Source organism: Giraffa tippelskirchi, chromosome 8 (assembly GCF_054371585.1).
Source record: "Giraffa tippelskirchi isolate mGirTip1 chromosome 8, T2T-mGirTip1v1.2.pri, whole genome shotgun sequence".
In the NCBI taxonomy this organism is placed as follows: domain Eukaryota; kingdom Metazoa; phylum Chordata; class Mammalia; order Artiodactyla; family Giraffidae; genus Giraffa; species Giraffa tippelskirchi.
This window is the reverse complement of record NC_137282.1, coordinates 134,302,926-134,375,014: the sequence shown is the minus strand read 5'-3', so window position 1 is coordinate 134,375,014 and position 72,089 is coordinate 134,302,926. Positions and strand designations below refer to the sequence as shown.

The 72,089-nt window shown below is 47.0% G+C and overlaps 1 long non-coding RNA gene, 1 other non-coding gene and 1 pseudogene across 2 annotated transcripts; 1 reads left to right on the top strand and 2 right to left on the bottom strand.

The window, feature by feature from the left end:
- Positions 1–11,796: 11,796 nt before the first annotated feature.
- Positions 11,797–11,869, bottom strand: TRNAG-UCC (transfer RNA glycine (anticodon UCC)). The gene has a single exon. It is a non-coding gene; the product is annotated as a tRNA-Gly (tRNA).
- A 29,221-nt stretch (positions 11,870–41,090) lies between these two features.
- Positions 41,091–56,876, top strand: LOC145516946 (uncharacterized). Its single transcript, XR_014061870.1, has 4 exons — positions 41,091–41,170; positions 41,715–41,828; positions 45,780–45,873; positions 55,937–56,876. It is a non-coding gene; the product is annotated as an uncharacterized LOC145516946 (long non-coding RNA).
- On the bottom strand, positions 54,620–55,525 carry LOC145517086 (cyclin-I2 pseudogene; annotated as a pseudogene).
- Positions 56,877–72,089: the final 15,213 nt, after the last annotated feature.

Sequence of the window (72,089 nt, the reverse complement as noted above, 5' to 3'; positions counted from 1 at the left end):
ATCTATTGCTACATGACTAGTTATCCCAAAACACAGAAACTTAAAACAGAAGGAAAAAAAAATAAAATTACATCAAAACTACAGGTGTAAGCCAGGACCACTGCAAGCAATAGGAAGTTGCCTCCCTGCTCCGCCCACCCACAACTACTATTCCTCCTATATCCCCCTCAGGACTGGCACAGAACTTTGCACAGGAGAAATGCTGAGAATATTTAAATATTCTTTCCTTGATGGATTTACTCCCCTCTTAGCAGCTAAAAAAGTACACACTTCATTTTGAGAAGTGAAAGTCTCTCAGTTGTGTCCAACTCTTTGCAACCCCATGGACTATACAGTCCACGGAATTCTCCAGGCCAGAATGCTGGAATGGGTAGCTGTTCCCTTCTCCAGGGGATCTTCCCAACCCAAGAATTGAACCCAAGTCTCCCACATTGCAGGCAGATTCTTTACCAGCTGAGCCACCACAGAAGCCCTCGTTTTGAGAGGGCCCTACTTCATATCAGCAAAGAAGCAGGTGCCAGCTCAGCCTCTCTATGTTGAATTAATTTCCCTGGTGTGTGTTAGTCATTCAGTCACGTCTGACTCTTTGCAACCCCATGGACTGTAGCCCTCCAAGCTCTTCTGTCCATGGAATTCTCCAGGTAAGAATACTGGAGTCGGTTGCCATTCCCTTCTCCAGGGGATCTTCCTGACCCAAGGATGGAACCCGAGTCTCCTGCACTGCAAGCAGATTCTTTACCACCTGAGCAACCAGGGAAGCCCTGTTTCCCTGGTAGACAGAGTGAAACCAGGTTGCAGATTCACTGACTTGAAAAAAGTGGAAATGTTAATCGCTCAGTCGTGTTTGACTTTTTGCGACCCCATAGACTGTAGGTCACCACGTTCCGCCCACTTGAGAACACACCCAAGTGGTGCGCATCCTACTTTTGCCCCTACCCCTCAGGGATGGTCAAGGGGCAAAGTCACCACCACCCCCCAACATGGAGCCTTGAGAAAGGATTAAGTCCTGATGTTTAGATTGAATTTGGGGGAGACAGAAGGGAGATTTCCACCTCCCTGGTAGAACATAGTAGAATAATAGGAGAGCTTTGGCTGAGTCATCAAGGATCAGCTCCATGAACTTCTGGACCAGTGCATGGCCCTGAATCCAACCAACCAACCAAGACAGTGAAGCTGGTGAAATCGGGAATTACTACCTCCCTGTAATTCTCAGTATACTTTTGCTAGTTACCAGGTCCCCAAGCTGCTCCTCTCAGTAGGAACTTCCTCCACTGGCCACAGGGATTTTCCTCTGCTCGCCTCCAGATCAAAAGGCTCCTGTCCTGTGTTACCTGCCCTTTACCATGGATCCTCCCCCTCCAAAAATATAAAAGCCTGCTGGGAGGTTGCTTCCTCCTCGTGGTAAAACAGCTGTTCCTTTTCAACAGGAGCCTTCTTTTTTCTTTTTTTGCTTGTTGTTTTTCGTGTTTTTATTTTTCTATAGCAGTGTGCACATGTCAATCCCCAACTCCCTATCACTTCCCCCATTGTTCCCCTTCTCCCCCCACTCCCATAACCATAAGTTCGTTCTCTAATCAACAAGAGCCTTCTTGACCTGAAGGCATGTCTCCTAGGAGGAGAAATTCTATTTCAGGCCAAGGCGTAGCTGGACATCTCTGAGCTCTTTAAAATCACATCCTATGTAAGTGGACACTTCTCGCCTGACCCACAAAAACAGGGAGGACCAAGGCCAAACCCATCAGTAGCTGGAAAGTGGTGCCCTGGGGCGAAGGGCTGTGTTCTCTGGTTTTGTTTGTGACTCACTCACAGCCCAAGCTCTTGAAAATAAACCTGCTGCCATCCCTGTGGCTCACGGCTGTGTGACTGGGCCTGACACAGAGCCCGTCTGAAATGACAGACACTCGTACAGAGCAACGTAAGAGGACCGGCCCTAGACGGGAGTCCGGAGGGTTTCTTGGAGGTCACGGGATGGGAGCACAGGCCTGTGGGCAGGTATCATGTTCCCTGGCAAGTCTAGAAGAGAAGGGGGGAGAGGCAAGAGCCCAAATGGCCAAATGACTCCGAAAGCTGGAGGGTTGAAAGGCAAGGAAGAGAGCTCGCTTGTCTTTTTTCTCTGGCTCTCTTCACAGCTGTTTTTATTTTGCCAAATGTACTGGAATTAAAATACTGATTAGAATTAGAGTCTCAGTTTGAGGCTTCAAACAGGACTCTCTCTCTCTAATTAGGGGACTGAATCTCATCAGCTACTCAGCATGGCACACATGGTTCCCACTTGTGGGAACTGCCGCGTCCCTCACCCATTGCAAACATGTCCAGGGACTCGGCTTCTCTGCCCAAAGTTGATACTTCCAGAACCAGACAAAGACTGTCTCCAGCACCCCCACCCCAAGATCCCCGATTCCCTGAACCATTGAAGGTCACCCCATCTCCCTGGGAAAAGACACCCTCAGCCCATCGTTCAGCACCTCCTCATCCCTGCTTCAGTGGGGGCCTCCACGGACACTGCTCCTCCCTCAGACCATTTAGGGAGAAGGAATATTTGTTGAGTATCTGGACATCCCAGGTATTCCACTCAACACCTAACACTCACCATCACATTTCCTCTCTCTGATCCAAACGCAAAGACAGAAGTATCTCTCTGATCATGTAAATGTCATTGTCAGAGTAAAAATCTGAATTAATCTCGACAGCTCCAAAGCCCAGGCTCATCTTAAGTCCCTCCACTCAAAACATAATTGTCAGCCTTTCTAAACTTTTGGTGTCTAGCTCTCTGATAGCTTAAGAGCCAGTAAGTGCTCAATTGTTCATAGTTTCTGACAGTTTCAATGCCTGCGCCTTTCTTCCTAGCTTAGTCTGAGACAGCTGACTTTCGGTTCTGGATATCCAGATGGTGTCTCTCTCCCCACCTCCACCCCATCCCTGGTCTCTTTATCTGTTGCTGACAGACCCTCCCCTCTCCCCCCAGATCCCAACCCAGCACCATATGAGGGAGAGGCCAATGAGCTTTGGTCCGGAAGGAGATGAATGGAGAAAAAGCCTGGCCCTTAGCTATTGCTATCATGTTGAACAGATCAAACCTACCATGGATTTGGAGATGTTTCTACCTCCCAAAGGCCTTCCCTCTGTAAACATGTGTCTTATCTCTGGGTTACAGGCCCTTTGTGCCCTTGGAGTTGTTGCAAACAGTTTGTGAATCCATATTTCAGGTAATGTTTGTCTGTCACATAAATGTATATAAATAGAGAATATAATGTACAATTTCTCAAATGTCTATAGATTAATAAAGGAGAAATTCATTTAAAAGTACTTTGTACTTTTCAAGCATAGCTTCTGTCATACAGGTATCTGTGAAATGTTTTGAGCTTAAAAGAAGCCTTCCTACTTAAAAAATATTGTGTCTGTGTATATTAGTTGCTCAGTCATGTCTGACTCTTTGCAACCCCATGGGCTGTAGCCCACCAGACCCCTCTGTCCATGAAATTTTCCAGGCAAGAAACTGGAGTAAGTTGCCCTTCCCTTCTCCAGGGGATATTCCCAACCCAGGGATCGAACCCGGGTCTCCTGCATTGCAGGCAGATTCTTTACCATTTGAGCCACCAGAGAAACCCTTAAAAAAAGGTTAGGTGTTGTGGATTAAAATATTACAAAAGCTCCATCCCAACCTCAGCATCCTCAGTTTCCAGATCTTCAGCTCATTCAACAGAGGTTTGCTGGATGCCTACCACATGCCAGATTCTTTTCTAGGTGCTGCAGCGGTACCCATGAATATGGTAGACAAAAACCTCTGCCTTCCTGGAGCATATATTCTGGTAGGAGGAGAGAGAAAATAATAAACAGGCAAAGGGTATTATATGTTAAATGCATAAAAATAAAATAGGGCAGGATAAGGGGAATTGGAAGTTTCCAGTGACTGGACACAGCTTTGAACACGGCTGTCAGGTGGACCTCATTGCAATGTGGCTTTGAGCACAGGATTGATTGATTACTGGCTTTCCAGCAACATTGCCCAGCCAAAGACTTCACTTTGGGTAGGCATTTTCAGATTTTGAAAGGGTGATGGGGAGACGTTAAGGAGCCAGGAGTGGGGGTAGGGGTGGTGCTTTTTAGAACCCCACAGATTCTTCACAGACCACCACATAGGCACGAACTGTCCTCAGTTCAGGTTGTCATGGAAACATGAAGGAACTGAATGACTTTGGTCCTTCTGTTACCTAAAAAGAAATGAGAGTTCCTTCCTAAATGTCCTCTCGGGGGAGAGTACAGGCTCCAACATTGTCCCTGGTGGTTTCTTTGGGCCAAGAGGCCAGACCCTTCACCATGGGGCCAGCCACACCCAGGCAGGCTGCCCCCCGGGCACACTCTTGTTCCAGAGCCACCTCCCTGCCCCAACTCCACTCTCAGCATCCTTAGTCTGTCTCTGTTGCCTTGACCTTGCCCAGCCTGGTGCCTCTTCCTAGGTTCCTACAGCTCCAACAGCAGGGCCACATCCTTTTTTGTTCCTGACTGGTCAAGCACAGATGCAAATGCTCCAACTCCAAAAAGCAAAAGTGTCTTTACAGGCCCCAGGCATTGTGAACCAGGAGTTTTCTGCACCTATTTCCCACTCCCAGGTCACCACCTTGTAGATTACAAGCCAGGCTTTCTCTTTGGAAGATTTTCTTTCAACAAGAAACAAAGTCCCAAGATAGATCCATGAGAGGAGAACAGGGGTGCTGGCTGCTCATGTGACCACCGCCCAAAACGTGCTCCCCATGGCAGAAGTGATTCAAACTGAGCCTCAGCAATTTCCCAGTTACTTCCCCGGGACCAGTCAAACTTCAGAACTCCCAATGCTCTTGGAGAAGGAAACGGCAACCCACTCCAGTGTTCTTGCCTGGAGAATTCCATGGACGGAGGAGCCTGGTGAGCTCTAGTCCATGGGGTAGCAAAGAGTCGGACATGACTGCATGACTAACATACACACACACACCAATGCTCTGCCCACAAACACCAGGGGCCTTGCCTTGCGCGCTTTGTGTTAGATTATTTGCCAAAAGCTCTACTCGTGGTCCCCGCCTCCGGGGATCAGGTGGGCTGTCTGGGCCCAGCGGCAGGGCTCAAAGGCCTGGAATGGAACCCACACAGGGAGAGCCCTCAGATATCTCTCCCTGGAGAAGGGAGGCAAGGCTTGGAGCACATGAGTGATCCAGAGCTGGAAAAAGTCCTAGAAACAGCATCCCTTCATAGCCTGGGATCCAGTCCCCTCTCTAGCACATTTCAGTCCTAGTCTTGAATTTTTCAACATTTTTTTTCTTTATTATAACAGCAGTTGTCTGCTGATCATAAAAATTCAGGACAGTGGTCACATATAAAGGGAGGTTCTGGGATGCTGGTAAATGTTCCATTTCTTGACCTGGTGGTAGCTGAAAGCAAGCTGACTTCGTATCCATTCAGTAGATAGTGCATATATGTTTTAAACCTTTTTTAGAATGGTTAATTTTTAAATTTTATTTACGTATTTATTTCTGACTGCGCTGGGTCTTTGCTGCTGCACACGGGCTTTCTCTAGTTGTGGCGATGGGGGCTACTCTTCATTGCTGTGCACAGGCTTCTCGTTGCAGTGGCTTCCCTGGTTGCGAAGCACAAGCTACAGGCTTGTGCTTCAGTAGTTGAAGCTCATGGGCTTAGCTGCCCCAATGTGTGTGGGATCTTCCTGGACCAGGGATTGAACCTGTACCCCATGCATTGTTAAGTGGATTCTTAACCACTGGACCACCAGGGAAGTCCAATACATTTTTTATATGTACGTTATTTACTGCGTGTAAGAAAAGATGTTAACATGAAGACCCCCCCCCCCCAGTCCTGGAAGGGTTGTGGTGAACTTAGGGCCTCACAGGCACGTGCTTCTGACCAGATGTCCTTTCCTCTTCCCCCCACCTCCATCCCCTCCCCGGTCCCCTCCTCCCTCTCCTCCTCCCCCTCCTCACCCATCCTTTGCTGTTGCTCTAGTTTCCCTTCCTCCCGACCTTCCTGCAGACATCACCGGTAACCCGCAGTCCCCCACGCCCGCCCCTGCTTTCTATCTTTGTCCGACATTGCTGACTTTCAGTTCTGGGTACCCAGATGGTGTCTCCCTCCCAACCTCCATCACCCCCTCGCTTGTGTTTTTTTCTATCTGTTGCTGACAGACCCGCCTCTCTCCCCGCAAAACCCCAACCCGATACCACATGAGGGAGAAGCCTAGTGAGCTTTGGCCCAGAGAGAGATGAACGGAGACCTAGCCAGGCCCTTAGCCATTGCTGTCATGATGGACAGATCAAACCTACTTGTGGATTTCAAAATGTTTTCCTCTCCCCAAGGCCTTCCCTCTGCAAATAGGACTAGAATTGATAGAGGCAAAAGGATGACTCAAACAAATGAAAGTCACAGCACAGTCTTGGAGAGGAAGAGTCAGTATCAAAATGCAATGTCAGTCTCTCCTCAATTACTGTTTGAATTTAATGCATTCCAAAAAGAATGCTGACGTGTATCTTTTGAACCAATTATATAATTCTGAATTTCATGTGGAGAAATAAACAAGTAAGAACATCGACAAAGCTGAAAAGAAGAGAAATGAGAAAGTTCTACTCTACCAGATGTTAAAACATATTCAGGATTTCACATGACTGAGGTACTGGCGCATAAATAGATAAACCAATGGAACAGACTAGAAAGACCACAAATGGGTCCAAATAACATAGAATTTGTTATGATAAAGGTGGTATTTCAACTCATTGGTGAAGAAGCTAGACTATTCAATAAATGGCATTGGAATATTTTGCTAGTAAGTTGGATAAAAGTAAAGTTGGACTCCCTCAATCAGAAAAATTCAAAATTTATCCAAAATCTAAAATCTATAAAAATGTGAGGAAAAGACATAGGAGAATTCTTTTAAAACCTGGGAGTTAGAGAAGGCCTTTCTAACTTTATTAGAATATCCATATTATGAAAAGAAAGTGTGATTTGATTATACAGAAATCAAAGCTTCTGCGTAGCAAAAATACAAAAACAGATTCTATGCAACAAGAATATTTTTAAGGACTAGTAAGAAACTGAGCTCTGTGGTGGCTCAGTGGTAAAGAATCCTCCTGCCAACGCAGGAGATGCGGGTTCGATCCCTGGGTAGTATTGACAAAGAGCTAATCTCTAATTAAAGAGTTCCTTCCAGTTATTAAGAAAAAGACAAACAACATAGTATAAACATAAGTTAAGGATAGAAACAGAAAAAAATTTCTTTAAAGAACTACAAATCTCTCTTAAGCATTTGAAAATACATTCAAACCTCACTCATAATAAAAGAAATGTATTATAATCAACACCATTTCACTTTTGTCCTGTCAGAATGACCAAAGTCTGAACGTTTGAACACACGTTCTGTTGGTAGAATTGTGCAGAAAATGGCCCTCTCACATACAGCTGATGGGAATAAAAATTGTCACAATAAACCCCTAGGGAGGGCAGTTTAGTATCTGTCAAAATACAAAATGCATATGTCCTTTGACGCACAGTTCCACTTTTAGGGATTTACCCTCCAGGTGTACTTGAATACCTGCAAGATGACATATGTGGAAGATATTCATTGCATGATGATTTGTAATAGCAAAAGATTGGAAACAACCTAAATGTGTATCAGTAGGGAACTAGTTAAACAAACCGTGGCCTTCTTACAACATATACATCTGTTGAAAAGAGAGACAGCAATCTTTATGCTCTTTGTTGTTGAATGGGAAATACTGCCAAGATGTAACAACTGAAAAAAAGCAGGATGCGGCATAGTGTCACACTATTCACAAGAAAAGCGAGGATAAAAACAATGCATGTTTCAATTATCCCGCAAGTTTCCAAAATAAAATCTACATGGGAATAATTGAACTAACAGCAGTGGTGACTTGTCAGATCGAAGGGTGGGGTCATGGGTGGAAGATGTCTTCTTATTCTCTACTTTTAAATACTTCTTAATGTTTGAACCCTATTTTGTGTTTTGTCACTCAGTCATGTGCAACTCTTTGTGACCCCATGGATTGTAGCTTCTCTGTCCATGGGATTTCCCAGGCAAGAATACTGGAGTGGGTTGCCATTTCCTTCTCCAGGGGATCTTCCCAACCCAGGGATCGAATCAGTGTCTTCCCATATCTCCTGCATTGCACTGGCAGATTCTTTACCACTGAGCCATCACTTTGAACGCTATATATGTAATCTGTTTAAAAAATAAATTTAAAACAATACAGAAAAAGAAAAACAGAACCAGCACTTACATGGCTTTGCTATAAAGGATGTGGCTGCAAACAGGCACACCCCAAAGAGGGCCCCCAAAGCAGGTTGAGCAATGACAGCCTGGTTAGAACTGGGAGCCCCATCAGGGTAATGCATTCATTGCACATTTCACTCCGCCATGTTTCATTTTGGGCAAAGTCTCAATGGTCTTACTGCCACTCATCTTCCTATCCGGAGAACCGAGCACATGAGTTCCCAGAGACTCAATTTCATGGTCCTGCCTCCCTGGTGCTGGGGGTCTTTCCCAAGGCTCACTCTTGCTTTCCAAGGGTCCCAAGTTGGCCATGAGGCTAAGGCTATGGAAGAAGAAGCCAAACTTTTCCTTGAAACACCCCCCTTCTTTCCTTTCTTCTACCTCACCATCAACCTGGCCCCCTACCTAGATCTCTAAGAAGTGGGTAACTTCTTCATATCAGTCTTATCACCCCCTCCATGTGTTCCCTTAACTTTCAACAGTCCCGTCTGCTTATTTTCTATTACCTTGGGCAGGTCTCTGCTGCAGTTTGCTTATCTGTAAAATGTGAAGAATGGAAACTAAACTTCCTAGGGTTTTTTTGAAAAGCAAGTGATATAATGCAACTGAAAGGGCTATTTTGATGTAAAGGATTATATTCATCAAGGCAATAAATGCTAGCACCCATACAGTAAACCTCCAAGTCTCAATGAGTTAGCACAAAAGAGGCTTATTTCTCACTCCGGGACATTCCAATCCAGTTAGCCAGCCTTTGTCCATCTCGCAGTTAGCCCACCTGGGCTATGTGCTCTCCAGAATTGCTATAGCCTTTGGAGAAACCTAAAGAAATCTCATCTTTGCCCTATTTGCCAACTCTCAGGATGTCAGCTCATCAGCTGCTTTTCCTCCACCCACCTCCCACACGGGAGCCAGGCAGCCTTGCTGGGGCGAGCAGGGAGGGGGCAGCAGTCAAGATTCCCACCTTAGCATGGGGCCAGGTGAGCCCCTTACCTTAGCTTGCCCTATCCGGGATAAGGTACTACCAGAGAGGACAGCCACATGGACAGACAAGTGGCACCAGGATCCAGGTCAGCAGGGCCAACGTTGTGAAGAACAGAGTGAGATGGAGCCACTGGGTCTCTTTGACCTTTGCCCCTGACTTCCCCCGCTACCACTGAGCCCGGCTCCCAGGGTAACTGCACCAGATGCCCAGCTATTAGAGATACCTCAACACTTGGTGTGTATGTAGGACCGTGGGGTCTACGAGGGGCTGTCACAAAACTTATTCTCATTTCCACAAAACTCCCGTTGTAGGTGACCTCCTGCACCCTTTAGTGAGAACCCAGCCAAAGGAGCCAGGAGAGGTTTAGGGAACTGGGAGGCTTTCTTTGGGGTGTCCTCACCTTTCTCTGGGAAGATCACTTTCCCATTTGGAGGCCAACACGGCAGTGAGGGTGAAAAACAGGAGGAGAGCACATCAGGGAGATGAAGCAGAGAAAACCAAAGCAAATTCTCTCACCCGCCCAGCTCCAGTCCTCACATCCTCTCTTCCCAGAATAGCCCAGGGGAGGAGGAAAGAGAAGGGCATCCTCCTGGGCTCCCTGCAGCTGCCGGAGGCCCCAGGATGGTCAGCTGTGAGGGCTGCTTCCTCTCCTGTGGGCACGTCCTCCCCACACTCCCAGGAGGGTGGTACCCTCAGTCAGCCACGCGGGAGAGGGGCCCCTCCGCATCCCCAGGTGACCTTCTCCAACCTCCTGGGGCCTGAAGCACCGGGCCCTCCCCCAAAGGCCACACGGAGGGCTCCAGTCTCATCCCATGTGGGAGGGTGGGAGGGTGGCTTTGCCCCCAGGATCCTGGGAGGTGTCCTTTCCCAGGGTCACTCGTCCCATGGCTGCTGTCCTCCTGTGCCCCCATGTGACCCCCATGGCTCACCCTCCCTTCCTCAGGGTACCACGGATCCACAACTGCTCTTGTGGCAGATGGCAGGGAGGAGATCAAGCCAGGAACCCACACAAAGCCAGGGTGAGACCTCACTGCTCCAGAGGGCAGTGTGTGCCCAGCCAGCCACCGACACACACACACACACACTCACACTCACACAGTCAGAACAAGCATCATCCCCCCACCCCAGGCCTGGTCCTCCCTTTTGTCAGAGCCCTGCCTCTGTGGCCAAATCGTCTCTCCTTTCTAGGACACCTCCCGCCACCACCTGCCAAGGACAGTTTCCAAATTCCTGGTTTCTTTATCAGGAGTGATTTTCTGGCAGACATCACAAAGAGGCAGAACTGCATGGCGGTCAGCGCTCTGTATCAACCTAGAGGGGGTGGAATGGGATGAGAGGTGGAAGGGAGGTTCACGAGGGAGGGGACATATGTGTACCTATGGTTGATTCATGTTGATGTACGGCAGAAACCAACACGATATTGAAAAGCAATTATCCTCCAATTGAAAATAATTTTAAAAAAAGAATTGCGTGGTGCTGAGTAGCACGCAGAGCCTGGGTCACCTGCTGGGTTTCACACGCCAGCCATGCATCTGACTGGCCATGGAACTCTGACACTTACAGACCTTTCTCAGCCTCTTTCCTCGTCTATAAAACCAGGACACTGCTATTACTTATCCCACAGGGTAACCACCCTTTGAGGATTGGATGGTGTAACATACATAAACCACGGCAAGGATTTGAATGGTGGCTCCCAAAAGATGTGCCTACATGCTAATTCGCAGAATCTGTGAACGTGGATTTGTATAGAAAATGGGCCTTTGCAGATGAAATTAAGTTAAGGATCTCGAGACCATCCTGCATTATCAGAGTGGACTCTAAAGCCAATGACAAGCATCCTTAAGAGACACACAGAGAAGGGGCCATGCGAAGACAGAGACAGAGGCTGGAGTGATACAGCCACAAGCCAAGGAGTGCCTGGGGCCACCAGAAGCTGGAAGAAGCCAGGAAGAACTCTCCCGTTAGAGCTTTCGGCGGAGGAGGAGAGTGCCCAACCAACACGAGTTCCAACTTCTGGTATCCAGAACTGTGAGAGAATAAATTTCTGTTATTTCCAGCCACTCAGTCTATGAATGTGAGTCTTTGTAGAGAATACCATGGGTCACCAGTTTCCATGAAGATGGGTGACGTCCTGGTTAGTTGACATCATCGGCACTGGGGTGTCTGGACAAAATAAGACAAAAGATTCGAAAGGGCTTTGTAGAATCGGGAGAACTTGGTGACTGAAAGCTACAATTTCAGTTGCTAATTAACTCTTCTAATTAACAGAAATATCAAGCATGGGTTTCTACTTTTTAGAAGAATTGGTATCCAGAACATTAAATCCATTTCGAGGGTGGAAGAAAAGTCACAAAATCCAGATTTGAAAACGACACTCTGTGGGTGGGTCCATGAGTAAGTGCTTAGGCCTCAGTTCATATCAGCGAAATAGGATATACCTGTGGTTCTCTTACAGGAATTTTTGGAAATATTTATTTATTTATCTATTTTGCTGCACCAGCTCTTAGTTGTGGCATGCGAACTCTTAGTTGCAGCATGTGGATTCTAGTCCCCTGCCCAGGGATCGAACCCAGGCCCTCTGCTTTGGAAGAGCAGAGTCTTAACCACTGGACCACCAAGGAAGCCCTGGGCCTCAGTGCTCCTATCAGTGAAATGGGATTTGCAGCTGCTTCTCTTACAGGCATTTTTAATGCTCTTAGGATTATTTTTTCATGGGTGGTGGTGCTGTAACTGCACTCCGAATAATCCAGGAGAATAAGAGACGGAAACCTGAGCTATCATTCCACATCAGTTACTTACCAGCACTGGGACTCAGCAAGTCTCTGTTTCCTCAACTATAAAATGGGACTCATTAAAAAAAAAGGCAAAGGGCATCCATTGTAATGACGTCACTCTTTCTATCTCTGCTGCCATAAGAGTGTCTGAGTGTCCAAGGATGAACTTGCTTCTTACAAAAGCTTTGAGATTCAGGTATCCTCGCCCCCAAGGAGAGTGGGAACTGGCCTGTGGAGCTGGAGGAGGGCATGAGGTGGAGCAGCAAGGTCTGCATGTGGCTTTGATTTCAAGCATGTGAGAGAAGATGATCCTTGCAAAGGCAGTGGCCTCACCAAAGGCTTAGGGGGCAGGATGCTGGGACCTGAGATGGAATTCAGCATTCTTGAAGTTCTGAAGCCTGACACTTTTTATGTTTTAAATCCTCTCCCTTATTTCCTGTTACTCTATTCTTCCTGACTGTAATCTTACCTATTAACTTGAGAGCAACGTGATTTAAAGGAACATGGGGTTTCAATAGGTTCAAGGTGTTCAGTTTTAAATAGACCACTCAATTCTCTCTCTTTTTAAAAATTTTTATTTTGCAGCTCAGAAAAAAAATCTGGTTTTTTTCCTTTCAGCACTTTTTTGATCAAAGTCAGATTGAGTTTTTTAAAGTAATCTTTTAAAAGACATACTGAACAATACAGTTTAACTTTATTTTTCCAAAGCTAAGGTACAGACTAGTTTCTGTTTCCTGTGTCTAATGGTTACAGCCAACATTTAATGTTGCTTTGCAGACAATAATTGAACCCAACATTTGACAAGGACTTTCACCTTCATTACCTCTATTATTTTTCGCCACATCATTCCTATTTTACAAATAAGGAAACTAAGGCTCTGAGCCCAGGGTCTCACAGCCAGTAGAGTCACATGTCAAACTCTAACTTGCTGTTCAGAAGTAGCTCTCAGTCCCTCATAGTTCTAAGGTGTGCCCTGGGGATAGTATTTCTAAGACTCTGGGTGGCAGCCAAACAGAGTTGGCTTAAGGAGACAAGAGGTTGAGCTCCCAAGACAGAGGTGAGTTCCCTGGGCTGGAAAGATTGTGAAGGTAAAGGTGCAATCCAAAGGAAGTCAGCTGGGACTTCCCCAGTGGTCCAGAGGTTGACTCCATGTTCCCAATGCAGGGGGCCCAGGTTCGATTCCTGGTCAGGAACACTAGAACTCTCCTGTTGCAACTAGGAGTTCACATGCCACAACCAAACATCCTACGTGCTGCAACAAAGATCGAATATCCCGTGCGTCACAACTAAGACCCGACACAGCCAAATAAATGTTTTTTTTTTTTAAAAAAAAGAAGTCAGCTGAGGCCAGTGGAGCAGAGTACTATACCCTCCAAGGGCTGATGGAGAAAGGATGGGTGTGCCCTGGTCCAGCACTCCCATCTGGATCCTCTGAGGTCACATGTGTAAGTTCAGGCTAGGGACACCTGGGGAGCATGAACAAATGGGCCTTTATCAACAAGGCATTTATTGAGTGTTTACTGTATCAAGCACTGAGCCAAGTGCCATGGGAATACAAATGGCACATAAGATGGGTTTTCTGTCCTCAAGGGACTTGGAGTCAAGTTAGGGAGTCAAGACTAAAATGTGCAATGGCAGAAGAAATGATGTCTATATTCCACTTCATAGCATAAAGTAGAAGTTGCATAGGAGTCTAGAGCAGAGGAACTCCTTTAGGGACCAGAGGCCATCAAGAGACATGGAGGATAGAATGAAGAGGGCTGGGACTTTCCTAGTGGTCCCTGTATTGGAAGACTCCATGCTTCCAATACACGGGGCCGTGGTTCCATCCCTGGTCAGGGAACTAAGATCCCACATGCCTCACAGTGCAACAACAACAAAAGAATGAAGAGGACTAACATTTCTAATCAGAGTTCCAGAAGGAAAGAAAAAACAAGATGGAGAAATTGTCTAAGAGATATAGGACCCCAGTGGAATATGAGGGCCCTTTCCTATTTAGTTTCTCTGAAGGAAGTTCTTTTTTGTATTTGGGGTTCAGGTAGGCACTGTGGTATATTCAGCTGGTAAATTCTCCTCAACTTTACATCCCCCCAATGCAACCAAGGATGGGGTGGCAGGGAGAGGGCCATGCCAGAGGAGGCTGAGTTTATCATACATCTTTTTTTTGTTTGTTTTATTGTTTATGTTATTATGGTAAGCCTACCCTGAAAATTGATCTATAATTCTAACACACTTCTCATTTACTCTTGAGTCTTTATTGAATTTGTTACAATATTTCTTCTGCTTTATGTTTTGGTTTTTTGGCCACAGGGGATGTGAGATCTTAGTTCCCTGACCAGGGATTGAGACTGCACCCCCTGCATTCGAAGGCAAAGTCTTAACCACTGGACCACAAGAGAAATCCCCTATCATACATCTTTAAGGCTACTCTTAGTTATGTCTACACCTGACTTTTGCCTGTGTTTCTAGTTCTACAACCACCCACTCCCACCCATTCCAACTCTTCAATGTAATAAAACCCTCAGGTAGCCAGAAATCAAGATGATAGACATCTCCCCTCTCGAGAGAAATAGTCTGCATTTTCTTTAAAAGCTCAGCTTCCAGAACAAACCCTGGGATCAGTTCACCTTCAGCCCAAATTCAATAATTCCTTTAAGTGATTATTTATGTTCATAATTCTATCTCTGAGTAACTCAGTCATGCAATAAAGACTCAGCTGTATTCACTATCAGAGGCTACACCCTTTGTAAGGTGCGCAAGGCAACTGCAGACCTCAGGCCTCGGTAAACCCGGTTCCAGCTCTACCAGCACAGGGATGGGGAGTGTCCACCCTTCGAAGGCATCATCCTCCACACCATTCACAAAGGGCAGTTTGCACGGACTACATAATCTAGGTATCCTTTATATTTTTGTCTTCTTTTAAGGAGAGACATCGTGTTTTGTGGAATGAACAAGCGCAGAATCTATTGAACCAGACATTTTGGGCTCTGTGCTTAGAACAGTTTTAAGAGCTTCTCTACGCTCTGTAAAAGATAAATTAAGCACAGCTTTATCTCCCTTCTGGAGCTGTCACCCCACAATGAGCTGCCTTGAATGTGTGAGGCTGATGGACATTTGCCCGGCAGAGCGCAGCCAGATTTCAGCCAATCAGGATTCAGCAGAGCCCCGCCCTCTCTCTCTTTACTTCACACCCCCAGAGTCGCTCCTTATTAGTCAGGGCAAAAGCAAACCCAGGGCAAAGCTAGAGCAACTGCAGAGGTAGCCCTTTGAAAGCAGCAAGGATCCACAGAAAAAGTGAACTCCTTGTGTCTAGTGACTAACGATTATCATCAAGTTTTACCGTTTACGAAAATGTCAAGAGGGAGTTGAGAAGATGACAAAGCAGACATTGTTGGACTAGGTTATATGAAAAATAGACAAGAGATGAATTTCAGAAAGAGACAATGGCTTCTACCTGATTTCTGCCTAAGAGCTTGCTGCTTCTGAGGCTGCCTCTCTATAGAAGTCCTCTTATGAGACAGGGACAGGGCTGATAAATTCTGTTGGGATTTCCAGTCCTAAGATTGGGGGTGGGGGGGGAGTATTTTTGCTATTCAGAAGCTTCAGTCAAACAAAGCCCTTTCCTTAACACTTAAGTAGGAGTTTGGACCAACTCATGTCTACTCCCCAGAGCCCTGTGGCTGAAATGCTATGAGGTATAGGATCTGGGCCATTTCCCCCTTAGTGCTAGGGGAAGAGACAAAGGGATAAAAAAGCAAAGACCCTCTGGAACTTTTCTAAAGGGTCTCAGTGATCGTACCCATTGGGTTAATTCCTTTTCACTCCCCGGTGGGCTCAAGCTGGGAGCATGGTTAGAGAGCTTGGAATGCTGAAGAAGGGGGTCTTAAGATGCCCTCATTGGAGAAGTTCATTAGAAGACCACTCAACTCTCCCCAACAAATGTGTATACCCATGGGTATACATATCAAGTAATTGATCCACAGATCTCCTGGGTAGATGACGAACCTTCAGGAAAGGGGAGGAGAGATGAACAGGTAGAGAACTTATCTACTGGAAAAATGAGTAAAAGCTACACAACATTTCTCAAGGAAACTTGGATGAAGCCTTGCCCTCAGCCAGCAAACATTTGAGTCTGAACCCAGAAACCTGGTTTGGGTATCCCAGGGTAATCTCTTTGGATTCATCCTTATGCCTTTTTAAAAAATTTGTTTGTTTGGGGGCTGTGCTGGGTCTTTGTGGCTGCACGCAGCCTTTCTCTAGTTGCAGTGAGCGGGCGTCTCTTGTTGTGGAGCTCCAGATATGGGGGCTTCGGTAGTTATGGTATATAGGCTTAGTTGCTCCGTATTATGTGGATCTTCCTGGACCAGGGATCGAACCCATGTCCCCTGCATTGGCAGGCAGATTCTTAGCTGTGGGACCACCAGGGAAACCCGTCCTTATGCTTTCTGGCATACTCACTGGTGGTACAAGTGAGTATACTCGTACTTTCTGAGTATACATATGAGTACACTCGTACTTTCACTCCCATACTTTCTGGCACTGGTGATGTGAAACAAGCATCATCATAATTGTATAACTAAATCATTTGGTTCTTTTGCAGTCACTTCATCTAAAAAAATCACAGATTCTTAGGCAGTTAACAAATGATTTATTTGCTTTCTTCTTAAGTAATCAAACAAATCAGTCTAAAACTCACGAAATACCTTAGAGGTCACTGAATGTGGTCCCTTCTCATTTTAAAGCAAGGAGAAACTCTATCCCAAAGAAGGGAGATAGTTAGCCCTGAGTCACACTGCTGGCAGAAGGAAGCCTCGAGCCCAGTGCTCCCAACACCCAGTCTAGGTCTCTTGTCACAGCACCACATGTCCAGCCACCCAGGACCACAGGCTTGATTTACATCACAACCTGTGGGCTCTTACAGTCTCCAGCCTGGGCTCCCCACCACGCCGTGGGGGTCTGGATGTGCCTCTTACCTCACACGTTGACTTCAGCCACACCACCCCATTTGTTGCTCTGCCATACAGCCCAAGTCTCCCATTGTTAATCATCTTTTAAAAGAGTTTAACATCTGCTGCAGGGAAATTTACTGGCCTCAAGTTACCGGCTATAATTTTGGTCATTTGGGGGAAATAATGATGCTATAGTCGTCACTTTCCAAATGTTGCAGGAACTTGACCCAGATCAAGAAACCTCTCCATAAATCAGCTCAAAAGCAGCATCAATTTCTAGCCTCGCCATTTAGAATGTTGCAGCTCTGAATCAGTGTCTGGGCTGGAGAAAGCATCCAATTCAAAGCCTCTAGATTTTAATAATAGCTGCCATTGTTCAAAGAGGGATTCATAACTCTCAATGGACTCCAGCCAAAAATCTGGAGCCAGACTCTGTATTTATGTGTATTTGGATGTACTAAGTGCTCTACAAGTTTCTCGAGTAGTTCTTTCAACATGAGAGCTACTCAGATCTCCAAGCCTTGGTTCTGCTTGTGGACAGCTCTCTGGACCAAGCCTTCCCTGCTCACAAGTCTTCTTTGGCTCTTGATTTATGTACAGATGACCAGCATCATTGTACATAAGGGCATAGGTCATTAGTAATAAAAACAACATTGACTTCCTTGGTTGCCTGGTGGTTAAGACTCCGCACTTCCACGGCAGGGGGCACAGATTCAATCCCTGGTGAAGGAACTAAGATCCCAGATGCTGCATGGTGTGGCCCAAAAATAATAATAATAAAATAGCAATAATAATAATAGCAGTTAACACTTTATGGAGTACTTACTCTGTGCCAGGAATTGTTCCATTAATTCATGTAACTCTCACAACGCTATGAGGCTGGTATTGCTATTATTTCCATTTTACACAGGAGGAAAGTGAGGCACAGAGGGGATAAATGATCACTCACCAGGGAGTGATCAGAGGAGCGAGAGTTTGAACTCAAGCAGTCTGGCTCCAAAGACTTCTCCCATCTCTCTTTTCCAAATAGCTTTATAGAAGTGCAATTCATATACCATAAAATTAACCCTCTTATAGTGTATAATTCAGTGTTTTTCAGGTACATTTACAGAGTTGTGTGACTACCATCACTACCTAATTCCAGAACATTTTTGTCACCCCCAAAGAAACCCTGTATTCATTAGCAGATGGTTCCTAATTTCTTCCATCTCCCAGCCCCTCAGGTTCTATTAATCTATACTGTGTCTCAATGGATTTACCTGTTCTGTACATTTTATATAAATGAAATCATGAAATATGACCTTTTATGACTGGCTTTTTTTCTCTTAGCATGTTTTCAGAATTCATCCATGTTTTAGCATGTATCAGTACCCCCATTCTTTTTTCGTGACCAAATAATGTTCCATTGTATAGATAAACCACTTTTGTTTATCCATTCACCAGTTGATGGACTTTTGGTTTCCATTTGGAGGCTGATACAGATAATCTTGCTATCGACATTTGTGTACAGGTTTTTGTGTAGACATATGTTTTCTTTTCTCTTGGGTATACCTAGGAATGGAGTCACAGAGTCAAGTGTTGACTATGTGCTGATGTTTTTTTTTTTAAGTACTGCAAATTCCAAAGTATCTTTATCATTTTACATTTTTTAACCATTTAAAATTTTTGCTAGCTATGTATGATGATTACAATTCCTGCATAACCTCACTAACACTCATTATTTTCCACTGTTTTGATTATAGCCATCATAGTAGATGTGAAATGGCACCTTACTGTGGTTTTGGTTTGCATTTCCCTAAAGACTAATGATGTTGAGCATCTTTTCATGTGCTTATTGATCATGTATATATTTTTTTCCTTGGGGAAATGTCTATTCAAATGCTTTGCTCGTTTAAAAAATCAGTTGAGTTGTAAGAGTTCTTTATACATTCTGTGGATCAAGTCCTTTATCAGATAAGTGATTTGAAAATATTTTCTCTTCTGTAGGTTTTCTTTTTACTTTCTTGATGCTGTGCTTTGAAGCACAGAAGTTTTAGTTTTCAGAAAGTCCAATTTATCTATTATTTTCTTTTGTTGCTTGTGCGTTTGATATAGTATCTAAGAAGGCTTGGCCCAACCCAAACACATAAAGATTTGCCTTTTGGCTTTTTTCAAATAGTTTAAAAGTTTTAGATTTTGTATGTATTTAGGTCTTGATATTTAGGTGTGAGCTAGAGGTCCAAATTTATTCTTTTGCATGTAAGTATCCAGTTGTCCCAGCATCACTTACTGAAAACACTATTTCTTCTTCCATTGAATGGTTATTGCATCCCAGAGGACTCTCTTAACTCCTATACCGAAAACTTTTAGAGGATGAACACTTGTCTGTGTGTCTGTGTGTGTGTGTGTGTGTGTGTGTGTGTGTGTGTGTGTGTAACAAAAAGCAGCAGGAACTATCCAAAGCAATAACCTAAAATGGTGATCTCTCCTGAATGTAAATCATCAAATGGTTGAAAGTCTGAAGGGTAAAAATGATTAAATATGACCAAGACCAGAGTATCCCTCTGTCCTCCAAAGGCCAAAATAACATTGGAAAGGTGAGAGGGTCTTAGTAAGAGTCTGAGAAATGAAGCTCTCCCAAGGAAGGAGGAAGAAAGACAACTCCATGAGAAGATGGTACCCAGAGTAGCAGACATCGTCTGGTCACCTCTTGTGTGGGATTGAGTGTTCTCTGCCCAAGGCACAGATGAATGAACATATAGAGTCAGCTAGTGAGATTGGGATTCCAGATCTGTCATGATTTCTCTCTTTTTTTAAATTTATTTGATCACACCAGGTCTTAGGTGTGGCATGTGGGATCTTTTCAGTTGCAGCATGTGAGATCTGGTTCTCTGACTAGGGGTCAAACCCAGGTCCCCTGCATTGGAAGCATGGAGTCTTAACCACTGGACCATCAGAGAAGACCCTGTGATAAACTCTATCAGGACTCCTTCTGAAATCTTAGCATTATTTTCACCTTTGTCACAGCTCTTAATATAATAACTTCCTGCCCATTATCTGTGCCAAATTCTGTCCCATCAGTGACTTAGGGTCCCTATCTCCTAGCCAGTCCCAGGATAGAGAAGCTGTGATTCTATTACTCTGCCCTCTTTACAAACATCTCTTCAGCCTCAGAAGGAGCCCTGACATTATCCAGTTATTGATTCATTATCTCTTCTCTCAAGAGAGCACCTCACACATGAGGGGTGCTCAGATAACTCAGAGAGCCATGGCTTTCAGAAGTGATTCCTTTGGGGCAGGGGTAGTACTGTATGAGGAAGACTTCATACTACACGGTATTCACTTAGAAGCAGTCAAGCTCCAATTATTCTGCCTTGAAGAACTTTTGTAGGGTTTTCTTTCCTTTCTTCCACTTTCATCATGAGCCAATTCCTCACTCCCTGAAGGGTTTATATAAGTCAGGGTAAATAACACTAGTTGCTATAACAAACGAACCCCCAAATTAAAAGTGCTTAACTCAATAAAAGGTCATTTCAGAAACTTCCCTGGTGATGTAATGGCTAAGACTCTGCACTCCCAATACAGGAGGCACAGGTTTGATCCCTGGCTGAAGAACTAGATCCCACGTGCTGCAACTGTAAAAAAGACCACACGAGCTGCAATGATGATTCCATGTGTCAGAACTAAGGCCAGATGCAGCAAATAAATAAATATAAGTAGATAAAAGGCCATTTCTCTCTCCCACAAAGTCCAGTGCAAATGTTCCTAGCCAGTAGGCAGCCTTCTACGCAGCCATCCAGTGCCCCAGGGTCCTTCCACCTTGTGTCTCTGCCATACTCTTTGGACTCTAAGTCCTCTGCTGGGCCCTCTCCAGCCAGCAAGCAGATAAGAAAGAGAAGTTATGGAATCACTGTGGTGTTTATGGACTAGACCTGAGAGATATGCTTTAGCCATATTCCACTGGCCAGAACTCAGTCACAGGGACACACCTAACTCAAAAGAGGTTGGAGGAACAAGGCCTCCTGTGGCCAGGAGACAAAGGAAATGTTTTAGTGAACACATGGCAGTCTCTGCTGGCAGCTATGAAGATGTAGGATTCATTAGCCACAGTAACAACATCTTTATGCAGCATCCCAGCTGTCCTAGAGTGTTCCTTCTTTTGAGCTCAGGATGGTCTCCCTGGCCAAATGCTTTTATTGGGTGTTACCAGATCCATGTAGAGAGGGCTCGTAGGCAAAGCTGCAAGCTAGTGAGATGAGTTTGGGCAAGAGCCTTCCTTTCCATAACAGTTCAAGTCTATCAAGCAAGAATTCTGCAAATACCCAAACATGGTCGAAAGTCAAGAAAAGATTCTAAGAGCCTGACCTCAGATTCCATCTAAGTGGTGACAAGAGGATGTCTGCTAGTCTAGGCAGCATCTTCTCCTCATAGAGTTGCCTTCCTTCCTTCTCCCTTAGGGAAGTTTCATTTCTCAGACTTTTTCGGATCTGGACTGGGTCTTCCGGACAGGAGACTGAGGTTGGACATGTAGGCTGAAGAGGGTGTTGCTTAGGGAGATCAGGAAAAGTCATGTCACTCCAGAGGACTGAGCACAGAGACATGGCCAGATGCAAGGCCATGGAGCAGAGCCTGGAGATATCAGAACGAAGCATGAATGGATAAATCAATCTAGACATTGAGGATCCGCAGCTACTAACATCACAAAAAAAAGAGACAATCAGATGTTGTGAGGCTTCTCATTAAACAGCACACAACCATCTCTCCTCTAGAGAGAAAAATCAAAACTGAATGTGATCAAGTCTCTAGGTCCAATTACTAATTTGCCAGAAATAGACAGGGTGGAGGAACAGGCTAAATGACACCATGAGGATGCAATCAAGAAGATTCAGGCATAAAAAAGAACAAAATAATGCCATTTGCAGAAACATGGGTGGACCTAGAGATTGTCATACTCAGTGAAGTCAGTCAGAGACAGACAAATACAGTGTGGTATCACTTATGTGTGGAATCTAAAGAATCGTACAAATGAGCTAATTTACAAAACAGAAAGACAGTCATAGATGTAGACAATAAATTTATGGTTAAGAGGAGAGGGGGAGGGAAATTGGGTGATTGGGATTAGCAGATACACACTACCATATATAAAATAGGTAACTAATAAGAACCTACTGCATAGCACAGGAAACTTTACTCAATAATCTGTAATGATCTATATGGGAAAAGACTTTTAAAAAGAGTGATATATGTATATATGTGTATGTATATATATATACATACACATATATATATATAACTGATTCACTTTCCTGTATAGCAGAAACTAACACAACATTATAAATCAACTATATTTTAATAAAAGTTAATATTAAAAAAAAAAAAATCCCAGCTGTGGGAAGCCCTACAGGGCAAATGACCCTAGTTCTTCAACAAATACATAGCAAGGGAAAAGGGGGGATCAGGGAGGAATGCTTAAATTAAAAGAGAAGTTAAAATATGTATCAAAGACATAGGAAAAACTAAGTCACAGTGTGAGGGGTGCATACTTGTGTGATAAACTATTAAAAACATGTTTGTCACAAAAATCTGCCCCCTTCACATAGGAGGACAGTCTCTGTGTTCCACAGAAGCCGAGGAAGTGACCTGGAATGTTATTCCACCTTAGATGTGGGCTTGCAGGGCTACAGTGGCATAACTGACATTCACTCAAGCCGCCTGCTTCGTTCTCTGCAGACCTGGGTCCACTCATCTTCGCCTTCCTGTCCAGCACCTGGGATGGACACTTTAGCTGGAAAATCTGGGCTCTCAGTTCTGACTTTACCCCCAGGTGCCGCAGGGAGGCTTTTTGACAAGACAGGTTTTAGGACATCAGTTACTTCCTCTTCCTAAACTGGGAGCTAGAGTACCAGCTCAGCAACTCCCAGATAGCCAGGCGGTATAATAGGCCTGCCAACTCCAAGGCTAGACCCCAGGGGTATCTCAGACACATGTGAGAGCTTCAGAGCCCAGGGGTGGCAAGAAATGTCCTGGGGGAATTTCTCAGGGCAATGGCCAAAAGAGACATATAAGAGAAGCAGGGTTTCAGATGCATCCTCAGCAGCAAACCCTCTTGCCTGGAATGCAGGCTGTCTGCAACGGGGTCTGCAAGATGATATCAGAATTTCCTAGCTGAGAATCCACCACTGTCCCCAAGACTTAAGAATAACATCCCAGCCCTCTTTCTGTGACAAGCTTTGGAAAACTGAACTGAGAGTGAGCTGGAAGCAGGTCCGTGACCCACGTCCCAAGTCCAGGTCTGCAAGGGAGAGGGAACAGCCTGTACCAGCTCCTCTTCCTGCTGCTGCCGCCGGGCTTCTGTTTTCCCAGCCACTTGCAGCCATCCCTCCTTTCAGCTGTGGAGCGAGCGAGAATTATGGAATTGCTATTATTACCCCAGCCCGGTGTCCTGGGCTTGATGGCTGCTGCCCTGGCAGCTCCCACGCAGACAGGAGCCAACTGCAGTGACAATAAAACAAAGTCTTTGGCAGCCGAAGGCCTCTCCTCTGTGTGCCGGGGCTGATGAACGGGCTGGGGAGCCAACCTTGACTCCGGCTCCTTGGGAAGTCTTGGAGCTGGAGTCTTGCTCCCCAGCATCTGATTCCAAAGGCATTTTTCAGTCCAGCTGGGAAGGCTGTGACAATCTCAACAAGGCTCCCTCTATCAGCCTTGAGAAATGAGTGTCTGCCAGCCTCGGCTGTCTGTCCAGGGCCTCTTCCAGAAGAGGAGATGGATTTGTTCTATTAACTTGGCTGGCTTTATCAGCCAAGCAACCAACCACACAGCATTTAGAGAGAACCACTGTATGCTAGGGACTGCTCAGGATCCAGTCCCTAGCTCAAGATCCATTCATCCAACACATCTTCCTACAGCACCTACTGGGTGTGAGGTACCATGCCGGTACTGGGTTTATATCCACATGCAGAGGAGCTAGGAAGCCCACCCTCCTGGGAGCTTATACCCGATTGTCAGGAAAGAGAGGAGGAACAGAATAAATCAGTGATATAGTGACATAGAAGGTGGTAGGTGCTATGGGGGAATTTGGGCAGAGTCAGGGGATGGAGTGTGTAGGAGGCAGGGATGAGATTTAAATAGGTGGTCAGGGAAAGCCTCACTGGGAAGGTAACACTGGAACCAAGACTTGAAGGAGGTAAAGGGTCAAAACCTAAACCCCCAACTGATGTGCCTTCCAGGCATTTACTGGCTCTGCGGGAGAGCAGACTTGTTCACAAACATCATAATAGCCGAAGCCTGCTGAAGCCCCAGACAGAGGGGCGGTGGACATTCAGAGGAGTAAATGGTTAGAACCCACTGTAACCCAAGAAGGGGTGTGACTCTACCCTTGGAACTGCTCCCCAAAGCACTTCATTGCTTGAGACCTGGGGGAGAAGCCTAACACTAGTGGGTGTGACCAGTAATATGAGGAAAGTGTGTAAGTGGGGCCCAAGAGAGCAGAGGAGGGGGCATCCGAGGGAGCCGGCAGGCCCATCGCAAGGCTGGGGCAGGCCGGGGAAGAGAAGTCCCCGGGGAGGTTTAGCAAGCTGAGGCGGTGGGAAATGTGCCTTCTTCCCCCTCGGAACATCTGTAGATCTGCTGATTGTTGTCCTGAAACCAAACCCACTACACCACAGGGCCTCAAACCTGCCTGCCCATCAGTAGTACCTGTTTTCTCTTTTTTTCACTGACTCAATGGACATGAGTTTAAGCAAACTCCCCAAAATAGTGAAGGGCAGGGAAGCCTGGCATGCTGCAGTTCATGGGGTCCCAAAGAGTCCAACACAACTGAGCGACTGAACAGCACTAACATTTATTTATTTGGCCGTGCCAGGTCTTCACTGAGCCACGCAGGATCTTTAGTTGTGGCATGCAGGATCTAGTTCCCTGACCAGGGAGGGAAACCTGGGGTCCCTGCTTTGGGAACGTGGAGTCTTAGCCACTGGACCACCAGGGAAGTCCCCTACTATCTGGTTTTCAATAGCACAGGTTCCTGGGCTCCATTTTAGGCCCATAAATTAAAATCTGTGTTTTTTAAAAGCTCTCCAGATGGTTCCATCAATCCATCAGGTTTGGGGTCCACTGCTCTGGCCAGACACGTGTTTTTACTGCTTGAATCAGGTCAGAGGCAGCTCATGGGATCAGAAAAGTGTGTCAGGGATTTCCCCACTGAGAGCAAATGCTCTGTTCAAGTATCAGTCTCTGCCATGAGACTGTGAGCCCCTGAGGGCAAGGACCCCTTACTTCTCTATGTGAAAACGCAGGCCCTGGACCATGAGAGGCATCAATAAAGCTGTACTGGGCTGGACTGAGCTAAGCCCAGTTCTACTAGCCATCTGGCTGTGGCCCTGACACTTAACCTCCCTGGGTCGCCGTCTGCATCTACAAAGTAGGCACAATTATGCCCTTCCTGTCTCATGGGATTTCTCGGAGGCAACAGATACACTTGCAAGAATAGTTGAACAGTTTCCCAGTGGAGGGGAAGCTAGACACAGATGAACCAAATTAGATCACCTTAAAGTATTGTTAGACCTTGGAATCCATCCCGTGGGTAGGATGACCTTCTTGAATTTTTCTTTTGCTTTACCTAAAACTCATTTGTTCATACTGAACAATGAGTTAAATGAGAATCAACTATGTGTCACACACTGCATTTGGCAATAACTCACAAATCAATAAGACATAGTCTGGCTGCTGCAGAGTACAAATTTGAACTGCAAGGTACAAACACATGGACAAATGATGCTGATCTAAGCAAGTGGGAAGGAGGATTCTGTCCAAAAGCTTTACTTCTAGGCAGGAAGTAATGAGCAGAAGAAATCTCCCAGACTCCGAGGTAGAAAATGTACAATGGCTAGACAAAGACAATGAAATAGGATTCAGAGAAAACAGCTCTGAGGAGTGAGGAATGTGTGCCAAAGATGCAGGGGAGTGGCTGGGAGGGGTACCCAGTCTGGAAGATGGCACCTGATGATCCCTGTATCCTGGTGTTCAGGTCTTTATACAATCCCCTCCCCTGGAATGTGGACTGGACCTAGTAACTCACTTCTAACAAGCAGCATCTGGCAAATGTGATGAGACGTCAGTTCCAAGACAGGCTGCAAAAGAGACTGTGGCTTCCTTTGTGGGCTCTTTCTCTTGCTCTCTCTCTGGCTCACTCTGAGGGCTGCCCTATGGAGAGACCCATGTGGCAAAGGACAGATGTCTCTGGCCAATAGCCAGCAAGGAACTGAATCCTACTAAGGACCATGTGAGTGAGCTTGGTTCTCCTCCATGTGAGCCTTCAGATGAGACTGCAACCCGGCTGCCACACGAAGGCAGCCTCACATGACCCTGAGATGGAGGCCCACTTGAGCTGCACCCAGATTCCTGCTCCTCAGACACTAGGAGACAATAACCAGGTGTTGTTTTATGGTACTAGGTTTAGGGGCCATTTGTTACACAGCAGGAGATAACTCATACAGGCGGGCCTCAGACATTTCAAGCAAGAAGTTAAAATAATCACACCTGGTCTTTAACCACTGGGTTGACTGACAATGAGATCCTCTGCAGGAGCCCCAGAGAGGAGTGACGAGAGAGGCAGAGGGAACGGAGAGGGATGAAGGAGAGATCTGGTGATGCAGGACCTGCTTCCAGGAGGCCACACTGTCCATTCCTCTGGTGACTCAAACCAAAAGCCTCAAAGCTGTCATTGATCACTCCTTTCCTCACACCCCATGCTCAACCCACCAGTAAATTCCATCTTCACCTTCCCCTCCCTCTCTCCACATGGCAGCCAGATCTTGTCACTTTCTCACTCAAAAGCCACCAACGAATCCTAACAGCACTTAGGATAAAACCCGATGTCCTCCCCATGGTCCAGTGGCCCAATGTGGCCCCGTCTGTGGCTGCTCACTAAGCTCTTCATTCTCCTGGCTCACTCAGCCCCGGCCAAAAAGTCCCTTGTTAGCCTTGCTGTCTGGATTTCTCTTCCTGCCAATGGTCTGTTTGTTCCACTCTCTCTTTCAGTCTCTTCAGAAAAGGCTTCCTGGGAACTTCCCTGGTGGTTCAGTGGTTAAGAATCCACAATGCAGGGGACACAGGTTCGATCCCTAGTCAGGGAAGTAAGATTCCATGAAACAATTAAGCCCATGGGCCACAGCTGGAGAGTCCAAGTGCTGCAACAGAAATTCTGCATATTACAACTAAGACCCTATACAGCCAAATTAACTTTTTTTTTTTTTTTAAAGGCTTCCTGTTGAAAAGTCACTTAAGCTGAAATCCTAAAGAAAAACCATGAAATTTGCCATCTTGGAGGAATTTGGGAGATTGGCCTCATTGTTTTAGGTCGCCCAAGGAAGGATTAGTAGTATTAGAGTGAACAAAAGCTTTCCTGGATGATCCCAGGACCGTGGGGCTGGGGGGCCTGAATCCCAGAGAGAATGGGATGTTGCTGGTTGTGTGCGACATCTCAGCAGGAGGCCCTCTGCGCAGAATGCCTCAGACCCTTCCCCTCGGCCAATGGGCTTGAAACAGAAGCCAGGTTACAGGGGTTTCTAACACAGCCTGCGCAGTCAGGTGACAGAGGCACAGGGAGGTGACGTGACTCTTCCAGGCTTTCTTGTCCCCAGTGCGAGAGCACTCAGCATCCTTGGGTCTTTCAAACACTGAGCCCTGGACAGAAAGAAGTAAAGATATCTTAATAAGAAATGACATGTAAAAAAGTGCTTTGTCGATTGCTGTTCATTTATAACCATCTTAGCTTATTACGTGTGGGTTTGAAGCAGTCATTCATTAAGCGGACCTTTGCTGGCCACTTACCAATCATGCGGTCAGGCGCCGTGCTAGGCAGCAGCTACTCACTCTGCCTGCCCAGGGTGTGCCTGGGTGTGCCCCGTGAGGCCCAGGGTGGGGGGGTTCTCAGTCTGCAGGGCCAGGAGGAGGGGACCTGGAAAAAGGAGGGCTTTCTGGGCTGGTTGCCTGAGGGTGGTGAGAACCACAGCCCCTGAGGAGTTCTTCATCATCTGCCAGATGAAGGGTCTTTACAGCCCGTCCCCGTCTGCTCACAGCCAACATCGCCCTGAGCTCTCGGGAGGCCTCCTGCAAGTCACTGGACCTAGCCAGCTGGCAGCAAGGCCACAGCAGGTATGGCGAAGGTCTCTTGGCCGTGGCCAGGGCCGTGGTGATGTAACACAGCTCCACGGGGCGACCCGTGAGTCACTGGTGTGCCCCTCCCCCCCAGCACTCCACCTCATCATCCCCCTTACAGGCCACCCACAATGTCCTCCAAATGCCAGCTCTTCTATTTTCACTTTTTCCCTAAAGACAGAAGAAAAAAAGAGACAAGAAGTTGGAAAAGCAAAAGGTCAGGTAGTAAGCAGGGAGGTGCCATCAGAAGGAACCAGACAGGCTGGGAGCAGCAGGCTTCAGAGACAAAGGACTTCAGCCCCACTGGTGCGGACAGGAACTCCCAGAACCCCCAGACCAGACCCAGAAGAGGCTTCAAACACCATCTCACCCAACCTTGGTTTCAAGTCAACTGATGTTCAAAGAGGTTAGACAAATTGCCCATGTTGGTAATTAAGCCAGATTTGTTCTGGCCTTAGAGAATGGAAGAGAAAGTTGAAAAAATAGTTACCTTGGACAGAGAGCCTGTGTTTTAAGGCACTCAACCATATAATGACACCTAATCATTTAGCTATGATCAGTCTCCATCTGGTTTCCTCTAAGCAAGTCTAAGTGCCTGAAGGGTGGGCCGTTTCTGAGATGCTCTTATGTCACAGACACCCAGGAAGCACTGGCTCACATAGGTGAACAGAGGGGAGAAAAAGAGCAGATGAATCCCAGGCAATGAACAGAATAAATGATGAGCAGAGACACCTCCTAAGGCGCCTGCAACTCACTCCTGCTGAGACGTCAAAGCAAAATTAGGAACACATGTACACCCGTGGCTGATTCATGTCAATGTATGGCAAAAAACACTACAATATGGTAAAGTAATTAGCCTCCAATTAAAATAAATTAATTAATTTTTTAAAAAAAGCAGTTCGGTCTACAGATAGAGAGAACAAACCAGTGGTCACCTAGTGGGGAGAGAATGGGACTTCCCTAGCAATCCAGTCATTGCGACGACTCTGGGCTTCCACTGCAGGGGGCACGGGTTTGGTCCTTGGTTGGGGAACTAAGATCCCACATGCTGTGCTGCTGCTGCTGCTGCTGCTAAGTCGCTTCAGTCGTGTCCGACTCTGTGCGACACCATAGACGGCAGCCCACCAGGCTCCGCCATCCCTGGGATTCTCCAGGCAAGAACACTGGAGTGGGTTGCCATTTCCTTCTCCAGTGCATGAAAGGGAAAAGTGAAAGTGAAGTCGCTCAGTCGTGTCCGACTCCTAGCGACCCCATGGACTGCAGCCTACCAGGCTCCTCCGTCCATGGGATTTTCTAGGCAAGAGTACTGGAGTGGGGTGCCATTGCCTTCTCCCACATACTGTGAGGGGCAACCAAAAACAAACATTAACCAGTGGGGAGGGGGAAGTGAGGAGGGGCCATACAGGGGTAGAGGATTAAAGAGTAGAAACTGTTAGATATAGAATAAGCTACAAGAAACTGTTAGGTATAGAATAAGCTACAAGAACGTTTTGTACAACACAGGGACTATAGCCAACATTTTACAATAACTATAAATGGAATATAACCTTAAAATATTGTGTGAATCACTATGTTGTACACTTGTAAATTATATGATATTGTACCTCAACTATGCTTCAATAAAATAAAACAAGGTTTTTAAAAAAAAAAAAACCAGTGTGGTCTTGTGGAAAAGCACAGAATCATAAAGAATGATAGTCACATTCATTACTAATAATATCAAGGAATGTATGTGGAACGGCACACAGTTTTGTCTCAGAGCCTCTCTATTATGACCAAGGATGGCCGGCCAGGGTGAATCACTGGCAATGCCCGAAAAACTCAATTTCCACACCTGCCTTGAATGAAAAATAGCATTTTTTCAGAGCCTGCTTCGTGCTCATCAGATTCCCCAAGGGGTCGTGAGAAGTTTGGAAAAAGCATGATCTAGAATTACCATTGGTTTTTTGTTGTTGTTTTTTTTAAGTCCCTATGTCATTTATCCTGAAATTTCAAAAAACATCAAGAAGGGGCACAAGACTGTTTTAACATGCGTCAGGAGGGGGTGCAAGTTTGGAAGACTGAGACATCCCACAAATGTGTCTGCTTCTGCTGGGGGCACGCTCCCCACTCCCTTGTGTCCCCAGAAAGAATGCAGAAGGGGTGAGCTGGGGTTTCCTCTCCCCGCCGTTCTCCTTGCGAGGGTAACAAATAGCCCTCCAGCTGCGTGAGAAAATCACTTTCATTTTCCTCATTTTATGTGATCCTTGTAAGATCTCTGCGAGATGGGTGGGAGCGCAACTGAATTCTACAAATATTCATTGAAGGCGAACCTAAGAGGCATGGCGCTCAGCAGACAAGGACGCTGGGCCCTAAGAGATCAGAGTCTCTAACTGTGAGTCTCAAAGGTGTTCTTGAGGCCTCTCCCTTTCCAGATGAAGAATGAAGCCCAGAGTGGGAAGTAGGCTGTTCTCTGTCACCCAGTTAACGCTGAAGCTGAGGCCAGAACCCAGGTCCCCCAAACCTTCACAATCCAGTGTTCTGTCACCACATCTCATGGCCCCTCCGGGGACACCCCCACCCTAGAGGGGAAGAGGGAGGAGGAACAAAGGAGGAAACCAACACGGGTTTACTGGAGACAGTTTCTCACCCCGGTCTTTGCATTTCTATACAGTAAGCCCCCTACATACAAATCTTCAAGTTGAGAACTTTCAAAGAGGCTCACGTGAGTCTGGTTCCAGCAAGGAACCAGAACCTGTGCCATCAAAGTCAGGTGTGAGTGAAACTGCAGCTTGCCCTCCATCTCCTACTGCTGACGATCCTTTAGCTCCACCATCTCCCTCCTCCAGTCAGTAACTCTTCTTGCCTGTTTGCTCGATGCCAGCCCCTGTATACCAGCTGTTGTACTGTACTACTGTACTTATCAAGATCCTGTACCATAAGAGTAAAAATGTTTTCTTTATTTTTCATGTTCTCTATGTATTATTTGTGTGAAGAGTATTATAAACCTATTAAAGTACAGTCCTATACAGCCAGTTGTGTTCGTTGGGTACCCAGGCTAATTTTGTTGGACTTAAAAATTGGACTTGTGAACCCGCTCTCGGAACGAAACTCACTCATATGACGGGACTTACTGTACTGACTCAGCAATTCCCTGTCTGCGAGTCGTTCACCCCACCTTCCAAGCACTGCGAGTCTCAGAACCCCTGCATGGGCTCTTGGGCTCTTCATCTTTAAATGGCCATAACCCCATGTGCTTGCCCAGGATTGCAGTGAGAATAGGTAGCCTCAGGTCTTAAACACCCACCCTCCCCTCGTGGGCTGCAAGATGTCTCCTCGCTCTTATTTTGTATCTGAATCGCAGAGCTGGGGCATGACACCGCTGGTGGTGATATGAAGGTCCCCAACTCCCAACAGAGGGCCCTCATCTGGCGCTGCTCGGGGACCAGCCTGCGATGAGCCAGGTTTTCCCTGTGTGAGAGCACGTGAGTGCTGCTAAGTCGCTTCAGTTGTGTCTGACTCTTTGAGATCCTATGGACTGTAGCCCACCAGGCTCCTCTGTCCAAAGGATTTTCCAGGCAAGAATACTGGAGTGGGTTGTCGTGCCCTTCTCCAGTGTGAAAGCACAGGGCAATCCTAATAGAAACAGAGCCCCACACTCGCAAACACTCGCCACACACACCTCCACACTCGCCACACACACCCCCACACTCGCCACACCCCCCCCCCACACTAGCCAACTTGGAAAGCAACCACTGTCGATTCAGGCCAGGCATTTTCTTTTCAAAATCAGATTTTATTTGTGAGTTCGCTTCTCCGTCGTCAAGGTCTGTCTCAGGCTCTTGCAATTGCTTTTAGGGTTGAGAACTCTACTGGGGCCCCAGAATAATCCCGGGAGCAAGTGTCCTGCAGGCAAAGCAGTTCAGGCTCTGATACCAGCTCTCATGTCATAGGTCACTTCACCAGAGTGCCTGCTGGCCCCAGAGGGTCACACAGGGCACGCTCTTCCAGGTAGTTATGCCAGGGCTGTGAGTCTGGATGAGCAAACTAGTGAACTCCCTATGATAGACATGGGAAATTTCTAGTTACTAAAATCTGACTCTTTCACTTGCAAAACTCATTCCCCAGCCCACTGTTTCAAGAATGTTTCCCAGCTTGCTGGTTGGGAGTTCCTATCCTTTCCTTAAACCACCCTCTTTATGCTTCCTTTTAGGTCTTTAAGGTGGGAACCTGGTGCAGTTCATCACAAACAAGAAGTTCCCAGACGTCAAAAAATTGTTCTTACTTCACTGTCTTCTTAGAGTATGAATGAGGGGTATCCAGATGGGCTTACGGGCAGCTGGGCAGTAGAACCTTGGGGTCTGGCTGTTGGACTCTAAGGCCAAACTTGCTACCTCACTGTGTGGCCTTGGGCAAGTTACTTCTCCTCTCTGAGCTTCAGTTTCCTAGTTTATAGCTTAACTTGCCTTTTGGAGGTCAAGTCTGAGGGACCTGCCTAGTCCGAGTTCATAAGAGTCCAGGATCCCCAAGAGCCATGACTCAGGACATCTTGAGTGAACCGCTAAACCTCTCAGTGTCTGGGTAACACTGAAATGATGGTAATAAAATGCCTACTTCTTTGGGGGTTGCAAGGAGTCAATGAATTCATCCTTGCCAAGTGCTTAAAACAGTGCTTGGCACACGACAGGCACTAAGGATTAGCTTGTACTTCGGTGACTTTGACAGGGTTACATCTCACTCATCTTTGTGCCTCAAAACCTGGAGAAAGGAGCATTGAAAAAAACAAATTCAAGAAACAACTCGGAGCGCTAAACACAAGGGGTGGGGCTCCGTGCGGGGAGCTATTCGGTGGAGCAGCAAACAGATTCCCTGGCCCTGGCCCTTTGAAGTGTCTGTGTCCTCTTGGTTGGGGATGGAATGTAAGGACCCCAGCCCCTCCCCACCCCCATCGCACTTCTGGAGCCCAGGGAAAGCCTGGCCTCTGACTCCCAGTCTGTGATGGTGGTCCCCATACAACCCCAACTCCCCCAACTCAGCCCACCTCCATGGCCCCTCCATCTCCTTTCATCCCATACATGGTTCATCTTCAAACTCAAGGGAAACAGTAGTCAAAAAAGAACCAGCCCTCCACCCCTCAGCCCCCCAGCCAGTAATCTGAGCTGCAGAAGGAAAGGCACAATTATGGTTTGGGATTTCTCCCCCTCCTTTACCAGCTCCCTGACTCAACTTTTCATCTTTCTCCGGCCTTTGGAGAGCTCAGAGCTGAGCTAGACCCGCCCGCATCCTAGCAGGGGCTGGGGTGGGAGCCCAGCAAGACCCTCCACCTCCTCCTGACAAAGATGAGGGCGAGGGAGCAGCAGACCTGGGAACCCTAGGGCCCCTCTGCTGATCCACCGCCGACCACTCTCTCGCCCAGCGCCTGGCAGGCTCAGCCCTCTCGCAGGATGAAATTTATGAGCCGAGGCTGCGGGGAGGGCTGGGGTTACTGAGACTTCATTACTCTTACAAAATATACTATGGGACGTTTACTAGTGTCCCGTGAAGTGTGCCCATAAATCAGGGGCTCAGCGGCGCTTGTCAGAGAAATGAGGAAAGTGCGTTTGCTCACGCCTGCCTTGGCCTTGCCGTTGACCCCAGCCCCGAGCAAGGCCCCCTGGGACTGGACACAGCCCCACCGCTGGCCACCCTCCCTGGAGGGTGTCATCTCGGCCTCAGGGCTGGACACGGGTCTGTCCCAGCTTGAGCGTTCTGAATGAAAACGTTCCCCAATTTCAAATTCACGCATATCACACACTGAATCTCTCCTGGAAATAATATTTCCTCTGCCACTTTTATTTTCCCGGCCCTAGGGACCTACAAAACTTCTGTACAACATGACCCTGTTTCTAATATATACCTATACGGAGGAAATACACCCGAAGGTAAACAGTGATGCTCTCTGTTACAGGGAGAACAATTACAGGGAATTTTTATTAACTTCATTATATTTTCCCAGGTTTTCCATATTTAAAAAAAAAATTAATTTCTGCAACTTTCATAATCAGAAAAATGTTACTTTTTATTTTTTTTTATTTATTTATTTTTTAAATGTTACTTTTTAAACAAGTAAACTCAAGAACAAATCATGGAGAAATATGAATATGTTCACGTTATTTATTTTTTAAAAAGTAAAACTATAAACAAGCTAAATATGTAACCGTTATTCCACGTTACCAGAACAGAACATCACATAGCCACTTAAAATACTGGTTTTCAAGAAGCGAGGAAATGCTTAAGATTTAACGCTTAGAGGAAAGAAAAAAAGGCAAAAACGGGCCATTTTTGTATGCATGTGCTGATGAGTAGTATATAAAATTGTACATAAGAAAAATGCCCAGAGAGAAATATTATTGTTGTACTAAGGTGTGGGCTTCTGAAATATTTTCTTTTTCTCTTTTCTGTTTTCCAAATTTTGTGTAATGTGGTTGTACTTCTTTCATAATTGGTGTTTGAAAAGAGAAAAGAAAATGTAGTTGGGGTTGGAGTCCCTGCTCCTCCCCCAGGCCCCCCCGCCCCGCCATGGCCCCAGTACCACACACGTGTTCTCACCCCCACATTAAAACAGGAGGCCCAGGGTGCCGTGGTGGGTTCAGTTCCGTTGGGACAATGTTGGACAGTCAGCCCCACCAATGAACTTTTTATGGAGTTTCTGACTTTGAAGCTAAGTAATGAGACTTGGCCCCTGACCAGGCCTTGAAATGTTCAAAGTGGTCTCCCCCATCAATTAGCTAAGCCTAGGCATCCGAGGCGGGCAGGGAAGGCGGGCAGCCCAGCGACGGAGGCCGTAGCGTCTGGAGGCGGACAGGAGAGGGAGGTGGCCCTATCCGAGGCCAGGCCAGGAGCTGGAGGGCCCCCCTTCCCCAGATCAGCAGCCTGTGTGCCCAGACCGCTTCCTCCTGTCTTACTTTCGGGGGCAACTCCGCAGAGGGGGGCAAATCTCAGGGCTTTGAGCTGGTCTCTATCAGCGCAGGGCTTCACTTGGAAATGAACGGGCTGTTTGAAGGAAACAGGCTGGTCTCGAGCGCCCCCTGGCTGCCTTCGATGTCCACTGCGGCTAACCACCATCCCGAGCCTTAGCACCGGCAAGAGGTGCCCGCGCCGTCTCTCCTCAAAGCGAGTCCCTGGGAGTTTTCTAGATGCTAGATACCAAGGATATCTCCCTTACTCTCACACCAAGAATTTAAAAATAAATCGACTTTCCCCAGTGAAGAGATTCCTCGACCCCAGGAGAGGGGTGCCCTTTGCTAGGTTTGGCTTTTTGGTCGTCTTCCCCATCTATTTCTTTATAAGCAGTCACTCTCTCCTGATCCAGGATGCGTGGGGCAGGTGAACCTCTGACCCACCCAGGTCATCCCTCTTCACTCCACATTTTGAATGGATCTCACAGAATTTGGAATTTCAGTGGCATTTGGTTTTGATTTTTAACAAGGGGGGGGGACTTTGCCTTGAAGCAATGCGTTCTCTTGGCAGCTCTAGGGAGCCTGGCAATGTTGAGACCTTTCCTGGCAGCGCTGAGAAGATGAGCTGGTTGGTTGTGGTGTGTTCAGAAGTTTAAAACAGCAAAAAACACAGAGCGTGGGTTTGCAGGAGGTGGGGTCTAGGCCTGGGGGGGGCGGGGAGGGGGGGTGACAAGACCTCCAGATCTCTCTCTCTTCTCTACTGTAAATTACAAGCCTGCTTTTTTTAATTTCCTTTCCCAGAACAATGTTATTCATTCAATTCCAAAGTAAACATTGGGCTTAGATACTCAAAGTTTGGGAGAACAAACTGTCCTCGTTGTTAAGGTCTTTACCTGTCAGGGGCCTGATTAAACCCATATATCTTCATGGCAGCCATCGGCAGCCATCGGGGGACTATGAGGAAGGACTGGGCACCAGCCCACACCCCCCACACACACACCCATTCCTTCACGGGCGAGGGCAGACCCTCGGTGCCAGCCCTGGGCTCAGGCTTCCCCTCTCTCCTGGGCGGCTACAGTAGGGTGTCTGTTCAGCACTCCAGCCTGATCCTGAACCTCTGGGGCAAGGGGGCAGATCAGAGGAAGTGCTAAGGCCCAGAGGGCACTGTGAAAGGGGGAGGAGAAGGGGAAAGTGGTGTTTGAACCGCCTTCAAAGTGATAGATGTTTGTGCTATAGAGGAGTTGATTTGGGGAGAAACGCAGGCCTCGGGTAGTAAATCATGCGATCTGATGTCAGAGCTGAGAATATGGAAGCCCATTTCCTTTCTCCTAGGGGAAGGCCGCTTAATTAAGAGATCTCCGGGTACTCGACTTCCTCATAAATTTTAGAGAGCTGTAAAACTCAGAGTATGTGTGTGTGTGTGCGTGTGTGCGTGCGCGCGCATGAGCGTGCGCCTGCAAGGCAGGCAAAGAAGAGCACATTTGGAGCTCTGTTCAGAATGTCAGGCGCACAACTGCTCATCCTGTGGTGCCTCAGTTTCCCCTACATGGGGGGCATGCAGATACTAGGCTGGAGGGAAAGGGAGTGGGATGAACTGGGAGTCTGGGATTGACATAAATACACTACTGATACTATGCATGAAACGTAACTGATGAGAACCTACTGTATAGCTCGGTGCTCTGTGGTGATGTAAGTGAAGTGTTAGCTGCTCAGTCATGTCCAACTATTTGTCACCCCATGGACTGTAGCCTTCCAGGCTCCTCTGTCCATGGAATTCTCCAGGCAAGTATGCTGGAATGGGTAACCATTCCCTCCTCCAGGGGATCTTCCCCACACAGGGATCAAACCCAGGTCTCCTGCTTTGCAGGCAGATTCTTTACTGTTTGAGCCACCAGGGAAGCCGTGGTGAGCGAAACGGGAAGGAAATCCAAAAAAAGAAGAGATGTATGTCACGTCTCGGGTGAGTCTTCCTCGGAAATCCGTGGCTGGAATTTTAAGTTTCCTGTTCTCCTCTAAGGAATATTTAATTTCCCAAGTACAATCTGTTTCTCCTCCAGAAGAACTTGCCTTCCCACCTTGACTTATCTGATGGTGGGGCACTCAGTGAGCAGCTTGTCACCTATCGTTTTCTGCAGAAGTGAATGCTGACAACTGGAGAGCTGCAGTGGGGGTGGGGGTCCTGAGGAGCCAGTGATGCTGCTCCTGGCTGGGGGTGGGGTGGGGGGGATGCCAGCAAGATACAGGAGGCTGAGGAAGGAAAGAAAAGCCATCTATCCTAGAACAACTCATGCTCATTCAAGCTTATGGAAAGAAATTCTTCTTGTGTGGCATGTCCCCTCCGTTGCAACCTTCAACTCTCATTACTGTGGGATCCACAGTGTCCCAGAAAATGGACCATGGAAGGCCAGGGTATTGTCCCACATTGCAGAGGAACAGCTCGGCCCAGGAAATGTAAAGCCGCAGCCTGTTGTAGGTCATGCTGAAAGGCTGGTAAATGCAGTCCGCCGATCTACATCTGCCAGACCCTTGTCACACACTGGGTCAGCCATGTCAGCACAGCTCATAGAGTTACAGTCTGCAAGGGCTGGGGTATGCTCTGTTTGGGGACCTCTCCTTAATGGCACTGCAAGAGAGGATGTGACCGGTGTATGGAGAATGCTCTGACTTCCATGGCTCATGACGTAGGGAGGATCCATGGGGGTGAGTCCCAGTGTCTGGGATGGTCTGGGTGCCCCCCAGACTCCCAGACAATCTGCTTCCTTCCTATAAGCACTATTGTTGCTATTGTTGTGTTAGTTTCTCAGTCGTGACTGATTCTATGCGACCCCATGGACTGTAGCCCGCCAGTCTCCTCTGTCCATGGAGAGTCTCCAAGCAAGAATACTGGAGTGGGTTGCCATGTCCTCCTCCAGGGGATCTTCCTGACACAGGAGTCAAAACTGGGTCTACTGCTTTGCACAGATTCTTTACCATCTGAGCCACCAGGGAAGCCCTCCTGTAAGCCTTAGATTCCATTTAGTGGGGAGCGCTGGCAAGGATCAAATTAGGCACATCTGTGAGCAGGTCAGGCTCAGGGGCGGTCTCCCAGGACACCCTGGTTTCACTCCCTAGAAGATGGGAACATCTGAGCCCAACAACTGGCACACTGCAGCCCTACCCTGAGCTGGACTTGTAGCAGAAACAAGATAAGATGCTGGCGCTTGGTTTCTTCATGGGCTCCTTTCTTCAAAGAAAATGCCAAAGAGACAGAGAATGGGGATGGGAACACTGAAACGAGGTCTGTTGCCACAGAAAGAGAGTTGAGGTTTCCAGAATATTCCAGCTCAAAGCAACCTCCCTTAGATTCACAGTCCCATCACATCACTGTTTAAGAAAAAAAATTTTTTTTTTGCTGACTCGTTTTTTCTGCAATAAATGTGCACTATATTTTAGGCATACAAATACAGATAATGTACAAAACAATAAAATGTTTTTAAAAGAAAACTCTTGGGCTTCCCTGGTGGTACAGTAGTTAAGAATCTGCTTTGCAATGCAGGGGACGCTGGTTCAATCCCTGGTCCGGGAAGATCCCACATGCCTTGGGACAACTAAGCCCCTGTGCCACAACTACTGAAGCTTTGGGGCTAGAACCCAACAAGAGAAGCCACCACAATGAGAAGCCCATGCCCCATAACTAAAGAGTAGCCTAAGCCCGAGTGCAGCAGCAAAGACTCAGCACAAGCAAAAAGAAAAGAAAAAGAAAACTCATGTATACCGCACATAAGACCCCGGGTTCCTTTCCTTTCCTTGCACTCAGGTGCCTCATAAGGTAGGTTAAAGTTATGACAACTCCATTTAGACAAACCTTTTGGAAATATTGCTATTACACGGTTTAACTGACAGCCATATATTGACCACCTAGCCTGTGTGGGGCAACGCGCCATCTTGTGGTGGCATGGAGATGATGACTCACCCTCCTGACACAGCTTCAAACAAAGCCCTGTATGTTCCTTACACCTTCTACTTTCAGAATGTTTGGGAGACCTACAGACCCACCCCAGACTCCTGCCTGGCTAGTGAAATGTGCTGGAAATAAGCCTGGACCAGAAGTCAGGGATGGAGAGAAATGGTAACCCACTCCAGTATTCTTGCCTGGAAAATCCCATGGACGGAGGAACCCGGCAGGCTACAGTCCATGGCGGGGGGCAAAGAGTTGGACATGACTGACACTTCACTTTCACTTTCTTTTTTTCTTCCAGAAGTCAGGGAAGAGAACTACAGTCCAGGCTCATAACTCTCTGGGTGACTTTGAGCAAATCCCTTCCCCTCTCTGGGCTTCAGTTTTTCCATCTGCATCACAACAAGTTGATCTGTAGGACTCCCAAGCTTCCCTCCAGCTTGGTCCCACGATCCAACCCCCTTCCAGCCCAGGTCTATCCCCCATCCCCTGTCGTGTGCTGTCTGGGCCTAGGGTTCGCCCCCATGACACCTCTCACCCCCACACACTTGTCCATGCTGGGGACCTTGGTGGCATGGCTGGGTTTCCTTCTGGCCTGGGTCTATGGCACACAGCCTTTCCAGAAGGTGAGGGATGTGGCCTGTCCTCCTCCCTAGCCTCCTTGCTGTCGCCATCATGTCACACAAAACAACAGAGGTGAAAAGCAGTACAAAGAAGATCCAAAACACTCACATCTGAAGGAAATATGTGTCAAAGGTAGAGGCAGACGGGCACCCAACTACAACACAGATCTTCACTGAACTACATGCCAAATTTTCAACTTGACATCAGCCTGTTTTCCGTATTTGCATTAGACATAAGGGTTGCCTGCGCTGAGCTGATATTTGCCCCCCTAATATTTAGCAGCCTGGGCTTCCCTGGTAGCTCAGCTGGTAAAGAATACACCTGCAACGCAGGAGACCTCGGTTCGATTCCTGGGTCAGGAAGTTCCCCTGAAGAAGGGATAGACTAACCACTCCAGTATTCTTGGGCTTCCCTGGTGGCTCAGATGGTAAAGAATCCACCCACAATGCGGGAGACCTGGGTTCGATCCCTGAGTTGGGAAGATCCCCTGGAGGAGGGCATGGCAACCCACTCCAGTATTCTTGCCTGGAGAATCCCCATGGACAGAGGAGCCTGGTGGGCTACAGTCCATGGGATCGCAAAGCATCGAACACGACTGAGCAATTAAGCACAGCACAGAACATTTAGCAGTGTGTCCCTTTGAATGCACGTACCTGCCCAAGTTCAATGTATCTATATATAAAAGTCAGTAGAAAGATCTCTGACCTGGAAAACCTGTTTCAGTTCCCTCTACTGACCAATTGGTGACTTTGAGCCCATCCCTACTCCTCTCAGGGCCTCAGAGTCTCCTTTACACACTGGGGGAGCCCCCTTCCAACGTCCTCCCTGCATGGATCTCCAAGGCCCTTCCAGCCCTGACTCCTGGGATGTCCAGGACTGCAGGTGAGTCTGGCTCTGGTGGCATGGAGCAGCGGCCCCGCCGGCCTCCAAGTTGCTGACCAGTCACTGCTGGATGGCACAGTGACAAGGCTCAGGGCCCTGCTGGCTTCTATTCTGCATATTTTGAGGCCTCCCTGGAAACCTTTGGGATAGCCAGCGGCGCCCCAACCCTTCCTCTGATCCCCATGGAAACAACTTGACCACATCAAAAAGCTTTTTTTTAAGATTTTTTTTAATGTGGGCCAGTTTTAAAGTCTTTATTGCATTTGTTACAGTGTTGCTTCTGTTTTTCTGTTTTGGTTTTTTGAACTCAAGGCTTGTGGTATCTTGAGTCTCCAATTAGGGATCCAGCCCACATTCTCTGCATTGAAAGGTGAAGTCTTCACCACTCGACCACCAGAGAAGTCCTTTGAAAGGCTTTTGAGGGAGATTTAAGGTTCCAGATGGGCCTGGCTTGGCTTCCCAGGTGGCTCAGTGGTAAAGAATCCACCTGCCAATGTAGAAGATGCCCTGGAGGACGAAATGGCAACCCACTTCAATATTCTTGCCTGGGAAATCTCATGGACAGAGGAGCCTGGCAGGCTATTGTTCATGAAGTCACAAAGAATGGGACACGGCTGAGTGACTGAGCACAAACACACACCTGGGCCCCCGAGGTCCAGCTGCCCACCTGACCTCCCACAGCTCAATTTGCACTGACGGGCCCCAGGTAAGCCTTCTGTTTCCACCTAATTATTAGCACTACCTTACCTCACACTCAAGTGTGACCCACTTCAGAAGATAAATATCTGGTGACCGTGCCCCTGAGGTAGAGTGGCCTTCCCAGACATAAGGGTTCAGATCTTACTACATCAAGTGTGGGGACACAGACCCACTCTTGATCAAAATGTGAGGACCTCTGTAGGGGTTAGGGTCTTCTGGGATCCCCCACCTAATTTGCAGCAGCTCAGTCTGAGGCAGTATTTCATACCCTTCCCAGGAATCAGTATCTCAAATTTACACATTCTCCTGGAGCCAAGTTCTCAAAGTGTGGTCCCCAGACCAGCATCAGCATCCTCTGGGCACTTGTTAGAAATTCAGGGTCCCCAGGTCTGTTAGATGAGGAGCTCAAGGTGGGGCCCAGCAATCTGGGTTTTAACAGACCCTCCAGAAGATGCAGGCACTGAAAGGAGAATGAGGACCGTTGCCCTAGGCAAGGTGAGAACTCATCTGGAAATTCCTCAGGCCTGTGTCTCCTCCACTTCCTGTTACAGATGGAGATGGTGGGGCAGTGGAAGCGATGCTGCAGTCTGAATGCCCACACAGTGCTGCCTGCACCTCTCCTGAATAGCATCTGACCACCTGCATTTCAGTCCCTTGGAAATCAGGTATCCCCCTGTTCAGTTGAGCTGTCACCCTAGAAAGACACTTTCTCCTTTGGGCCTCAGATTCCTCATCAAAACAACAGAAGTATTTGCTTGCTGTAGTTCAGTCACTCCGTTGGGTCCGACTCTTTGCAGCTCCATGGACTGCAGCATGCCAGGCTTCCCTGTCCTTCACCACCTCCTGGAGCTTGCTCAAACTCATGTCCATCAAGTCAGTGATGCCATCCAGCCATCTCAATCTCTGTTGTCCCCTTCTCCTCCTGCCCTCAATCTTTCCCAGCATTAGGGTCTCTTCCAATGAGTCGGCTCTTCACATCAGGTGGCCAAATATTGGAGCTTCAACATCAATCCTTCCAATAAATATTGAGGGTTGATTTCCTTTAGGATTGACCAGTTTGATCTCCTTGCTGTCCAAGAGACTCAAGAGTCTTCTCCAGCACCTCAGTTTGAAAGCATCGATTCTTTGGTGCTCAGCCTTCTATATGGTCTAACTCTCACATCCATACATGACTACTGGAAAAATCATAGCTTTGACTAGATGGACCTTTGTTGGCAAAGTGATGTCTTTGTTTTTAAATATGCTGTCTAGATTTGCCATAGCTTTTCTTCCAGGAGCAAGTATCTTTTGATTTACTTAGATGCTCTTTAAGGTCCCTTCCAGTGTCACTTTGTTTGTTCATAAATCCTCCTCCAGGCAATGTCTACCCTTCACAGGAGCCTCTGGGCTCAGGCTGTGATGAGATGATTATAGACCATGTTTCAAGGCAGACGGTCTTCTAATGACCCTCCAGTTCATCTTAGAATCAGACTGGTAGACTTGAAAGAGGATCAAGGGCAGACTAGGATGATTCCTAGCATCCCTGGCCTCCACCCACCAGACGCTAGTAGCACCCCCTAGGTTGTGACAACCGAAGATGTCTCCAGGCATTACCACCCCGGGCGGGGGGGGGGTTGTTGCGGGGGCACAGTCACTCTTGGACGAGAACCACTGCCCATAGGCTCTCTGAGCTTTGAGCACTCCCACCCTCCTCCCAAATCCCCCCCATCCTCTCCTGCACTGCTGGCTCTGCTTACATGTGTCGGCAGGGAGGCTAAATGCCTTGGGAACCCTACCCGTGCTGCCTCCACCCCAGCCCCACCCAGGTAAGAATATGTGTCCAGTCCAGGTCACAGTTGAGGGCTGCATCATCGTGCCATCACCACTTCCTGATTATGCAACCTTGTACCAACTGGTACTGGTCCCACTTTTCTCATCTGCAAAATAGGAACAATCTTTCCTACACAGTTGGCAGGATGATATAGTTTAAATGGGATGCCCATAAAGCACCTGTCTGCTTGGACTCAACGATGGTGTAATAGATGAGAAAATGGGAATCCTGCTATAATTTAGTGTTATTCTGTTGTTTTTTTTCCTACATGTATATTATACTTTAATAAAAAGTTAGATACATATATCAAGAATCTTTTTTTTAAATCAAGAATCTTAAAAATGTATCTTTTTTCTTGGTAATTTCACCTCTAGGAATCTATAAAATCAATAATTTATTGTTACAGATTATTCATATAACCTTATCTACTAGGAACTGTGCTAGATTTTTTAAATTAATTTATTTATTTTAATTGGAAGCTGATTACTTTACAATATTGTAGTGGTTTTTGCCATACATTGACATGAATCAGCCATGGGTATACATGTGTTCCCCATCCTGAGCCCCCCTCCCACCTTCCTCCCCATCCCATCCCTCAGGGTCATCCCAGTGCACCAGCCCTGAGCACCCTATCTCATGCATCGAACCTGGCGATCTGTTTCACATATGATAATATACATGTTTCAATGCTATAGTGTTATTCTGTTCTTACTTTCTGCCTCCAAATTACTTCATCTTCAATCCAAAAAAGTAGATTTTCCCCAGGAGAGATTCTGTTTGGTTTGGATTTTCCTCTTCAGCGATCATAACTGCCTGCCACCATTGACAGGTAAAGCTGAAAGGACATTTCTTGGCAGCTTTGGGGGTTAAAGAGAGCTTATTTATGTGGACCTATGCCTGGCCTGGGCTTCCCAGGTGGAGCTAGTGGTAAAGAACCTGCCTGCCAATGCAGGAGACATAGAAGATGCAGTTTGATCCCTGGGTTGGGAAGATCCCCTGGGGGAGGGCATGGCAACCCACTCTAGTATTCTTGCCTGGAGAATTCCATGGACAGAAGAGCCTGGCGGGCTACAGTCCATAGAGTTGCACAGAGTCAGACATGACTGAAGTGACTTAGCATGCGTGCCCAGCCCAGCCTGAGGGAACAGAGGAACCCAGACCGTAGACTCAAGGCCTGGGGGCCAGACAGGATGTGAAGGAAGGATGGGCCCTGGGCAGGCACCGGGCATCGTTTTTAAGGGGAACCATCTCTAATCAGCTCCTGATAGTCGTTCTACATGGGATCATGGACAGAGGTTGTCATGGTTTCCTCTTTTTTACGAGAAACTGAAGATCTGCATTTTGGTGTGAAATTTCCAGATTTAAAAAAAAAAAAAATAATGTGTCCATTTAAAGCCTCTAGTAGAGAGAAATCCTAAAAAAAACTTAGTAACTTAATAGTCACTCAAAACAATGAAATATACTCTGTAACTATCCCGACTTCATATTGAGGATACTGAGGCACAGAAAGGTTAACTCATGGCCCGAGGTCACACACTTCGAAGTGGGTGGAGGGGAGAGCCCTGCACAGGAGGGGTAAAGGGAAAAAGTATAGGCCCCGTGTTGAATAAAAGGAGACAGAGCCAATTTTTCTACCATAAAAGTAAATTGGCCCCAAATTAAGCCAATACCCAGTTCTTATTGCTTCTGCAAGGAATTAATAAACCATGACATCTCCTGAAACAGGGGGGAGGCCAGCTGCTCAGAGAAATGTCAGAAAGCCCTTTACGGGCCTGGAGCTGTTCAGCCTCAGCAAGTAAGATGATTCTGCCACAAACATGCAGAGAGGGGAACACAGCGGGGGCTGCCGCCACCAGTGCCCACCCCTGGCTCCACTCAAGTGTACCCACCACTAGGAGACAAGGCTTTGCAGTAGCCAGCTCCCGGGCATTAATGGCTGCGGCCTCCCAGAGAACATTCTGGAAGATTTTCGGTTTACATTTTGCAGACAGTGTGCCAAGTCGTTCTCTCATTCTGCCTATTAGATGGTTAGTTTCCTTTTTCTAGTTAAAGGATTAGCTAGAATTACCAGTCATCATGAGCTTCCCCCAAGGACAGGTCAAAGGAAATTAATGGAAACAGCTGCCTTGGGGACATGGGTTTGCTCCACCAGAGGGATTCCTGACTGGGGGGAATTGTCCCTGGCATGGGACAAGGCTGAAAATTCCTCCAGGCCCTGGGCTTGGAGAGGAAGTTACAGGCCAATAAGAGAGAGGAAGGGAAGCTGGTTAAATACTTTATGGTGAAAAGTTCTAGGAACTTGGAACTAGAGAGGCCTTTGAAATATTCCAGCCTGGCCCCTTAATCTACAGAAGGGAAAACTGTCCAGAACTGGGCAAGGACTTGCTAAGGATCACACAGCTAAGTATGATAAAGCTGGAATTCGGGGCCCCCTCTGGCCATAGTTTCCCAGGTTTGAGCTGAGCAAGTTCCCTAGAGATGAGACTATAGGTTTCCAAGGTCCACGCCCCTTTTATATAAAAATTTATTTGACTTTCCCAGGTCTTAGTTGAAACACATGGTATCTTCGCTCTTCTTTGCAGCCCATCCTGTAGTTGTGGCATGCAAACTCTTAATTGCGGCCTGTGGGATCTAGTTCACTGACCAGGGATCAAACCCAGGCCCCCTGCATTGGGAGTGCAGAGTCTTAGGCACTGGGCCACCAAGGAAGTCCCAAAGTTTCTCACTTTGTCCATCAATTAAATAGAGTGTTAGATTTAACACATCACAATGCAATTATCTCCTTACATGTCTCTTCCCTCTGTAGGCTGGGGGTGAATGCCTCCAGAAAGGAGACCAAGACTTCTTCACCTGAAAAGGATGGGTGCCCTCCATATGGCCTGGCACACAGTGGTCCCTCTGTAAGTCTCACAGGATTGGGTAAAGAGTCAACTGTAAAGGTGTTGAGGCTCAGCTTGTGTGTACACAGTCTCTCTGAAGTTCTGGACAAGATGTCCCTGGACAAGATGGTATCATTGCTGCCATTGGACAGATAAGAAATCTGGGTTCTAGGAGCTACGTCAACTAGAGAAAATGCTATTAATATTTGTTAAATCTAGGCAATGAGTACAAGAGCATTCATTTCACTCTTCATTATAGTCAAAATTTTATTTTTGACTATATTTTATTTTTCTGCTAGCTTGAACTTTTTCCTAAAAAATAGTCCAAAAAGTTAATAACAACCTATAGCTTATGCCTAAAAACGTATACACCCATGAAGCTTGGTTGTAGAAAACAGCCACCTCATTCATTCGGTAAATGTCTATTGTTAAAGACACATGTACTGCAATGTTCATAGAAGCACTATTCACAATAGCTAGAACATGGAAGCAACCTAGATGTCTGTTGACAGATGACTGGATAAAAAATTGTGATACACACACACACACACACACACACACACACACACACACAATGGAATATTACTCGGCCATGAAAAGGAGTAAATTTGAGTCCGTTGTAGTAAGGTAGACGAATCTAGAGCCTGTTATACATAGTGAAGTAAGTCAAAGAGAGAAAAAAACAAATATATATATATATATATATATATATATATATATATAAATGCATATATATAGGCTTCCCTGGTGGTTCAGGCAATAAAGAATCTGCCTGAAATCTAGAAAAATGGTACTGATGAACGTATTTGCAGGGTAGGAACAGAGATGCAGAGGTTGAGAACAAACTTACACAGTAGGGGAAGGAAATAGGGACACAAATTGAGAGTAGCACTGACATATACACACTACCCTGTGTAAAACAGACAGCTAGTGGGAAGCTGCTGTATAGCACAGGAAGCTCAGCTCAGTGCTCGGTGATGACCTAGAGGGGTGAGATGAGGTGGGAGGGAGGCTCAAGAGGGAGGGGATACGTGCATACTTATAGCTGATACACTTCATGTACAGCAGAAACTAACAGAACACTGTAAAGCAATTATCCTCCAATTAAAAAATAATTTTTAAATACATTCTGTAAATGTCTACTGTTGCTAATGGGATGAATGTTCCTGATTCGCTGGTGGTACCCAAGTGAAGTAGAGTCAGATGCTGCCCTCAGGAATCTGAAAGGAAATGAGACTCAGGCGACTTTGCCACAGAGCGAGACAGATGTGACTGCAGGGAAGACGTGTGGAAAGTCAGGTCAGCCAGGGTACAGCCACAGACCCACCCCCCTGACCAGCAGCACTGACACAACCCATCGCACACCCACAGTCACACCACAGGCATGTATGGAGGCAACCAAAGGCTGAACAGGGTCCCCCCTTCCCCGAGGAAAACTTGGGACCCTTTGCCTCCACCACTACCCCACCACCACCACCATCCCCCCCACCACCACTCCCGCATCACTTTCCACTCTGGAATATTTGCACAGAGGTTTCCATGAGGTTGAAATGAAACAAAGAGGAAAATGAGCTGCAAAAAGGCACACGTGTGTGAAACAGGGGGAACAGGGTCACAGTCAAGGGGTTATGTTTTGGAAGGGAGAAGGGAGCTGTATTTCTGGGTGGATAATATGGTTAGGAATGCCACGGCCACAGCAGGACACCCTAGTCCAGGGAGCATATGTATGGGCTCTGGACTGTGGTATGAGAGCATAGAAAACACCAGGTTTAGAGTCAGACAGCACTAGATTCAGATGCCAGCCCTAACAATTGTTGGCAGTGTCCAACAAGTCGCTTAGCCTCACTTTTCCCAGCTGTAAAATGGGGTTAACAGTGAGTATCAACCTCACAGGGCTGGTGCAGGTGGCTGCCTCATTCAGCCTTGCATAGAGAGGGTGCTCAGTAAATGCTCCCTACCCACCCACTCTTGCCCTCGACAGGGGCAGCTTTGGGTTTCTTCAACTATCACATCAAGAGAGTTGCTATGACAGCCTCAGTTCCCTGCTCCATGATTTCTTTGCTCTCTGCTACCATCCAAAGCCCCTGGTAGGCATTCCCAAAGGTTGGTGGACGAAACGACACACACTGCTCCAAGCCAGAGGCTCTATCCACTCTTCCAACTGGTGGATCATGAGACCAAAGTGGCCTCCCAGAGAGCGGCTGAGGGTTAGAGGGCAAGATGACAGCCAATAGGAGTGGAATGGCAGAGAACTGAACTTGAGGGAATGAAGCTGGGGGCAGAAAAGGCAAAGCCAGATCCTGTGGACGGAACCCCCAGAGTCACAAAATCCATCCCACTTAAGACTGCATTATGGGGTCTTCCCTGGTGGTCAGGTGGTTAAGAATCCGCCTTCCAAGGCAGGGGATGCAGGTTCAATCCCTGGTCAGGGAACTAGATCCCACATGCTGCAACTAGGAGCATGAATACCTCAACTAAAGATCATGCATACTACAACTAAGACCTGGTGCAATCAAATATATATATATATATATATATATATATATATATATATATATATTCTTTTTAATTGCACTATGCCCTTCAGAGGAGAACACAGACTACTTTTAAAAACGTACAAAGAACTAAACAATCTCTGACCTTTCCATTGCAAATTACCAACCATGCTGTCATGAAAAGTCAGAGACAGAGAAAAAGAAGCAACTTCCCTCTAGTTCCAAGCCAAAATGCCCAAGCCTCAGGTAAATGCACAGCTCATGGTTTCAGCCAGGACCCTCCAGGAACTGCCCGCCCTCCCGGTGAAGGGCCAGAAGCCCAGAAGTTGCCCAGAAGGCCAATCGCTCAGTCTCCCTCCTCTGGTTCCAGGCTCACTGGAGATGGTGAACAGCTGTTTGCTATTCTGAGTGGAGGAGACTTTTATATACTTGACGACATATTAAATCATATCTTAATGATGACTGGGAAGACTTCTTGTTACAGCTACCGCGTGGATAAAAAGTGATGGTCCGTACAGCACTGGTGTTAATTTCATCTGGGCTGTGGACATGTGGGCACAGGGCAGAAGCCGAACAAGCAGAATGGTTTGGTTTTTAACACTTTGTCTTCAGGCAGAGATGCTGTTTAAAAAAAAAAAAAAAAAGTACATTTTTTGAAAAGACTAAAATATTAGCAGCAGTCTAGCTTGAGGTGGTAGAAAGATAGGTGGATTTCATTTCATTTCCTAAAATACCTACCAATAGCATGAATAACTTTTACAACCTGGAAAAGAGAAACGATGTATGCTTTCAAACACATGTGAGTTTTTTGAGCAGGATGTTAGCTTATACCTGTGGAGATTTTAATTCAGGGCTGTTTTTGAGATGGGGATGAGATAGAACTAGCAAAGAAACTAAAGGAGAAAAGTCTAGAAGGAAAGGTAGCAAATTCTTCAGGCAAGCACATAGTGGGCATGCAACAATGATTTGAAGGAAGGCTATTACTTGTCCGGGGCTTCCCCAGTGGCTCAGTTGGTAAAGAATTTGCCTGCAATGCAGGAGACCTGGGTTCAATCCCTGGGTAGGGAAGATGCCCTGGAGAAGGAAATGGCAACCCACTCCAGTATTCTTGCCTGGAGAATCCCATGAACAGAGGAGCCCAGCAGGTTACAGTCTGTAGGATCACAAAGAGTTGGACATGACTGAGTGATTAACTTATTACTTGCCTGGTATGTCTTTTTGTTTGTTTTGTTTAACTTTTTATTTTATACTGGACTATAGGCGACTAACAATGTTGTTAAGTTTTCAGGTCGACAGCAAAGGGACTCAGCCATACATATACATATACCCATTCTCCCCCAAACTCCCCTCCCATCCAAACTGCCACATAACTGAGTAGAGTTCCCTGTGTTATACAGTAGGTCCTTGTTGGTTATCCACTTTAAATATAGCAGTATGTACACGTTCATTCCAAACTAACTATCCCTTTACCTCATTCCCCCGCCCCCCCACAACCATATGTTCCTTCTTTAAGTCTGTAAGTCTGTATCTGTTTTGTAAATAATTAACTTGTATCTCTTAAACACAAAAGCTTCCCCTTATCTCAAGAGAACTGTAGTGACAGATAGACACAGCATCTTCCCAGGAAACTTTAGAAGGAGCAGAGTTATGTTAGACCTCTGACAACTCTTACCATCAAGTTAAAAAGTGTCTGGCTTCTGGAGTCTGACCGAGGTTTATGGGATACCCACATTTGCATGGAACAGAAGGAATTCCACAAACATGAATGCACTCACCAAAACAGCATGAGTGCTAGAGAAATGTTGATAATAAAATGCTAAATGAAGAAAGCAAGCCATAAAATACTATGAATACATAGTGACCACAACTATGATAACATTGTATTCACAGAGATAAGGGCTTTAAAAAGCCAAAATAGTTGCTGTGTTGGAGTAGTTGAATTATAGGTAAGATTTTTTTGAAGTTCTTAATGTAACTGTTAGCCGTTTAGGGATTTCAGCCAACACTTTATTATGACAATATTCAAGTTTACAGCAAAGTGGAGAGAATTTTACAGTGAATCCCCATTTACCTGCCACAGAGAGTCTTTCATGCTGTCCAATTTTCAAACTATTTAAATAGTTTCCTATTGTGTGATATTTGGTATTTATATTAACATGTATCAATTATAAAGCCTAATTATAAAATGAACACCTACAGTATAGATGATCTTATTTGCAAAACAAATAGAGACACAGACATAAAGAACAAATGTATGGACGCCAAAGGGGGGAGGCGGAGGATGAATTTGGAGGTTGGGATTGACATATACACACCATCGATACTATGTATAAAACAGATAACTAGTGAGAACCTACTACATAGCTCAGGGAACTGTGGAGACCCAAATGGGAAGGAAATCCAAAAGAGAGGGAACATATGTATATGTTAGCTGATTCACTTTGCTGTACAATAGAAACTAACACAACATTGTAAAACAACTATACTCCAATAAAAATTAATTGTAATATTTTTGAATTTTAAAAAATTTATTTTTAATTGGAGGATAATTGTTTTACAATGTTATGTTGGTTTCTGCCATACCACAGTGTGAATAACCATAGGTATACATATGTCCCTTCCCTGTTGAACTTCCCTCCCGCCCACCACCTCTCCCACTTTTCCAGGTTGTCACAGAGTAGCAGGCTGCGCTCCTGTATACAGCAACTTCCCACTAGCTAGCTGTTTTACACATGGTAACATATGTTTCAATGCCTACTCTCTCAGTTCATCTCCCTGCTCCTTCCCCTACTGTGTCCACAAGTCCATTCTTTTAAAAAAATAAAAATTAAAAAAAATTAATAAAATGAACACCTAAAAACCCATCACCCGGCTTAAGAACCAAAACATCCCCTTCCCTCTTTCATCTCCCTGTGTGTTCCCTCCTGTCCCCTATCCGCTTGCCTTCCCCCAGGAGCAACCACATCCTCAACTGTGGGTTGATAACCATCCTCACCTTTCTCACAGCTCTTGTGTGCATCTGCACCAGCCAGGACAGACCACGTCCCATTGCAGTCATGAAGCAGGCTAACACTTCAGCTACTTAACATGTCAGCCACAGTTTGTCTCTGGGTCAAGCAAAATCCACTGCAGGTGCAGCAGGCTTTCCAGGACAAGTGTCCCATGTCCTCCACAGTCCAGGATGCCTTATTCTGTGGGACTCCATCAAAACAGGAGGCTCCTCCAGGGTTACTTCAGCTGCAAGGAAAGCCTCCGTGACTCATTGCCCATTGACAGAACTAGTCACATGGGCTGATTCAACTGCAAGGGGATGCTTCCATGTGCCCAGGAGAGGATAACAGGACAGGGATCAGCTCTATATTGCCTCAGGTCTCAGTCCATGTTACCCCCAAGCAACATATGGTTTACCTTATACTTGGGATTCTCTTAGTCTTTGAGTGGCTGTATAAAAAAGAAATATATATAATTATAAATTATATGTATTTTTACATATAATATACAGTACTCTGCAATCTGCTTTTCTCATTCACTATCATGTCTCTAGGGCTTTCCAGGTTGCACTAGTGGTAAAGAACCAGCCTACCAATGCAGGAGATGTAAGAGATGTGGGTTCGATCCCTGGGTGGGGAAGATCTCCTGGAGGAGGGCATAGTAACCCACTCTGGTTTCTTGTCTGGAGAATCCCATGGACAGAGGAGTCTGGTAGGCGACAGGGTGACAGGGTGACCCTATGTTTGTGACATAGGGTCACAATCAGTCAGACACAACTGAAGCAACTTAGCGACACATACATCATGTCTCTAAGATTTCTCCATGTTATTGCAGGTAGCTGTATTGTCATTCATTTTCACTGGTGTTTAGTATTGCATGGTACAATAACAGATCTTGATGTTTTGTCCATCCTCTTATAGGAATACTGGAGTTTCCAGTCTTCTGCTAGGACAATGGCACTGCCAGGGACAAGGTTTCTGGTGCTCATCATACTCAGGAGTTTCCCTGGGGCACAGGTTGTTTAGGTTTTTTACAGCTAAACTTTTTGACATGAGGGAAAAGAAAAAGAAGCAGCAAAAGGTGGGACGTGTTGCATTGGTATCTTTCCATTTTGCAAAGGGAGGTTGTGACATAGGAATACTTAAAAGTAAAGGCAGATGAAGATGGGCAAATGCAAGGGTACAGAAAATCACAGTTTTTAATGTCCCTCTTGAACAAGACACAGGTTGGAGTGAGGAAGAGTGGTAAGTCAGAGATTGAATAAATGCCTGGGACTTCCCTGGTGGTCCAGTGGTTAAGAATTCACCTTGCAATGCAGAGGACTTGGCTTCAATCCCTGGTCGGGGAACTAAAATCCCACAACCCAGGGAGAAACTAAGTCCATGCGCCACAACAAAAAACCCCACATTACGTAAAAAAGGTCCTGCATGATGCAGCTAAGACCTGACACAGCCATATATATATATACACTATATAATATAATATATAATGAGTAAATAAAGAAATTTGTCTGCATAAAACTGCAATTTACAAGGGAGAAATAAATGATGAACCCCGGTAGTTTCCTTTCACAGAGCTTGGAGTTTTTATGGCGTGTTTCTCAGCGTCAGGATGTCACCATTTCAAGTGACAACCTGAATTCTTGATTTAACGTGAAATTAATTTTCATTTGCTTCCATTTTGAAAACAAATGCCATACTGTGATCTTTTTTCCTTTTTGCTGGAGGGAGGCATGTCTTGGAATCAAAGAAATAATGACAAGGTATTTCAGCTCCCCAAAGATTGATAATCACCACCATATGGCCCTGGAAGGAAATAAAAGAGGCAGGGGAAACAAGGCTATCGGTGACAGATTTTGACATGGCTAACTAAGGAAGAACGTTAATCACACAAACTTTCCTACCAGGTTCCTAGTAGGATCCCTCAGGTTGGCATTGATCATAAGCAAAAAACAATGGCCTTGATGAAATCTGTTTTATGTTTGATTTCAGGGAGGGAGGTAGCAGGGGGAACCTGGTGACCCCCCTCAACAAGTCAGCAAAGAAGTTGCGAGTCATCCTAAACACCTCTGGAGTAGATGCCTGAGTGCTGTGTGCTCAGTCGCTCAGTCATGTCCGACTCTTTGTAATCCCATGGACTGTAGCCCTCCAGGCTCCTCTGTCCACGGGATTCTCCAGGCAAGAATACTGGAGTGGGTTGCCATTTCCTCCTCCAGGGCATCTTCCCAACCCAGGGATTGAACCCACATCTCCTGTGTCTCCTGCATTGGCAGGCAGATTCTTTACAACACTGAGCCACCTGGGAAGCCCCTGGAGTAGATGGCCGCTGGGCAAACTGGATGAATGTTGGAAGAAGTCTGGGAATCTGTCACCCTTGGTTTTGCTGACAAGAAAGAAGATAAGCTGGATCTTAGCACTGACCTTAGAAGACCAGGACACAGAGTTGGCCTCTGACCGAGGGCAGAGAAGAGCCTCCAGAGACCTTTCCATGGGAAAGGAAAGATTATCAGCCACCCAGGAATTAGTAGGAGCTCCAACTTGTCATTCAGTGATCGTGGTATGGGGCTCCATCAAGCTGTGACAAAAACAGATGCATTGTTCATTGTTGCTGCCACTGATGGGGCATTTCTAAGTGCCTTCCACCATACTCTTTTTCCTCGTTGATTTTTATTTGGTATCTTGCTCCATTTAAAGTTTTTAATGGTTATAAAAGCAGGACTTCTCAAACTTTAACATGCATAGGAATCACCTAGGGATCTTTTTATTTTTTTTAATTTATATTTGATTTAATTTATATTTGATTTTTTCTTTCTCTGTATTTATTTATTTTAATTGGAGGATAATTGCTTTACACTATTATGATGGTTTTTGCCATACATCAACACCAACTGGCCATAGGTATACATATGTCCCCTCCATCCTCATTCCCCGCCCTACCTCCCTCCCCACCCTATCCCTCCAGGTTGTCAGAGAGCACTGGCTTTGGGTGCCCTGCATCACACATCACACTCACACTGGTCATCTATTTTACATATGGTAATGTATGTGTTTCAATGCTATTCTCTCAAACAGAATACAGATTCTAAATCAGTAGCTCTGGAGGAAATATGACAATAAGACCTAAGACGTTTTCTCAGTTTCTCTTTCAGTGCCTCCTTCCTTTCTTGTTGTGGGAGCCAGAAAGCATAGAGTACAGAGAAGTCTAGGCAAGGGGGGACTGCCATTATGCTCTAAAGGGCACCAAGGCTTGCAGGTGAAACAGAAAGTTGTGCAGGAGGAGAACTAAACACTTGTCAGCTGCTGCTTTACCAGTTCTTTGTAGTGGTTCAACTGCCTAATGCTTGATGCCTAAAGTGCCTTCTTCAGCAGATCAGACGCAAGAGCATAGCATCGGGCATGAGCCTGTTCAACTCTAAAGTGATGATGACTGAGGCCGGTGTGGAGCCCTTGAACTGCAGCAGCTGGTGGCCAGGGACTCAGGGCTTCAGCTGCCTGGTCAGGGAGGTGGCCTGGGGAGAAGGATGCCTCCAAGGTGACCCCTGTACATGGGGCCAGCCCAGGACCACCAGGGAGTGGAATAGGGTCAAGAAGTCCAGTGGCATCCCAGTGTAGAGATCCCAGTGTAGTTTGTCCAAAATAGCCAGCTCCATCCTCAGAGGCTCATTCAGGAAATAGCCCGAGTCATTGTGCTTTATGAAGTCTCCTTCTCATGGAATTAATTCCTTTTCATCATTAACTTCGACAGCGAGTCTCAAGGAAATCTTTGCAACACAATGGAGTAAACACTTTTTAATCTTTACTGAAACCATGAGGAAGCTGAAGATGGTGAGAGTCGGGTTAAAATGGGTCTGCTGCTGCTAAGTCACCTCAGTCGTGTCCAACTTTTTGTGACCTCATGAACTGTAGCCCACCAGGCTCCTCTGTCCAGGGGATTCTCCAAGCAAGAATATTGGAGTGGGTTGCCATGTCCTGCTCCAGGGGACCTTCCCGACCCTGGGATCCACATCTCTTTTACATCTCCTCCATTGGCAAGCATGTTCTTCACTACTAACACCATCTGGGAAGCTCAAAATGGGTCTGGGAGAAATCAAAGATGTTCTCAACTCTCAGGAGCCACAACTTGGTTTCCTAGAAGGTGTCATGGATCTCCATCTGCCGAAGTTGACTTCTAAATACAGAAACATGCATTTCTGACCAGCTTCCAGAGGATGCTGAGGCTGCTGGTCCAGGGACCACATTTTTTTTACCTTTTTTGGGGGGGATGCCAAGTCTTTCAAATCCAGGTGTATATTTCATACTTAAGGTAGTTTTCTTGTTGCTTGTTTACACTGCACCATGTGACACACAGGATCTTAGTTCCCTGACCAGCGATCAGAACCCATACACCCTGCAGTGGAAGCACCAAGTCTTAACCACTGGACCACCAGGGAAGACCCCACCAAGGGACCCCATTTTGAATAGTGAAGATTGAAAGGGTTAGTATTAAATAATAAGGATGACAAGTATTATGTGTTTTCCATCTGTATAACACAATTGCTATGTTTTCATAACTCAATAAAGAACTGTTTCTGGTATAATGGAGAATTTTATTTCTTCCAGATTGTGATCGTTCGTGTTATTTCTTGATCAGTTTTAAAGATGGAGGCTCAACGGGGCAAAGTATTGCACAAATGAAGTGGTTGTTGCGTGAAGGTTCTGGTCTAGAAAGAGCCACAAGCAGAGGGTGACACCACAGCTCGAGGGGCCAGCCAGGTTTGGAAATCCAGCCCTATGGCTCAGAAATCTGCCAGTCATCAAAGCAAGAATTTCACAGATAATGCGTCTCAGCACACAGCCCAAGAAATTCAGAAGCCTGTCTTTCATCTTAAAAGGAAAAGCGCTCCTGAAAACTTTATAAGCAGCCAATATCCCTGCCTGGAGAAACACAAATAGAAGAGAGGAAGAACAAAACAAATCTAAAAACCTTCACAGGGAGAGATGGCAGCCACAAAACTGAGGGCCTGCTTGAAGAAGCAGCTGGACAAAACCCAACTGCCTCGTTGGAACCAGGTCACTGATAGCCCTGCAGAATAAAGGTAAGGAAACTGATGGAGACAACTGAACAGGAGATGAAAACAATGCAAAACCTAAAGAAAGCAGAGGAGGGTTAAGAGAAACAACCATCTCCTCGTGAAAGTAAACAAAGACAAAAAGAGAGAGAAGCAAAGGGCAACATGAAATCGGAACAGCAGTGGCAGAGCCAGGGAACGACAGCTGGGGGCAGGCAGAGCAGACGCCAGTTAGGGAAAGGGAGTTGGCATCACCCAGCCCTCGACAGCCATGTTTGGGGACAGGGGACAATAATTAGAAAGCTATTTTTATGGTTTCCTTTGTCTCTCTGAAGCTGTGCCTATGTTCATTCATTTGGGCGCCTGAGAAAACAACACTGATTTCACCAAAACCCTTGAGTTCTTAAAAATAAGAAAAGAAAACACCCTTCTAAAGCTTCCACAAGTTTCAGCCCTTTTCCAAAATATGTATTTCTTTGCAAAAGGATATTACTCCACAGTGTGGTTTCTCTTTCTCCTCTCTCCAACTTGATTGCCCCGTGTTTACACATCAAAGTAGGAAAACAGGGGTGGAATATTTTTACATCCCTAAGTTGTAGCCTTTGAGGGTGGGGAGCACGCCAGGTCTCAGCATTCTGAACGATGCTGTCCATCTCAGAAAGGCTATCCTTCCCCCCTGCAAACTCCAGTCTCCTCACCGGGCCCCTTCCTAGCGGCAGGAAAGTACACCATCCCCGACTTCTTGAAGTGTGACCCTGGGCTCTCCTCCCCATCCTCCTCCTGTGATGGTCTCAACACCCTTCTTGGTCCACACTTAGACAAGGTAGATTTTTGCCCCCACCAGCTCAACTGCAAGCCCTGTAAACCCCACTGATGTTCTTCAGATTTAATTGCTCCCAGTCTCTGACTATAGGGCTTCCCTGGTAGCTCGGTGATAAAGAATCTGCCTGCCAATGAAGGAGACGTGGGTTCAACTCCTGGGTTCAGAAGATGCCTGAGAGAAGGAAATGGCAACACACTCCACTATTCTTGCGTAGGAAATCTCACGGACAGAGGAGCCTGGCGGGCTACAGGCCATGGGGTTGCAAAAGAGTCAGACACAACTTAGCAACTAGACAATAACAACTTTACCTATAGGTCAGTACTGATGGGTGTTATTGTCTAGATACTTCCTCAAAGGAAACTTTAAGCTCTTGTCTCAAGGGATCCGGGGAACACACAGTGTAGCCTAAGAGAGTGTCATCCAGAGTATCCTATGGGGTGTCATCCTGTAGAGGTGTCCTCAAACCACAGAGGGGTCCCTTCCAAGTCTCTGCTCACAGCATTATTCCTACCTGCCCATGTTACCTGCCTCTTATTCAAAGTCTACCCATCCTCAAGATAATCCTTAGGAGGTAGCTCTCTGAACCAGCCCAGTCCCCCCAAGACAATTCAACTCTCTGAATTGAAGAGTCTCATGTGTGTCCTGCTGGGGTTGCCTGCTCTGTGCTTTTGCATGCCTAGACTCACCCTTGGTCCTCCGGGCAGGAGGCAGATCTGGGAGGGACTCTTTCTGTGTGTGGCCCCTGGGTATTTCCTCTTTCCTTGCCTGATCATTGGTAAGTAGAGGAAGAGGGACTGCAGAATTGGCTTGATCACCAGGGAGACAGTCAGGTGTGGTTATGATATACACTCTGGCTTTTTCCTTTCTGAATTCCATCTGTAGACTGTAGAATGGCATGGTCTACTGCTGTCTGTCCAGCACTAGACAGACTGCTGTCCATGTCCACTCTGTCTGTCCAGCACCCACATCCTCCAGGAATCACCCCATGGCCCCAGTCCCCTGCTGATTATGAACTCCCATAGAGCAGGTGTAGGCAAGACCTGGCCCACCACCTGCTCTTTTAAATAAAGTTTTACTGTAACACAATTAGAGTCATTCATAGCCATTGTTTCTGGCTGCTTTTGTGCTACAATGGCAGAGCTGAGCAGTCACAGCAGAGCCCATACAGCCCACAAAAATCAAAATATTTTCTATCTGACCCTTTATGGGAAGAGTTGTTCAAGCCCTGCCTGGGAGTATCTTCTGTCACAATTTAACACTAATATGCTGTGGTTTTCTGTGTACTTATATCACCTCTCCAATAAGTACTTGAGAGCTCTGAAGATCAGGGACAACACATGGGCTCCATTGTTTCTCTCTCCTCAGAACTTAGCTTAGTGACGTAATAACAAGTACACAATCATTAAATAGGTGGGTCAGAATGCTTTCCTCTCAGGTAATGGAAACATTTTCTCAGACTCACTTACATAATCATGGCATTATGTTTCACAGAAGGAAGTCAAGAGGTAGGGAAGAGGTCAGTGGAGACAGATTCAGCCCCTCAACCCAAGCTCTTTTCCTTTCTCTGCTCTCTCAGCTGCAGAGCTGGCTGCATCCTAATACTATTTCCCCTCATGGTCTCAAAATGGCTGCCAACAGCACCTGGCACAAACTGCATCCTTGTTCACATCCAACAAGGTGAAAGCAGAGGGGTGGTGTGACTGACTGCTCTTTCCCAGAAGCCCTGAGCTTCTCCCCTTTTGTCTCGTTGACCCAAAATGGCTCACATCCACCCCGAGCTAGTCCCCAGGAAGTGGAATGGAATTAGCATGACCCATTGAGACTGCCTAATTGTCTGGGTGAATGGATGTTGTGGAATCAACCACAGGGTTCCTACAACTGAAACTACAAAAATCACCTTGTCACACCTTCATGTCCCAGTATACTATGTTTTGAAATATTTCAGAACCAAAGCCAGATTGGAATTTAATCACTATAAGGATGGTGGTGTATTTTGTGTGCCACCTGTTCCCTATGGTGTTATGGAAACTGTGTACACACTCACTTAGTCCCTTGATTCCCCAACATATGTAGGCTCTGCCTTCCAGCTGCTAAGTCGCTTCAGTCGTGTCCGACTCTGAGCGACCCCATAGACGGCAGCCCACCAGGCTCCGCCGTCCCTGGGATTCTCCAGGCAAGAATACTGGAGTGGGTTGCCATTTCCTTCTCCAGTGCATGAAAGGAAAAAGTGAAAGTGAAGTCACTCAGTCGTCCGACTCTTAGCGACCCCATGGACTGTAGCCTACCAGGCTCCTCCATCCATGGGATTTTCCAGGCAAGAGTACTGGAGTGGGGTGCCATGCCCTCCTCCAGGGGATCTTCCCAACCCAGGGATTGAATCCAGGTCTCCCACACTGCAGGTGGATTCCTTATCATCTGAGCCACCAGGGAAGCCCGAAGTACTTAGTACACATGCCATCCTGTGTCTTCTGCATTGGCAGGCAGGTTCCTTACCCCTAGTGCCACCTGGGAAGTCCCTTTAACTTACTAAGCCACAGTAACTTCCCCCCCAAAGACTTTCATTTCTAGAACATTGAAATAGAAGCCTTCTGTAGACCCCTATCCCTCAGCTAACTGGAATTCCGAAAGGACCTCTGCAACCATTTAAGGTCATAGGAAAATACCTGATACATCTATGAATGAGATGTCCATCCTGCTTTAACATTCTACTAACTAGCTCAGATGTTTTCCAGGAGTTGCTGGAATTGTTATTTCATTCCCAGAGGAGAAAAAAAAAAAAGACACACACACAAAATAAAGTGAATAATTCCTTCCAGAAAAGATCAAAAAGGGCAACCCCACTATCACTTTGCGTCCCCTGCATAAAAACATGAACAAACGCAGGGCAATGGCTTTAATTACATGCCCTGATTTCAGATTTGTGCCGAGGAAGCTGCGGACAACAGTGAATGTCCATAAATGGTCAGTGAGGCCTTGGCCAAACATTCGTGTCCCTCAAGGAAGAACAAGCACCCACAAATCACAAGCCTGTGATAAGTACTGGTTGACCAAAAAGTTTGTTCGGGTTTTCCGTAAGATGTTTAAAATCCAAACGACATTTTTGCCCAACGCAATAAATGGGCAGCCCTTGCCAGAATGCATTACTCAAGACGCTAAAAATCTGCCTAGAGGCAGCCATCTTGCCAGCAGACACAGATCCAGATTGAGCTTCTATTTCCTCCTTAAAATCAGGCAGAGCCGACATGTAAAAGAGGAGGGGAGCAGAGCTGGGCTGCTACTCATAGTAACATGTCAGTAGCTGGCCCAGTGAATTTACAGGCTAGGGACCTGACAGCGGGCTTCTCATAGGGGAAGGGCATGAACCTGCCTCTGAGAGTCATTCCCCTCTCCCCAGGAAGCCGTATGTCTACCACCCCCAGCGAAGCCCCATTCTGATGAGGGAGGAGAGTGCTATTAAATTATGTCACTTTGATATAGGGGCCTCTGTCTAGAAGTTCACTGTTGAATCATGGTGTGCTGGGCTTTGAACAATATCGAGGGGGGCCGCCCGCGTCCCCTGGGTAGGTCAGCTCAGGTCTGGACTCCCGTGCAATGATGACATTGCTGCCGACGTGAATAATAAGAGTGATTTATTTGTTCAAGTTCCATATTCCAGGCGGGAATGGCTTGTGGGGCTGATGACCTACAATTGGCAAAGCAGAAAGTTTATGGAGCTAATTTATGGAGAAAGTGAAGGGCCACCTTTCTACACAGAAGATAACTCGGTGCCTCCAAGGCGAAGTCTTGCACTTATCAGGCCAGCCTCCATCTCCTGGATCCTGTCCTACCTGTGAAGGAAGGAAGCAGGTGACCACAGAGTCACTTTAGACTCTGATCGGTGCACAGTGCATGCCATGATTCCTCCCAAACTGTTGCCAGCGTCACACTGGGGATGTCTCCACACTGTCAGCATCACCCATTCCCACCATTGCCTCTGTCACTGCCATCGGCACTCTGGTCACCACGAGCATTGTCCTCACCTTCACTGTGACCCTGTCACCTCCATCATCCTTATGTCCACCCTCCATGAACAATATGGTTGTCTTTTCAAAATCTCTGTCACGTGGGACTTCCCTGGAGGTCTATGGCTAAGATCCCACACTTTCAACGCAGGGGACCAGGTTCAACCCCTGGTCAGGGAACTAGATCCCACATGCCGCAACTAAGAATTCATATCCCACAACTAAGACCCGGAGCAGCCTAATTCATTAATTAATTTAAAAAAAAAAAAAAAAACCTCCACCACCGCTTCATTGCCGCCTTCACAACTCCCTCAGTCCCTTTGGAAGGCTGTAACTCATCTGACCTTCTCCAGCGTGACTGAGTTAAAAATGGGCCATTCCAAACAACACAGCCCCAAAGAGGCAAACACACGTGTTTCCACTTCATTTCTTAACAGATTCACAAGCCTTGACAGCATCCCCCACTACATTATGATTCACCATAGCAGGAATCTTCCGGTCATGGAAAAGATATTCTTTTTATTTTCATTCATGTTGAGAGAGGCTCCAGGAATCAAGGCTGTACACCTTCGGTGGGTCTCCCTTGTTGCTAAGGTCTTCTATTGGCTCCAGGCCCATTGACCTCCCTGGGTTGCACAGGTGCTTTTCCAGGACCATCTCCTGCTAAGCCCATGTCTTTAACTCTGCAAACCCTAGTGGTGTCATTCATATACAGAAGACCTCTCTGAGTTGGCAGCCTTTTCTCCCTAGGGATTTACTCAAGTGATACCTTACTACCCACCCTCATTACCTATGTCCTTCTCACCAGTGTCCCCACCATAACCATGACCTGGATCCTCATGATCACCACCATCACCATCGATACACACAGTACCTGGACCACCAGCATCAGCAGGAAGGTTAATTATGAAGTTACACAAGGTACTCTGCTAGCTACTTCATGGAAAATTTGAGAATCCTGGTTTCTAGAAGAGTGGTCCCCAAAGAGTATTCTTCAGAAAATAATCCCAGGAGATTGAGCATATTTTAGAGAGGAAAAACAAATTCCACTACCAATTGAATTCGGGAAATGCTACCATATTGACAATGCACTTTTGCATATTAAAGCCTCTGAAAAGTCCTACAGAAGAAGACTCTGTTTAAGACCGTTTGACCCAGTATTTCTCAAGTATATTTTACCACAAAATCATGTTTTCCTAACATCCATTAACATCACAAGGAACTCTTGCTCCACGGAATACACTTTGAGAAGTGCAGCTTTAAAAGCTTAAAACGGTGCAAGAGGCAGTGACACAGACACAGAGGCACTTAAGGGACACCAGTGTGAATCCTCCTCTGGAGGTATTAGTTTCCTAGGGCTTCCCTGGTGACTCAGTGGTAAAGAACCCGCCTGCTTATGCAGGAGTCATGGGTTCGATCCCTCTGTCAGGAAGATCCCCTAGAGAAGAAAATGGCAATCCACTCCAGTATTCTTGTCTGGAGAACTCCATAGACAGAGGAGCCTGGCGGGCTGCAGTCCATGGGGTTGCAAAGAATCAGACACAATTTAGCAGCTAAGCACACATGTTAATTTCCTAGGGCTGCCATAACAAAGTACCACAAGCTTGGTGGCTTAAACTACACAAATTTATTGTCTCACAATTGTGGAGGCCAGGGGACTAATATCAAGGTGCCAGCAAGGCCAGGCTTCCTCTGAGGCTCTGGGTAGAATTCCTTCTTGCCTCTTTTCAGTCGCTCCTGGTGACCAGCGATCCTTGGCATTCCTAAATTGCAGTTGCATCGGTCCAATCTCTGCTCTGTCCTCGCATGTCCTTTTCCCTGTGTCTTCACATCATTTCCCTTTCCTCTGAGTACAAGTTTCCCCTTTTTATCAAGACATCAGTCATATTGGATTAGAGGCCCATTCTATCCCAGCACGACCTCATCTTAATTACTTACATCTGCAACGACCCTGTTTCAAAAAAGGTCATATTCACAGGTACCAAGAGCTAAGATATCAACATCTTGGGGGCAGGAGGTGGGGGCGGAGTGACAGTTCAATCCATTACAGTGGGGGTTTTTTTCCTAATGTTCTTACTGGGAAAAAGAAAAAGTTGGAAGTCCTCAAGCTAAATTGAGATATTGGTTTGCTTTCTGTTTATTTTTTTTGTTGTTTTACAGGTGAGTGAAATCTCACTGCCTGGAAGCTTTAGGAGGGGACATGTTCCTCAGTATCCACTCTCCCATCTCCCCACCCCACCTTGGCTGGGCCCCCACCCAGGCCTCTCCCTGAGGGCTCCTCATAGGAGTGAGGGCTGGTGTCTGCCTCACTGTATTCTCCCCAGGAGCCCCAAGGGCACAAGCGGCCCCTCACCCTCCCCTGGCAGGTTCAGGCAGTTGGTGCTGAGGATGGAATGGCTGCCCTCAGCATCCCTTCCAAGGTCCCCTCCCTGAAGGAGAAGGAGGCTCTTCGTGGACTCAAGCAGCTGACCTCATCAGCCTTCCTGCAGTGACTCCTGCAGGCAGGGCCACATCCCACAATGGTCATGGGCCCCCCAGCTCCAAAGCACAGACAGTAGGTTGATGCCTGAGGCCTCATCAACCAAGCAGGGAAGAGAGCCCTCCTGACCACTCTGGGCCTGGCTGAGTTGACGGCTGCCTGGCATTTAGTAGGTACTCAAGAAAAGCCTGTGGAATTCAATAGAATGAAGCTGAATTTCATTTTCCCCACTTGCCTTTCATGTATTTGAGGGGTCCTACTGCTCCCCTCAAACCAAGCCACGCTGCCCACTTTCCCTGTGAGACCTTCTCAGTTCTAACTCCCATCACTTTGCTCATTGTACCTGCTACCTAGAACTTTTCCCCTTCTTCCGTTTAGGCAAACTCCAGACACATTTGGAAGATCAGCGTAATGCCTACCATCTTCACAACTGTGCCAGCCTCTGGAGTCGTGAAGCTCTGTCCCAGTCATGGGCTTGTACAGGTCGCTATCTGCTTATCAAAACAAATTTTCTCCCCCCTCTGCATAGGAACAATGCTGATGGACAACTCTAGAAACAACTGTTAGCAGCAACAGGATTGCAACTAGAAACGACTATACTAAGTGAAGTAAGTCCGAAAGAGAAAGACAAATCCATGTGATACCACTTATATGTGGAATCTAAAATATGACACAAATGAACTTATCTACAAAACAGAAGCAGACTCACAGACATAGCGAACAGACTTGTGGTTGCCAAGGGAGGGGGGTGGTGGGAGGGATGAACTGGGAGTTTGGAGTTAGTAGATACAAACTATTACACATAGAATGGATAAACAACAAGGTGCTGCATAGCACAGGGAGCTATGGGGTTGGCCAAAAAGTTTGTTTGAGTTTTTCTGTAATTACAGAAGCTAGATTTCATTTACAGAAAAACCCGAATGAAATTTTTGGCCAACAAAATATATTCGATATCCTAGGATAAACCATAATGGGAAAGAATATAATGAAGAATGTATCAATATATATGTGTATAACTGAGTCACTCTGCTGTAGAGCAGAAATTAGTACAACATTGTAAATCAACCATACTTCAATTTAAAAAAAAATTTTTTTTAAAGGAAACAAACGTTATACATCACACTATTCTCCTTATTCCTCCTCCAGGCCCCTGGGGCACAATATCATGGGAAAGGCGTGAGGTGTGGCTTCATACAGCCTTGAGTTCTGCTCCTTACTAGCTGTGTGACTTTGGTGATTGTCATGCCCTCTATGAGCCTCATCTGTAAAATAAGAATATGAAGATTGCTTTTGTAAATTGCAGACACAAAGATACAACTCCCAGCTCCCCCTTCAAGAACACATACTGCCCTTGATTCTGGGGGTAGTCAGCAGATAGCCCCCAGCTGTTTGTTCCTCCCGATCTGGCTCCTGACAGAGATCTGTCCCCCTTCGCCAAGGTCACACCCCTCCCAGGACAGCCTGCATCGGATTATGAAGCCAGATGTGCGGGCTATAGGCCCAGTCACTTTGGTTCAACACTGGACACTCCTAGGGAGCCAGTATTGCTCTGTGCTTCCACCAGACCTGGGTCACAATTCAGCTACTTTCTCTGCACATTCTGCTTCCCTACCCACTAATCCTAATCCCTCCTAAACATCTTGTTCCTCAAACTCCATCTCTACATTCACTTCTGAGAAACCAACCTGTTACAGGGTATGTGAATTACAATTTATGACCCAAAAGCACCCGTCACTGTTACCTGACACGACACAGTAGACACACACCTGACACAGTAGATGCTCAGAAACATCCCTCTCCTCCTTACTCTGGCTCCCCTGCCCCCCCACCCCCCCACCCCCCGCCACCCTGTAAGGAAGAAACAGGAGGCTTTCTGGAGGCAGTTTGAGTTGAATCTCTCCAGCAGGATAGGAGAGCCTCAGCAACAGCACATGCCAAGTTCCCGGGGAGGCCAGGCAGGCGGGGCCCAAAGAGATGCAGGGCCCTGTGATTAAAGAGACAGAAGTGGATTCAGATGGCCAGGAAATATCAAAACTCATCACCACGAGGAGTAGCCAGGGAGGAGTGGAAATCTATACGCAGAGTTAATGTTTTCCAGCTCCTGCAGATACTACTGCCCAGCAGACTTCTGCTGTCTGCCTGGATGGAGGCTTGCTCTACTTGGAGGAGTTTTTCCTATAAAAAGAGCCCCCGGGCTATTATTCTTTGCAGTGTGAAATGGAAAATTACCTGGATGAGGTTTCATGTGAAGCAGCAAGCCGTTAGAAACAGTTGGACGGATGTCTGAGCTGAGAACAAGATACGAAGCAAGTTCTTGGGGCTGCAGAACTAAAGTGAAGAGCGGGGGGCAGGAAAAGAGTTGAGGGGGAAGGAGGGAGATGTAGATCTGACCTCGGGTGCCTGGCGCCAAAGCCTCCTTGGCATGAGAAGCTGAGATCTGACTGGTAACAAGCCCCCTCTGCCCCTCTTTAAAGATACCCCTTCATCTCACATCAACTCTCCAACCTGAACGACTAGTGAGGTGGTTTCTAATGAAGACTCAAAGGAGTGCAAGAGACCCAGGAAGAAGACACAGCTGATCTGAGCACAGTGCTCAGAGCCAGGCAGCTCCAATCCAGCTCAGCTCTGCCACTTTGTCACTATGTAACCTTAAGCAAGTTATTTAACCTCTCTGGACCTCAGCTAGCTATTACTGCCTTTATTATCATGTTATTCTTGCATCAAGAGTTATAATCTCTGGGCAAAAGATGAACATGTCTTGAAACAAGAGAAAATATGCTCTGCCAAAACTAGTGCAGGCCAGGCTGGAGCAGTCTAGGTGGACTTCATGCAGGAGGTGGCATTTGAGTGTGACCTTGAAGGATGGGCTTTAGGTGGACCTGAGAAAGAGAGAGAAAGCAGGGGGCATGAAATACTCAGATGAAACCATAAAGGCAGAAATGGGTGTATTTGCCACTTCATGTGTTTGTAATGACACAGACATCTTCAGCACCATGTGTATAACTATTTCAATACAATTGAGTTTTTTGGTAATCCTTTTTTTTTTTTTAATCTTATGCTTTCGAAAACAGTGTTCTGAGAACCATCCATAGGATTTCTGCAAAGGGACCCTTTGCCTCATATCTGATTCCCCCAGAAAAAAGGCACCTCTGTCCACAGAGTTACCTCCTCAGCTACTGGGGGTGCAGGCAGCAGGCAGCCCTCAGTTGCTGGGAGCTTTCTCCCCAAAGTTGAGCCCCCTCCCAGGCAACCCACATCCATGACTGACCCATCTGGGGTCCTGGGAAGTGAGATGACTTCAGCCAAAAGCAGGTCTTCTCCAACCTGGGTCATGCTGCCTACAGAGCCCGCCATGGGGTCACTTACCTTCTCCTTCTGCCCATGCCTGCTTCCCCCTTGTCCTCCCATCCCAGGCACCCAGGGCCCTTCTCACTCCACATCCTACGCTCAAACATCTTTTCAGAGTCTGCTTCCCTGGGAACACGGCCTACAGCAACTTTCCCCAAAGAGGTGGCAGCATTTTGCATCTGGTGTGGTGGCTGTTCCTGCGAGCAGCTGGCAGCCCTGTGCCGAATGAGAAGTGGTCCCTGCTTTCTCAGAGGAGTGTCTCGTGAGCGGCCAGGGTTTAAAGGGCAACAATAGGACAATAGGCATGTTCCTGGGAGCACAGAGGGATGTATTTGTCCAAAGGGGTTGGGGGGGGAGCTTCCACGGAGCTGATGTTGAACTCGGCCTTGAAGAAGGAGGAAGAATCCACAGGCAGAGCAGAGAGGGAGGCCAGGGTGGGGTCTCCCACCCAACATGTTTGCATCGTCACAGATGCATGAAGAAAGGAGGCCTGTTCAGGAAACTGTGAGATGATCAGGGAGATGTTTCCAGAAGCGCCTGAGACCGCCAGGGTCTTATCTGGACTTGAGTTTCTGGACACTAGGGAGGCTTTGGGGAGTTTCAAGCAACAGAACATGAACATCAGGTTTGTTTCCAGGGAAAATAACTAAGGTGGCAGAGATACCTGGAAGGTGAGGACCCCATCATCAGAGGACCTGAGAGAGAACCAAAGCAGCTGAACTCAGCAGTGGGGGAGGGTTTGGGGTCTACAGTGACTGCTGGTTGGCAGGTTTTAGAAACTGGAAGCCTGAGTAGGAGCCTTGCCCCTTTGTAATAGTTCTGTGAACTTGGACATCTTATGACCTCTTTGATTCTACATTTTTTCCCTCCTCTGTGAATGTCTGCCTCGCAGCCAGAGGTCAAGGTCCAGTGGGCTCCAGAACAGTCAGTTCAGTCAGGGAAGAGTCACACCCCGGGAGCTGCCTTCTGGCCTGATCTGTAGCCCCAAAGCAAGCATCGATGGGAAAGTTTACGGGCACAGGTATTCGGAACACAGAGAAAGCAGAACCAGGGCAGGGCTGGGAAGGAGGGTGGGGAAGGCAGGGGAGGGCGGCCCCTGCCACTGCCTATCACCAAGTCGAGGAGCCAAGGAACAGGAGGGTCCCACAATGAGAAAGAACAAGGGGGAAAATTAGAAGCAAAATGTGAAGTTAATAAAAATACTTTATTCAGTCAAACTCTGAAAGCAGCTGCAACCCTGTAACAGCAGCCAAAGCTGGGCGCTCTGATTTTTCACTTTGGTTAATTACCTAATGGTTTGCAGAGCTCCCTGCTACTTTATGACTCGCACATTTTTTCTGTTTTTTCCCTCCTCCCACCTCCACTTTCCTGCTCTATTCGGGTCTTCCTTCTCTGGAACCCACTTTCCTGGGAAACCATAACATCTTACAGAAAAACCCAAATGGGCTTTTCAGCTGACCCAATAGCTTTACCCCATCTCCTGTTGGTTAAGGGGGTGCTGAGTCATCAATGGGCATTTTCTGGACCCCAATCTGTTCAGATTGAGCAGGTGCCTCTGAGGAACACAGAGAATTGGGATCTGGGCCCTGTTTCTCCAGAGCTGGTGTCCAGGTGAGATAGTCTCTTATGTACACGCCAGGTGACTACATGTCCATAACCAGCAGGGTAGTGAGACCTCAATGCATTGTGAGGGGCAAAAGGGCATCTCCAACTCTGACTGCAGCCGTGGGCATCATCCTGGAAGAGCTGCTGGTTGTGCTGGGTGCTGTGGGATGTTCTGGCCAGATGAGGAGAGGCCAGGGGTGGGGTGGGGGGGGTCACGATGTTCTGGGAAGACTGAGCAACTCTCGTAAAGAGGCCAGGGAACCAGATTGCATGTTGATGGGGATGGTGGAGCCAGCGCTAATTACAGGCTGGTGGTCAGAGAGGAGGCCAGAGCAAAAAGATCTTCAGCCAGTTCACCCTTGCAAAAGGAGCCAAACCACCAGGCTGGAAATGGAGTTGTGCCAGGCAAAAGATTTGGGTCTCCATCTTACTGGCACCGAGAATAAGACACTGCCTTGGGCTGAGTTCTCCTGGAAATGAAGCTTGAGATGAGGATTTGGGAGCAAGTGGTTTACTTGGGAGATGATCCCAGGAAGTGGGAGTCAGGTAGCAGGGGAGTGAGGCAGGGAAAGGAAGGGGTATAGTGATGAGAGGTGGCTTCTGGAGGCATCTGGGGCTCAATGCCACTGGGACCTCAAAGACCTTGAGAAGGACACGTCTCAGAATTGCCCTACTAAGGGGCAAGGGAACTGGACTGGGGTACTTATACACCCCTGGCATCAACGGGGGTTTCTCTGGTGGCTCAGATGGTAAAAAATCTGCCTGCAATATGGGAGACCTGGGTTCAATCCCTGGGTCAGGAAGATCTCCTGGAGGAGGGAATGGCTACCCACTCCAGACTGTTCCCTGGAGTACAAATGCCCAAGCATTTCCAGCCCAACCCTCAGGCAGCAAGTCATGGATAGGTGCTGCAGCTGGCCACCAGTGCATAGGGGTGAGTGCCGGGGGTGGGGGGCAGGGCACAGATTGTGTCCCCTACAGAGGCAACCAAAGAGAAATTTAGCTCTCATTACCACCCATGAGAGGGTTGGGGCTGGGGGGTGCAGAGGAATCTGAGCTGACTGGAGACATGCAGATGCCAGAGATGTGGGAGGAGAAGAAATTCCTAAACAAGAGTGACCATCATTTTTTAAAAGGCCTGGACCAGTGGTGGAATGTGCAAGACTGTCATGGGAAACACAATTCGTGCTCCATTCACAGAACTACGGTTCACTCCTGCCATTTCTACTCAGTAGATAAACTCGGGTTCCCCCTTCTATGTACCAGGCACCATAAGGAATACAGGGATGCAGCCCCAGGATGCCGAGCAGGAAGGTGGAGACGATGAGCTGCCACCAAAATGGAGAAGATGTGTGTGAGGGATCGTGAAGCTTCCCAGAGCTCGGCCCCAGCGATGAGCTGGGAGGATGGTCTATTCCCAGCACTTGCAGCTCAGACATGGGACCAGTGGGCATGGTGGTAGAAGCAGGGTTTGGGGCACCTTAGGGAATCAGCAAGCAGCCTTGAAGCAGCGGTGGGAGCAGAGGCCAGGTGGAAGGGAGGCTGGCAGAATGGATAGGTCCAGCTTGCAAAGAGTCTGGAACTCCAGACGAAGCAGCTTGCATGTAATTCATTAGAAAATGGGGAGAAGTTGAAGGGCTTGTTTGGGGAGGGTTGTTAAAACAGAGACAAAATAGACTCAGTTAGAGACGTGGGGAATTGCTTAGGGAGCTCTAGACCTTGAATGGCTTCCTACTCAACTGGTCAGTGTGGGCAAGGAGAGATTTATCTCCAGTGGAAGCCAGGCCAGGGCAGGGAGGAGGGCACGAGCAGAGACAGAGATGGCCAGATTCTGGGGCCACATGCTGGGGAAGGTTGACCTACAGGGGAAGGTCCTTCCCCACCCCAGCCCAGGACATCCTAGACGGTCCCAATGGGAGTGGACTGAGTGGCCGAGAATGAGGGGCGGGCAGGGAAGAGTGGCCTCCAGGGAGCACTCATCACACCCATTGAGTAAGGAAGCCAACCAAGACTCAGCAAAGGGACACCAGACTGGGCAGGAAGGACGGCCTGAACCAGCCATGAGAGATGCGTGAGGGACACCTCCCGCTCTCTGGAGGGAGCTATTTCTCCCAATCCAGCCATGAGCCCCAATACCAGCTCCTTCCAGCTCTCCCCATCACCCACCTCTGGGCAGGGGCGCCCCGGGGACTCTGGCTAGGCCCACAGCCAGGCTCCGACCAGCACATCAAAAACCCACCGAAGATGATTAGAATCTGCATTTCACGTGCCATGCCGCCACATTTACGCCTGCAGGTAACCCTACACCTTATGATGTCTGCCTTATTATGCTGAAAGCGAAATCCAGTCCTTTCCAGCAGCAAGCAGATGCTTCCCAGGGAGTGCACAGGAAATGGTTCCCAGATGCAGGTACAAACCGCCCGCCTGGCCAGGTCAGCAGCCCCCAGGCCCCATCCGCACTGACTTCCACCTGCATGTACCTAAGGGCGCTTAATTCACACAAGGACAGTTGGGGCCTAAGGAGCCCCTAGTTGAGCACATGGTGAAGTCATGCTTAACTGTTGCTACAATCCTTCAAGGCCCTGATGTGGCCAGAGGACCCATCAATGTGAGCTCTGCAAGAAACTACTCTAAGTATACAGTCTCATCCATGGGTTAAAAGAGACTTGTTTAAAAAAAAATAATGTTATTTACAGTCCCCAGAGTATAAGACAGAAAGGGAGGAACAGTCAATAAGTGGTACAGTCAATAAGAACCCACCTGCCAATACAGGGGACACTGGTTTGATCCCTGGCCTGGGAAGATTCCTCATGCTGTGAGTGGAGCAACTAGGGCCACAACTACTGAAGCCTGTGTGCCCAGAGCCCATGTACCCAGAGCCTGTGACAATAAGAGAAGCCACTGCAATGAGAAATCCACTCACCACAGTGCAGAGTAGCCCCTACTTACCACAGCTAGAGAGAGCCTCTGTGCAGCAACAAAGACCCAGCACGGCCAAAAATAATAAATAAATAAATTTTTTAAAAAGACAGAAGTGGAGGCCCTCTTCAGGAGGGGCACAGGTAGGTTCCACTCCAACTCAGCAGGCCCAGAGGCAGCCACTAAGGAGTCTGGGTGACACTGTTGCTGGCACAGTTCAGAGAGATGACTGAGTTGGCTGTGATGACACAGCCAGTTCATAGCAACCCAAGAACACAGATGCAGGACCCTGTACTCTTAGCATCAAACTGTGTTGTTTCTACCACCCAATCTCCAAACCAGGCCGCTGAAAAGTCACATCATGTTGCTTTGTTCCTTGGGATCTGAGGGACTATGGAGCATCCAGAGAGGACCAGCTGTAAACAGAAAGGAGCTGAAAAATGGTGAGTACAGAAGTGTATGGTACACCGTGCCTCCAAAACCAGAAATGACAATCATTTCTCTTTCTTTTCTTAAGATTTTTTTTGAT